The sequence below is a fragment of the Triturus cristatus genome, chromosome 4_2 (genome assembly GCF_964204655.1).
Source record: "Triturus cristatus chromosome 4_2, aTriCri1.1, whole genome shotgun sequence".
In the NCBI taxonomy this organism is placed as follows: domain Eukaryota; kingdom Metazoa; phylum Chordata; class Amphibia; order Caudata; family Salamandridae; genus Triturus; species Triturus cristatus.
In genome coordinates this window covers 225,645,635-225,717,723 of record NC_140586.1, presented here as the reverse complement: position 1 = coordinate 225,717,723, position 72,089 = coordinate 225,645,635, and the positions used below count along the sequence as shown (strand labels likewise).

General features: G+C 48.0%; 1 long non-coding RNA gene across 1 annotated transcript; it reads right to left on the bottom strand.

Moving 5' to 3' along the window:
- Window positions 1-27,236: 27,236 nt before the first annotated feature.
- Window positions 27,237-63,065, bottom strand: LOC146833476 (uncharacterized). Its single transcript, XR_014960244.1, has 4 exons — window positions 62,805-63,065; window positions 33,690-33,752; window positions 33,459-33,518; window positions 27,237-27,277 (listed from the first exon to the last, which is right to left on the bottom strand). It is a non-coding gene; the product is annotated as an uncharacterized LOC146833476 (long non-coding RNA).
- Between the last annotated feature and the right edge of the window lie 9,024 nt (window positions 63,066-72,089).

Genomic DNA, 72,089 nt, shown 5'->3' with positions numbered 1-72,089 from the left:
TTGACACTACCTGGCTGATGCCCCTGGTGTCACGCCCGTATGTGTCCAGGATGTGGCATATGTGGGACATACCGGTTCCCTCAGCTGGCTGGTCAGGTTCGCGTCTCCGCCTGCCTCCACTCCCACCACCCCTGCCCACTTGAGCCTGGCCTGCCGTTGTGGGCACATCGGGTCTACGGGACCCCTGAGGGATGGCATTTGCAGGGTTGCCTGCCTCCTCCTGGGTACCCGGAGAACCTTGTCCCTCCTGGTCAGACTGGCTCTGTTGTTCAGTGCGAGCAGGGCTCCTGGGTGTCTCCTTGGATGTGGCAGCAATGGGGGTGGTGGTTGGCACAGATGTACCTGACGCAGGTGCTGCAGGGGCTTGGGCACCAGAGGGGCCAGGTTGGTTGGGGTCATCCACGGAGTGGTGAGAGTCGTCGCTGCCGGTGGGGTCATCTTCACGCCGAGCCGGGGACTGTGATTGTTCCCCCCCAGTGTTGGGGGGAGATCCACCACGTTGCCCTGTGTGTGAGAGAGAGACAATATTAATGCTGTTTCATGCGACATCCATGTTTCATACATATTCAAGTTGTCACAGTTCCTCCAGGTAGTTGGATGTGCCTAGCATTCCTCTCAATGTCCACTTGGGGATGGGTATGTTGCGGGGGACAGATTGATATGTTCTCCTGAGTGTTTGACCTGTAGAATTTTGGCTAGGATGCTTATTTGGCTATGGATTGGTCTTGTGTCACATGTCCATTGTGAGAGTGTGTAAATCCGTTGCCTGCCCCGGGGGTGTGTGCTTGTGTAAGGGGGGTGTGTGTGACCGGGACTGCTGTTGGGTGTAGTGTGAGTTGGCATTGGGTATCCCAGGTGATGTGTCTGTCCCCTCATGGTGAATGCTGACATGACAGTGAGTGTGAGTTCCTGTGCTAGTTACCTGTGCTTGTGGAGTTGGTGTTTGAGTGTACAGTGGTCCCAGGAAGGCCTTGTGCTGCATACAGCAGGGCCAAATGTCAGCGACCTTGTCAGTACTTTGCCAGTCCCTGTGCATTGTGCATGGGTATGTACCTATGCCATATGGGCTGAGGGCATTGGTGTCTGCTTCTCATTTTCACAATGTGTTGTGTGAGTCCCACCCTCCCAGCCTCCCGGACATCCAGTCTTGGGTTTGTGGTTGGTGTAGCCTGGGACATGGCATTGGCTTGATTTGTCAATGGTGCATGGAGACGTTGGTGGCATGAGCGTGGTTTTTGAGTGTGGATGTGTGCGGTGAAAGCTTGGGGGAAGTTGCGTGCATTTGGTGTATTTGTGGTGTGGACCTCATTGCCCACATGTTACGTAAGTTGTTTGTGTACTCACCAGGCTCTGCGACTCCTTCAACTCTGTGTACTCCCACTGGCGGAAGCAGGGCCATCACCTTCTCCTCCCAGGGATGGTAGTGTACGGGTCTGCGGGGCAGCCCGCCTCCAGTGATGTTACTCTGGGCGTATTCCTCATTCATCTTCCTCTTGACTGCCCTGCGCAGATCGTACCACCTGGCTTGGCATTCATGCCTGGTCCTTCGGATGGGCGCAACAGCATTCACCTTATCGACGATCCTCTGCCACAGGCTGGTTTTTTGGGCTATGCTGGTCTGTCTGACCAATGTTCCAAACAGCTGTGGCTCGACTCTGATGACTTCGTTGACAAGGAGCTCCAGCTCCGCCCTTGTGAACTTTGGATTCTTGTCTGTGGGCATGTTGTGGGGTGTGGGTGTTAATGGTTGTGGGTGTGTGGGTGTGAATGTGACAGTGTGTGTGTGAATGTGAGTGGGGGTGTTTGTGAAGGAGGTTGTGTGAAGGTGTGTGAGTTAAGCTCTAGTTAAGGGGTCAGTAAGGTGCAGTTGTTTGTGTGTGGGGTCTGGCAGCAGTGGGTCTGTTGCAAAGGCTCATGGGTTGTGTGTGTGGGCCCTTTTTATTGGTCCATTTTTGGGTGTGGCTGTGTTTGAATTTTGGTGGGTGTGTTATAAGAGGTGGTTGTGAGTTTGGGCCTCTGTTTGCCTGTTTGGATGTGCCAGGTCAGTCTTTGAGATGTATTTTGTCATGTAGACGTGTTTGGTGGTGTTGTGCGAGTCGAATTGACCCTCCTTGTGCTGTTTTACAGTGTCCTGGTTCTGTACGAGTATTTTTCGCGTAGGTACGGTCCGTACATACGCGATGCTGGGTGAGGGTGCTGGGGTACGGGGGTTGGGGTGCTGCGCATACATGCGGTGGGGGTACGGCGCATACAGGTGCGGGCCTGGGGCGGTGGGGGTACGGCACGTACAGGTGCAGGACTGGGGTACCCGCGTACATGGGGGGGTACGGCACGTACATGCGGGGGTACGGCGCGTACAGGTGCTGGCCTGGGGCGGTGGGGGTACGGCGCGTACAGGTGCAGGCCTGGGGCAGTGGGGGTACGGCGCGTACAGGTGCGGGCCTGGGGTACCCGCGTACATGGGGGTACGGCACGTACATGCGGGGGTATGGCACATACAGGTGCGGTCCTGGGGCGGTGGGGGTACGGCGCTTACAGGTGCGGGCCTGGGGTACCCGCGTACATGAGGGTACGACGAGTACATGCGGGGGTACGGTGCGTACAGGTGCGGGCCTGGAGTACCCGCGTACATGGGGTGGTACGGCGCGTACATGCGGGGGTACGGCGCGTACATGCGGGGGTATGGCATGTACAGGTGCGGGCCAGGGGTACCCGCGTACATGAGGGGGGGTACGATGCGTACATGCAGGGGTACGGTGCGTACAGGTGCGGGCCTGGAGTACCCGCGTACATGGGGGGGTACGGCGCATACATGCGGAGGTACGGCGCGTACATGCGGGGGTACGGCGTGTACAGGTGCGGGCCAGGGGTACCCGCATACATGGGGGGTACGGTGCATACATGCGGAGGTACGGCACGTACATGCGTGGGTACGGCGCGTACAGGTGCGGGCCAGGGGAACCCGCGTACATGGGGGGGTACGGCGCGTACATGCGGGGGTACGGCGCGTACAGGTGCGGGCCTGGAGTACCCGGGTACATGGGGTGGGGCTACGGTGCGTACATGCGGGGGTACGGCACATACTGGGGGGTACGGCGCGTACGCGTGCGGGCCTTGGGTACAGTGCAGACAGGGGGGTGTACGGTGCTGACATATTGGGGGGTGGGGGGGCTATACGGCTCGTACACGGGCCCAAGTTTACCCGTGTACATGTGTGCTACTGCGTTGGCTCCGTACGGGGCCTTTTACATGCGGTTGTGTATTCGGACGGGCGGTACGAATCGTACTTGTGCGTTCGGACTTTTGTTTTACGATTTGCACGTAACAATGTCCGGCTCCCTCTCGTACACTTTTCACGAGGCCATTGGGCGTAAAAAATTCCGACTCCCTCTCGTAGCCATTTCCCGACGCTATTCGTAGGTATTTTTCACGTCCGAATCGTACTTGGCCGTTTGTACGGTACGTGTACGATTCGTATGTAAAAAAATACGGATACGAGTCGGACGGTAAATTTTTTTGACGGATCGGAATCGGCACCTAAGTAAGTATATATATTATATATTATATGTATATGTTTAATTTATGTTTTATTAAATTATATATATTAATTATTAATTTTAAACATTATAAAATATATTTAATTATGTTTATTTTATTTATAAGTATTATTTTGTTTATTTTAGATATTTTATTACACTAAAGAAAAAAACGATATTTGTTAATAACGATATTTTTGACATCGATATTTTATTTTCGATATTTTTGTACTTACCATGTTGTAGATAGGATGTCGATATTCTTGACATCGATATTTTCGCTCCGATATTTTTGTAGGTCGATTTTTTGACCTTCGATATTTTGTCAGTGAGCCATCCTTTCACCCTTCGTCCACTGAAACACACTATATTACCTTTACATTCTGTCACCTATTCATTTATCCATCAGTCGATTTTTCCACATCCCATCTATCAATCGATCCATCCACTCTGCCATTCATTCATCTATCCATTCTTCCATCCTTCCAACTATCTATTAATCTACTCTGCCATCCATCCACTCTGTCATCTATACGCCTCGCATCCATCCATCCGCTTTGTTATCCAACCCATCCATCCACTCAACCATGCATCCATTCACCTGCTCTGTCATCCATTTGCTCTGCCATTCATCCGCTCTGCCATCCATCCATCCACTCTGCCATCCATCTATCCACCCTTCCATCCGTTCACTATCCAATCCATGCATCCTTCCATTCTACCATCCATACATCCACTTTGCCATCCATTCACTCATTTTTTCACCCACTTGACCATCCATCTCTTACTCTGCCATCCTTTCACATGCCCAACCACTTATCCATTCCTTTACTCTGCCATACTTTCATCTGTCCATCCATTCACCCATCCATCCATCCCTTTATTCTTCCATCCTCTCACCTGTCCGTCTATGTACTCACCCTTTCATCCATCTACCCACTCATTCATCCACCCATCTATCTTTCCTTCCTTCCACCCTTCCTCTCATTCAGTATTCCTCCCCCTTTCCTTTGTGTATTTACCTATCTTTCGTTCTTCCTTGTTCCTGCTTGCTCTTCAATTGGTGCTGAATTACTTTACAGCACTAATCATGAGCTTTTGTCTGAAGTTGCAGACAGGCGAGGCCTTTACAAAATCCCAACCCCGCTGTAGCTGCTAAAGCGGGGGTTTCGCGAGGCCCCTGACTCAGAGCAAGAGAGAGAAAATCACAAAAGGAGGAAAAAAAGAAGAAGAGGATGATGGAAAAACAGTGACAAATGGTGAATCGGGGATGAAAAACAGCTTGCAAGATTGAGTTAAAGGGACAGGGAGTGTATAGAAATGGATGAAACAGGCAAGAGGTGCAATCAAGGAGATTCAGCCTCGATGTTGTTTGGCACTCCTGATATTCGTAGTACCGGCAGTGGGCTTCTGATTAAGGCTTTGGGCCCTGACACTTACTGTTTTAAAAATTAAGCACTGGATATAAATCATTTGGGACTCCATAAAGTAAAAACTCTTTTTTTCTTGTTGGCACGGACCACGGAGTGAGGAATAACGTGAAAATATTAGGAGTTTGTTTGGACAGATCCCTATATATGGGCAGCAGAGTTGTCGTGAAGCCATCCCCCACCCTCAACAGCTGCATGATAGGGTTCTTTATGGGCCTTTTCTCTCTGTAAGTCATCAGATAAGAGCTCATTACTAACGCTATAAAGAAGAACGAAAGCTGAGTTGATAGAAAAGGGCAAGAAGAATGGAAGTTTGGAAGGAAGGAAGGGTGAAAGAAGGCAGGAAGGGTGATTGGAAGGATGGATGAATGAGTGAATGGATAATGGGTAGATTGATAAGTTGGTGAATGGATGAGTGAATGACTAGGTGGATGGATAGCTGAATGGATGGCAGGGTAAAGGGAAATCTGAGAGCGTGGCTGGATGGAGGAAAGGCTTTAGTGATGGATGGATAAATCAAAGGGTGGCTGTAAAAGTGGATGGTTGTTTGGATGGATGCATGCAATGATGATGGATGTGTGAACAGATGCATGGGCAGAACGGTCAATGATGGATGGATTGGTGAAAGACTGAATAATGGATGAAAGAATGAATAGATGGTAGAATGTAAAGTTGAAATGGTGGATATCAGCGGGTGGATAGAAGGCTGAAAGGATGAATGGATAGAGGCTTGGATGGGAGAGACAAGGGAGCTGTTCTAGGGAGAGTCAGGCTCACCTGCTTTAGTTCAAAGTGGGGCGTATTTTAATTTTCAGGCTACTCCTCTGATGAACAGTCAGGCTAGCTATCTTGCACAAGCACCTTACTATCACTTGTTGCTGTTATGCAAAACTCATACTTTGCTAAACCCACAGTCTGTGCCAGAGCAGATGTAGAGGCCATACTAGACAATGACAATGCCTTGCTGGTGAGAATAGTTAAATAAAACCTGAATAAATGACAGGTCTTTGAGAACTCTGCAACCTGCACTATCCACAATTTGACAAAGCACATACATATTTATTACTCATTGAGCAACCAATGCTGGTGTCCTGTTTGTGCACGTATTCAGTTTTTTTACGCTTATTTATAAAGAGCGCCATCCTATTTGAAGCAGTGTTTTACTCCCTATGCCCTTCTCACTTCTGCAGATATTGTGGCATACACGTGCTAGTTCCTCCTAAAAGCAGGAAGTAGAGTTGTTTGTGGCAGCGGCAAGTAATTGGAAGGAACATCTAGTTCGAGTGTCTCAGATTTATTGACCAGAAGTCTTAAAGCTGTATGTATTTGAGCAACTTTATATAATTTTCTTTTGAGGGTCGTATATACTATATCAGTGGTTCTCAACCTTTTGACTTCTGTTGACTCCCACTTAATCATTACAGGCACCCAGGGACCGCAAATGAATCATTACTGGAATCCGTGGACCCAAACCAAGTCACTATTGGAAGTAGGTGAACATAGCCGAAGCATTTTCGATGATCTGAACCACAAAATAATAAACAACAAGCATTCATCAAGCAAATACACAAATAATGAAATATTTTATTTCCCAAACAAGCATAAAAAAATCTAAATTATAATTTTAATGGGAAATTTAGAGCCTTTCTAAATTCAATTGAGGCCACAAATCATACATACTACATTCTGTTTGATGCACTTGCACTACTCCCACGAATCAATCTGAGGATACTAACTTAATTTTTAGCCTTAAATTCCAAATTCACAACATTTACGGAACGTTTTTCAAATTTTCAATTTTGCTTTTTTTATTTACAAACCCTCTATTAATCTGTTAATATTATTTCATTTTCTATTTAGTCGCGGGGCCCCTAGGTAGGCTTTGGGGACCCCCAGGGGTAGCTGGACCACAGGGTAAGAAGCGCTGTACTATATGAATACAATGATTGACTGATTTCCAGAGGAAGAGAAGTGAAGATAAATACACCAGAGACCAGGGTGTACTGTTCTAGAATCCTTTGAACCCTCACTTAAGGCCATTCTCTGCCAACTGTGTTTAAGAACCACTTACATACATCCTGCTTTCTTTAATTCATTCCTTCCTCATGGATGGCCACATCGTATCATTCCTTTCAATGACCTACCGCAACCCCCACCCCGTGAGGACGAGCACTGGAGAACTGAAAGGACAGGTAGCGTTACATAGTGGTTTAAGCTACACGTTGGTGCTTTGCAAAACAAATAGCTAACTAGCTCACTGAAACCGTATAAACCTATTGCAGGTCAGTCCCAGACAAGTTCAGGCCTCAAACCTCTATCCCTCAGAATTTCACAAAAAAGTCTGTCTTCATCGTGTTTTCTCTCTTTGCTGCCTTCCCCTTGGCCTAGGATTTAGAGGAGACACCAGCTATGCATTTCCCACAAATTATTCAAAAAGCATCTCCTCAGGTTTGAAGAATCCTCGCCGCCACTGTCAACCTCTGATAACACCTTCACATCACTGCGGCTACTTGAAACTACATTGATTAATCTGTCCTCTGATATATAGCACAAAGACATCAGTGTCATTCAAATCTGTTGACCTCCTGTTAGAACCTCAGGAGAAAAGGTGAGAGCTTGCCATACAGCATCAACTTAGCTTGACTCACTTCTTATTTTTTTTCAGGCTATTAAACTCCCCTCAGTCACAGCTGAGGCTCGTCCTCTTGCAGGAAGGCTTTGCCTTATCTGCTTATCTTTCCAACTTTTTGGGGGCAACTGGCCAGCCTTTTCCACTCTTTTGGATTAAACTTTTATATAATACTGACAACACCCAGCTAGTTATCCGCGTTTATGGCTCAGGTCATTGGCTCTTGTCTGTAAAGCAGCTCCAGTCTCATTTTAAGGGAGGATGGCTGCCACTGGCTGAAGCCGAGCATCAAGAATAACACAGAGATACTTACAGCAGGTTTCCCTTATTTTTCTTTGGTAGAACTCTTGCCCTACTCCTCCTGCTTGAGGGCAAAATCTTGGCGTGCGATTTGATGCTGGACTCAGTTTATTGGCCTAGATTTCAGCTGTTGTCTTAAGCTGCACCTTTCATTTGTGGGGTATGAACAAACTCCTTCTTTTCTTGACTTCTGATGGCAAATATCAGTCCCAGGATGCCTATTTCGAGACCAGGAAGGACCTGGCCTGGCAGTTTGGGCTGGACTGTTCCCATGAGGATCAGGGTGAAGAGTGATTTGAATATAGCTGGGTCTAAACTGGGGTGGCGTTGTGTGCAAAAACACGATGGTTTAAACACAGATCTGTGACTGGGGGTGAATTTTTGACAATGTTCAGCATTCCATCCATCATCTTTTTGTGTTGCTATTGTTTGTGTTGAACCCCAACAGAACTATGGCAACTTACTATATTTCAGCTGTCATGTTCCTCCTCCGTAGGCTGTAGGTGGTACAAATTCTTGCATCCAGAATTATTTTTGGTGTTCCAAGACACAGCCGTTTGTGTATAGCACAGCTGTATGACAGTGGTAAAGTCCTGGAATTCACTGAATATTGTCATTTATGTTATGTACATGGACGCTAGCTGAGATGGCCACCCTCTTCAGCAAGACTTGTGAGAGTCCTATAGGCTCATAGGACAATTAGTCCCTCTTGTCTCAGTTATTTTACAAACACTTCCTTCACAGACATGAGACTTCTGTCCAGGCATCGCCCAGACATTGAGCACCCTTCCATCCTCCACTGCTCCTGAAAGCATGCATGCTCAAGAGGCATGGTGCAGCGTGTATCGCAGACCACCGCACAATGGCAAGCACAGCTTATGCTGCATCCTGGCAGTAATCAAAGAACTGTAAACTTGGACTTCTAAGAACAGGATTTTCATTATTTTATTTTTATTTTTTTGAAACCGTTTATTACAAAACTCAAAAAATATACAAAGATGGGCCTACAACCTTCCGGCCGGCCGCTAGTAAACAAAAGGAGCATATGATACACATTGTAGAGCGCGTGTTGCGGCTAAGGAAGATGCACAGGAGTTAGCAGCGTTGATAGCCACACCATCCGGACCCCACTGTACGGTTTCATTTTAAACTGAAATAACAACCAGAAAAAAAAAAACAAAAAAAAAAACCACAAGGCAATCTACAATCAGAAATAGCAGCATGTGCTCCCCTGAGAGGGGGACCCTACCAATCCATAGGAGTATCAAGAAGGGGAAGAGATCAGGATTAGGGCTGGGTAAAACTCAATGCCCGGAACGGGGAAGATGGGTCGGCTACGGGGATGGGGCAGGCGACGGATCGGGCAATAACGGTGGAGTACAGATTCCCCCGCGGTAGGCGTTCCAGGGGCCCCAGACTTTCACCCATGTCCCAGGCTTACCTCTCGCAACATACACCACCTTTTCCCGAAACATGCACCAATCCATATGTTCCTTCCAGGCCGAGACAGTCGGGGACCTCTGAGATCCGAACAGTTGAGCAATATCACGCTTAGCCACCATATATCCCAGAGTCACCCACCACGTCTGTGGCGCCGAGTAGTCGGTAGGTTCCCACACATTCAACAGGCATCGCCTCGCTTCGGGTAGCAGCACCACATGCGTAACCACACGCAGGACCTCATGCACACCACGCCAGAATCGCTCCACCTCCGGGCATTCCCACAATATATGCAGAAAGGTCCCCAAAGCGCCACACCCACGCTTACACAACCCATCCACAGCATAGCCCATACGCAGAAGCCTCGGCCCCGTCATGTAGACTCTGTGGAGTATCTTGAGCTGGACGAAGCGAAGGCGGGCCGGAATGGCCACCTCTTTCGGGGAGGCCACCGCAAGGGTCCAGTCCTCGTCGTCCAGCTCCAGTCCATCGGCAACCCAAGCCTCACGAAGGGCAATCAGCAATCCCGTGCGGTCATTGATCAGTTTTTTGTAGATCAGTGAGATCGTGCTGTCCGGAACGTGTCCATCCAGCACTCTATCCTCAAGGGGGGAACATTCCGGGATGGATGCAACGTCCGGGAAGACGGAGCCCAGTGCATGACGGATCTGCAAATACCGAAAGTACTCCCTGCCATGCAAGTGGAACTCCGTCTGCAGCATCTCGAACGTTTTAAATCCTCCCCTCGTCCAGAGATCCCCCACCTTGCTAATGCCTATCATGTCCCACTTCTCGAAGCCCTTCGAGGTCCACAGGGAGCCCAACTGCTCGGACGCGTATAGTGGTGACGCCCGGGTCAGACGATCCTTCCACCCCATCGCCACATTAGCCGCGTGCCACACTCGCACCATGACACGCGTGGGGCCGGTCAGCCGAGCGTCGGGCGTGCTGGAGTAGAGCGCTCGATTATAGTCCCCACCCGGGAGTAGCATCTTATCCATTTCGAATGCCGGGTTTAAAGCGGGCCCATACAGGCCGTGATTAATCGCAGCCAGCTGGGAGGCCTAATAGTATCGTTTGATATCCGGGAGGGCAATCCCGCCGTCATACCATGGGAGCGTCAGCTTTGCCAGGGCGATACGCGGCCTCCCGTCCCAGAACAGGCGGCGCTGCAAACTCTCCACCTCACGGAAGTAGCGCGCTGGGACGGGGTCCATAGTATTCTGCAAAGCGTAGAGGAAGCGCGGCAGAGACATCATCTTAAACAATGCCGCCCGGCCGAGCGGCGAGAGCGGCAAGCGCCGCCAGCGCGTGACATCTTCCTTCAGGCGCTGGAGGGGGGGAAGCAAGTTCTGATCATACCGGGCCTCCGGGTCCAGAGTAATGAAGACACCCAGGTACCGAAATCCCTGCGGGGCGATCTGGATCGGACAGCCCCGCGGGAGAATGGGCGCCTCCCCAGAGAGAACATACACGCACGATTTAGCCCAGTTGATGACAAGGCCGGCGTTACGACCAAATGAATGCAAAACATCAACCAGTACTATAAGTGAGTTACGTGGGGAAGCTAGGTACAAGAGGATGTCATCGGCGTATAGGGATACGCGGTCCTCATGCTCGGGGGTCCAACGGAGACCACGGATGGAAGGCTCCCACCGCAGCCACTCTGCCAGGGGCTCCAAGGCGAGCGCAAAAAGGAGCGGCGATAAGGGGCAGCCCTGCCGCGTGCCCCGGCCCAGCTCAAACGGAGCCGATACTCTACCGTTCACCACCACCTGCGCCAATGGGCCCGAATACAGCAATTTGACCCAACTGATGAACCCTGCGCCAAAGCCAAACTTCGCAAGCATCGCCCAGATGTATGGTCATTCAAGCGTATCAAACGCCATGGTGGCGTCCAGGGATGCCAAAATGGCCGGCTCCCGTATGTACTGAACACGTGCAAGCACCCCATGCAAACGCCGCAAGTTAAGAGCTGTGTTACGATGGGGAATAAAGCCGGACTGATCCTGGTGAACCAGTTCGCCCACCACGCCGACCAGCCGATTGGCCAGGACCTTGGCGAGAATTTTAGGCTCCGCGTTCAGTAGCGAAATGGGCCGATAGGATGTAACCCGGTCCCGAGGTCTCCCCTCCTTGTGGATAACCACGATTGTAGCCAGACGCTGGTCCAGCGGGAGGGAGCCCACCAAATGGGCCTCCAGGAACATCGATCGGAGATGTGGTGCCAGCGTATCCGGTCTCAATTTGTACAACTCGATGGGGAGACCATTAGGACCCATGGCCTTGCCGGAAGCGACCGAACGTATGGCGAGGGCGATTTCGTCGAAGGTTGGAGCGGCGTCTAACGACACTCTGTCCTCCTCCGAAAGGGAAGGCAGCGCGATATCCCTGAGCAGGGTACGGGAATCCTCTTCAGAGCAGGAAGACACCGGGGAATACACCCCACGGAAATAGTCCGCGAAGCAGGAGACAATTTCTTCCGGCTCAGTAACACACACACCGTCTGTTTTCTCAATCAGCGGGACTACACGACTCGCTCTCTCCTTTTTGTCCAGCCACGCAATCAATTTACCAGCCTTATCACCCACATCATACAATCTCCCCTGTTGCTCTCTACTGAGGCCCCTGGCTGCCTCCGTGACGAGGGCCTTATAGGCCGCTTGCTTGAGTTGGAGGACATGCAATACGGCATCCGTCACCCCACTTTCTAGATTACCCTCCAACTCGGCTATCTCAGCTTCCACCCGGGTCACCTCCTCCCGCTCGCGCCTCCGGGTGTGGGAAATGAGGGACAGGGCCTCTCCTCGTAGTACTGTCTTGAATGCCTCCCACAGTGAGACAGCCGAAGGCACGGACCCCACATTCTCGTCAAAGTAGCGCTGGAGGGATTTAATCAATTCAGCGCGAATAGTGGGGTCGCGCAAGTACCAGGGATTGATCGGGACCACCCTACCCTCACCCCTCGGAAAAAGGTCCAGGTGTAACAGGAGCGGGGAATGGTCCGAGATACCCCGTGCCAAATGGCGCACCTCTCCCACCCTCCCAACATAGGCCGCCGGGACCAGGACATAATCTAGTCGTGAGAGACTACCATGGGCCCCCGAATGGAAGGTATACTGTAACTGCGTGGGATGTTTTAAACGCCAGCAATCCACCAATCCCAAAGTGTCTAATAGACCAGAGAGCCACGCTTGGGCCCGGGGGAGGTCCCTAGGGGGGTGACGATCTACAGTCCCGGAAACCACCGCATTGAAATCCCCCCCCACCACCAGAATCCCCCCCGGAAGGCCAAGGAGGAGGCGCCCCAGGTCCGCAAAGGTAGTCGACTGCAGCCCCGGTGGGACGTATACTGACACAAAAACCACCACTTTGCCCTCCATCCTTCCCACCAAGACCGCGTAACGTCCCCTGTCGTCATGGAGCACCTCATCAATCTCCAGCGGAAGCGAGTTCTTAACCATGATGCCCACACCCCTTGAGCCAGACGTAAAGCCCGAATGGGCCACTAGGCGATAGCCACGCCGATTCATGGCGCAGAAGGAGTTGCCAATGAGGTGTGTCTCCTGCAGAAAAACTACATCGGGCGAGATTCGCTTCAAGAACTGCAGGACCACCCCACGTTTAATCCTGTCCCCCAGTCCATTCACGTTCCAGGACAAAAGAGTTAGTTCCCTACCCCCCATCATAGACAAGAGCCACCATTCGTCCCCCCGAGAGCACTATAGAGCTAGCACAATGATACTTTTGCCTTGTGGTGAAAACGAACAACACCCCCCCATCCCTACCCACCCACCCCAACAAAACTCCCCCCTCCCTGCACCCCTGCATGAGCCCGGACAGCCCCCCCAACGTGCAGTGTGCCTGTCGCCCCATATATATAATAAAAACTAGCTAAGCCCCCTAGAGGAGGAGGGAGAACCCCCCAAGAGACCCCACACAACCTCCATAGGAGGGGAAATTATACAGACAGATGCTTAATCGAGAGTGGCAACATTTTTGTCCAGAGTGAAGCCCAACATCACCCCCTCAGTCCCGATCCAGTGTGCCGTCTCCCCCCGCCGCCCCCCCCCCGCCCCCCAGATCACGATCCCCAGACAGAGTGTCCAGCCAGTCTCCGGCCACTTCGGGGCGATCAAAAAAGTGCGTGCGACCCTCTACCTCCACTCGCAGCTTGGCTGGAAAGAGCATTGCGTATTTAAGGTTCAAGTCCCGAAGACGGCGCTTGACGCCTTGGAAGCTCAGTCTCTGCTTCTGGACCGCTGGGGTGAAATCCGGATAAAAGTTCACCTCCATGTTGTCAAGCTTAACCGGCCCCAACAGTCTGGAGGCTTGCAGGATAGCGTCTCTGTCCCGAAAGTTGAAAATCCGGGCAATGAGGGGCCGCGGAGGGGCTCCGACCTTCGGCCTTCCCCCGGGAACCCTGTGGGCCCGCTCCACCGCGAAGAATTTACTCAGCCCCCGTGGCTGGAGATGGGTAGCGATCAGGTCCTCCACAAATAGGTCCGCCGCCGCTTCCTCCCGTCCCTCGGGTACTCCGATGATGCGGATGTTGTTTCTCCGGGCCCGACTCTCGGAGTCCTCCAGGCGCCGATCCATAAGCGCGCTCGCCTGACTAAGCCGGCGCACCTCTGTTTGTAGCGCCGCCACATCATTAGTAAGGCCCGATGCGGTGTGGGCCAAAGAATCAACTCGGTCGTTGGTCTTGGAAAGATCGGCCCTCACCAGGCCAACATCCACGAGGACCGAGTCGATCTTCTGTGCCAGTGTGTCGAACCGCTGGCCTACCGAGGCCTTCATCTCGGCAATGGCGCCCATGACATCCCGCAGAGTCAGATCCGTGGGCAGGTCCGGGGCATCAGGAGGGTCCTCAGGGGATTTGTGCGGTCCGCCGGGAGATCCCTTCTGGAGGGTATAGCGGTCCAAATTGTTGGCCTGATGGGTGGTGCCACGCCGGGTCGGCTTGGTCTTTGCCCGGTCTCCATCTTGTTTGGTGGCCATGGCCACTAGTCTCCCGGTCGCACCAGTCACGTCGTGAAAGGCAGGCAATCAGGGCCACAAGCTCCGGGGGGGGGCCACCCCCGATCGGCGGGGTGGGTCACAGCCGGCGGGCAGGCCAAGTCTCCCAGCGAGACCACACCAACACAAGGAGCCCCGCGACCCAACCCTGCAGTGATTGCAAGGGGGTGCGAAAGCGAAAGCGCGGGGTGCGCGTCTCGCCAGGCCCGGCCCGCCGCTGTTGTTCACTTTGTCACTGGGTCACCCCTCAGCGCAAATCCGGGGTCTGGCGAGGAGAAGGCCGCAGACTTCAATCGGTGCTCACTCCGGTGTCCGAGGTCCGAATTGACAACGGGAAACGGGTGCCACCTCAGCTCAGGCTCATCAACACATTCCCCTCATCCGAGACAGGATAAATTCAGGATAGTCGTGGGAGGTTGCGGAGGTCCTCGGGAGCCTCGCACCTACGCGGCCATCCTGGTTGCGCGCTAGGCTCCTCCTCCAGGATTTTCATTATTACATATATAAAATTCCACAGTCATAGTCACCACTGGAGTCATCAACAAGTCAAAAAAACACACGCCCAAATCTAAGACAACCCTATTGGCTTCGTGGTCACACAAGAGTGGAATTGACATTTCTCAACCTGATGGATAAATCTGTAAACAGGGGCACTCCTCAGTATCGGAACATAGGAATCTTCAAAAACCCTCTTGCTATAGTACTCTATTCATCTGAGAATTGGTTTCTCACTATGCCTAATTTCAGAAAACCACATATTGAAGGAAAAGCACTTCTCCTTTGTATGGTACAAAAAGTGGAAATGGTCACTCTCTTCACTTCCATAAAGGAACCAACCCGACCAAAATTAAGAAAAAGAACCAGAGGCCCTGCCTAGTTCTCTTGCTGCTCCCACGCTGCCTTGTCTGTCTCACCCTCCTCCTCTGATTGGCCTCTGTCCTTAGCACTTATATTGTGCTTTAGAAGTCAATAAACAAACATAACCATCTTTCCCCACAACCTAAGAATGAAATCTGTAGAGTCCCTCGGAGTTCTCCCTCGTCTCCTTCTTGTTTCATCTTTTACCTGTAACCTCATCATTACGAGCACCTTCAGCATCACTTTTTACATGAACGGTGATGAGACTCACCTTCTCGGTTGACTGGACAAAATCCAGGATCCATTTCCTTCTGACCTCATCTGCTGCCTTCATGTCTGGGTGGGGGTCAATAGGCTCAAGTTGAATACTCCCTAAACTGAGGCCAGTCTGTCTGGAAAATTAGACGATTTTTTGCTGCTTGCAACTCTGGCCTGCTGATATGCGTTCCAAGCATGTCTTCCTTGTCCAGGGGCGGCTCCTCCGCTATGGCGGAGGAGCGTCTCCCCACTGCTTTTAAGCAGTGCACTGCAAAGTTAAGGAAACATAAAATGATAATAACTTTGAATTATTATCATTTTATGTTTCCTGCTGCTTTGCAGCCGGGCGGGTGGACGTACCTAATCGGCTCTCGGAGCAGGGGAGGAGTGGTTTGCCCACTTCTAAGTGCGCAATCACTGTCTGGTTGGCCTTCTCGGGCCGCCCAAACCAGTCATGCACTCTTTCCCTACTCTCCATGCAGGCTGCATTACAGCCTGCATGGAGAACAAGCCCAGGCCCCCATTCCCTGGTTAAGCGTCAAACCAGGATACTCAAAACCAATCACAACGCTGCATTGCAGCCTTGTGATTAGTCAGGGGAGCCTTTTCTGTGCTACCTGTGCCTCAGTCCGACGAGGAGAGCAGGAGCAGAGACGCGGGACCCGGCGTGGCAAGGTAAGTGTTTATTTTATTACTATTTTTTTTACCGCCCCCGCGCACCTGCCACTCGAGAACAATGCCGGCCGCCACTGTCCTTGTCGAGTAGCTATTCTCTCAGTCATTCACTTCTTCTTGCTCTAAAATATTGTTGTAGCATCTTTTCTTCTCTGTCTTCTCTGTAGGGTTGTCCCATCTTGACTAAGGAAACAAGAGCCCTTCACACAGACCTTTGAAAGCTCAGAGAACAGCCCCAATCCACATACTAACAAAACTTACCAGGAAAAATCAAGTGGTCGCCTCCCTCATAGGCCTTCACTAGCTTCCAGTCACAAAATTACTTCCATTTGTAGCCCTCCTCACTGTTCTCACAGTACACCAGCCAGTAGTTCACCCGTCTCTTCCTCAAAAGTCTACCCTCAAATCCTCCTTGGACAACTGGTAGGTATATCAGGTTTCAAGCTTAAGAGTCATTCTGTCACAAGATATTGAACTTCTTTCCATCTTCTGTTTGCTTCCCGACAACTGACCTACATCACTGCAAACTGGCAAAGATCTGCTGATTCCTCCAATAATCTCTCCCCTTCACATTAAACAGACCTTGGCTGTGGTCATCCTCCCATACCCCTTTAATCAAACATTAGCCGCTGAGAGAAAGGATGGAGGATTGATACCGTCAACTGATGCTTTCCAGGAGAGGTAGAACAGCAAAGAGGCAAGTGAAAGTGCACTCACTCTTAAAGATCTACAGGTGTGGTGTATGAAGAAATCAGAATGTGGCTTCTCCAATCTGCAACTTGTTAAAAGCTCCAAAGGGCAAAAACAAACTTTCAATGGTGCTGCAGTATCCCTTTGGAATGATCTTCAAGTGAATCTAAGAACTCAGCCCGCTTTTCGTACATTCAGGAAGCATCTAAGCAGTTACCTTTACTGCCAACTCCTAAACTAAGCACATTTTATTTAATGAAAGTAATGAATCCTGTTTTGATCTTTTATGCAGTGCTTAATTTGTAAAAGAATGAGTGCTGGTGCCTAAAGCTCTGGTCAGAGTTAAATGTAGCTGCGTAGCATACCAAGGCTGCAGAGTCTTGAATACACATCATGCCAGTGGCTGCTTCGCTGCTAAGACAGAGGAGTACCACCCCACTGCTCTTTGAGGAGTGCACAAAGGAAAAATAAAATGATAATAACGCAATGTTATTATTTTTTTCTCTACTGAGGCAGTTTTACGGGGTGGGACGGGCTGGGCAGTCATCACAGCCGGCAGGGGGAGGAGTGGTTGGTGCACTCAAGTGCGCATGGACATGTTCTCCACCTGGCGGGATTGCATAGTCTGGGTGGAGAACATGCACAGGCTCCCACTCTCTGTCTGAGCGCCGAACCAGGCTGCTCAGACCAATCACAATGCTGTTGTCATGCTGGTGATGTGCTTTTTGCGACAAATGATGGATGGAATGCTGAATAAATCAAACATTCGCCGCCAGTCAAGAAATCTGGAATAAATCCATCGTTGTTTTGCTCACTACACCACCTCAGGTTGGACTCAGCCATATGCAAATCAGTCTTGACCGTGCTCCTCATGGAAACAGTCCAGCCCGAACTGCCAAGCCGGGTCCTCCCTGGACTGCAAACAGGCATCCTGGGACCGATTTTGGGATATATCACCCCTCTTCAGCCAGGCTAGCTTAAATCCAGTGGACCCAGGTCTGGGCATACTCATCCCACTTAGGGCAAAAAGTGCTGTGGCAACAAATGATGGAAGGAATGCTGAATAAAGCAAACATTCTCTCCCAGTCAAGAGATCTGAGTTAAATCCATTGTTATTTTGCTCAATACACCACCCCAGTTTGGACCCAGCCATGTGCAAATCAGTCTTGACCCTGCTCCTCATGGGAACTGTCCAGCCCAAACTGTCCCAGGATGCTTGTTTCTGGTGCAGGGCGGACCTGGCCTTGGCAGTTCGGGCCGAACTGTTCCCATGGGAATCAGGGTCAAGACTAATTTGCATATGGCTGGGTTTAAACTGGAATGGCATGGGGAGCCCAAAAAACGATGGATTTAGGCCCAGATCTCTGTACTGGGGTGGTAGTTGAAATTGTCAAACATTCTGTCCATCAATTGTTTGTTTTGCATTTGTCAATCCGAGTGGGATGGGTATGCCCAGACGTGGGTCCTGTGCTCTCCATGCCACTGAAGTCAAGCTGGGACAGGTATGCCCAGAGGTGGGTCCTGTGCTCTCCATGCCACTGAAGTCAAGCTAGCCTGGCTGATGAGGGGTGAAACCAGTCCCAGGATGCTTGTTTCAGGTCCAGGGAGGATCTGGCCTGACAATTTGGCTGTACTATCCCCATGGGGAGCAGGGTCAAGACTGATTTGCAAAAGGCTGGTTTTAAACTGGAGTGGCATGGGAAACAAAAAAAATGACGGATTCAGGTCCAGATCTCTGTACTGGGGTGAATGTTTGACACTGTTCAACATTCTGTCCATCAATTGTTCTTTTTGCATTTGTCATGCTGTGACAGCAGCATTGTGATTGGCTAGGGGAGTCTGGGTGCTGCCGGGAGCCATGAACAGAGGATGGAGGTGAGGTGGCGGGCGGAGTTCAGCAGGTAAGTCATTACCTAGCAGCCGCCACTTCATCATGCGTCTTTAATCTACTAACAGACACTTCCTACACATTCATCTCACTCTTGCAGGTCCCCACTTTCTCGATATGTGAAGGTTTTTTGTCATTGTCTTCCTCCATCTTTTTCCTTTGTGTGTTTTTCCCTCTCTTGCTCTCAGTAAATTTCTGCTGTGCAAAAATAAGAGCCAGTCACCATGGCTTTAAGTGGGCTGGGTCTTGCTGGTGCTCAGCGACTGGCAGTTCTAAAAAGCAGGTGTTGAGATGGGTCCCTGATGGCTCTCCATTTTTGCTCTCACCCTCAGGATGAAAAAAGTAAATCTTAACACTACAGCAGTACCACCCTTCACTGCCTTTGACGTAACTTCAAAGAGATTCGCTATTGTTCTTTTACAGTCTCACCATTTCAGAACTGAAGCATTTTCAATATGCTATAATACTAAGCCATGGTTATTGCTTATTTATCTTATGCAACTAACAACCATTGACAAAGCAAATTGTACTGGCTTGTTGTAAGTGTAATGTTACTTGTTGTATTATATATCTGGATGTATTGACAGAAATAGCAAAATACCAGTCGTGCCGCACACTAACCTAAGCACAGATTTTCAGCTTACGGGCTTCTAAGCCACGCCCTTAATTACATCGGTGACGTCCCTTTGAGAGACCCCCCAGTTTTTTTCATCCCACTTAAAGGCTTGCCGGTCACCAAACATGAGTGCCGGTGACCCCCACCAGCAACCACTTAATTAAATTAGGCAATGCTTTTATGTATCAAAGTTACCTCTTGTTTACTTGGTATATTTCCTGAACACTTTCTGTACAGCACATCTATAAATATCACTACGAAGTTAGACTTCAAAACAAAACAATTCTCTGAGGAATTTAAAACTCCGAAACAACAGGTCTTCAAAAAAATCGCTGTGCAGTGAAAGATTAAAAAAAAAACAGGTAAAGAGAGCGGTTGAAGAAATAAAGGGAAACAAAGCTACTGCAGACCAGCAGGTGGATATATAAATGGGGCAAACAGGGAAACAGACAATGAAGCATGGAAGCACAACAGAGTGCACAACAAAAACAGGTAAGTAAGTAAGTAAGAAACAGGAGGCGGGAGAGTTGGCCACATAGGGAGTAATGGGCGTGGGGGTTCTCTGCCGTTAAAGATAAAAATATATACAAGCATCAACAAAAAACGAACACTATGAAAGTTGGTTTCTGCATACTGCTAGATAACCTTCTTAGAGAGGCAAGAGACTGCACCCAGACTGTTATAGAATGAGCTATGATGCCATTAGGGCCGGCTTTAGCGCTGGTGGAGCTCGGTGCAACAGTCTTTTCACCTTCTTCTCCATGAATTCCCTCACTACCACTCTCCAACAGTGTCCCTCATCTCTTCCTGGCCCCTTTCGGACATGCATTTAATGTTTTAGGTCAAGCCTGGGCAGCGCATGCGCTGCTCTGCGAGGCATGCTGTATTCGAGTATGGACTTGAAGCCCCGCCCACACTCCGCCCATATTTGTCATTGGCTTGTGTCATTGTCCTTTGTAACTGCTGGCGTCCGATTCGTTCATAGGCTTGTTAGTACCTCCTTAGTACCGCCTTGCCTTCAGTTGTAACCTTCCATGAGGACAGGCCCTTTTACTTCAGTTGTTACATGGTACATCTTATTTAGTCTGTAAGCACTATTTTCTTTAATGAGTTTCACCTACTGCAGGCATGACTTGCTTTCTTGCAACATTCAGTGCGCCATGCACGCTTTCACTTTCCAAGCAGCCCGGGACAATGGCGGCTGCTTCTTTGAAATGGAATAGGTCTCAAATTTACAAGGGTTTGAGCTATTGGCATTGTAAATGACAATGCCGTTTACTTATGTGTTAATATCAAAACAGATAAATAAAAGCCATTGCCATTTACGATGCCAATAGCTTAAACTCTTGCAAATGCGAGACCTATTGCTTTGCAAATGCTTGTTCTGGTGCTACTCATGGTTCACTCGCTCTGTTCTGTGATCTGCATGGCATATGTTCTTTGCTGCAAGCACATTAACCAGTTGAGCTACTTTATGAGGAGCTAAAACTGCCAATAGGCAAAACTTCATTCTCTCTCCAGCAGGAACATTAATCACCAGAGCTATCTTGACATTTTTATTGTTGCCTGAAAACTGCTGGACACACAAGGAACTCTGCAGCATTTGCATTTAAACCCATACATTATTTTTTAACACAGTGCTCCAATGCAAGCTTTTTATGCTATTCTAGACAAGTTTCTATATGAATAGAACATTTTAATAGAAACATACCTAGTTCGAAGAAAAAGCACAAAGGATAATTTCTTTGCAACTCTCTCCATCTGGTGCATTTCGGAAGTATATTCAGGATTATTCTTGTTTAATCTGCGTTTCTAAAGTGTGTCTTCTGGAAGTGGCCATCCTTACATCTAGAAGCTTACTAATCGAGCCTTACGTCTGGTCCTTGACATTCTTTGACACAACTGTGGAGTAATTCTTGATGAAGGTTGAGCCAGTCACACAAAAGGCTAAAACAGTTTAGACAATGACCACCAACAGTGACTATAAAGACAGAAATTTGGATAGTGCTATACATTTACAAAGTAGCAGTGAGGTAATCCCTCTGCTTTTTGTCTCCGAGTGCCTTTTATTTTGATATGAAACGTGTTAGTCCAATAATCAAGAAATGCACAACGGTGATTTCACCGAATGCAACTTCTTAACATGTTGTTTAGTCCTTCAATTGTTGCATGCAAATATGATAATCAAGCTTATGTGAATACATCCATGTCAGTTAATTATTTCTGCTGAAACATGTTGTTATTCATTACAAACAAACAGCTTCCAGGAGGAGTGTGGGTGCGTGCTACTCTCAAAGAACATTGTTTAATAACTAGATATAGTGAAAGGGCATTGCACGACTTATTATTTATTGCTTATTCTTAAACTCTCTCTTCAACAGAGGCAATCTTTGCGGCACCAGCGCTATCAAGACAGGGTGGGCACAACTTTAGCTCCTACTTTATGTGAAGTTTACTCTGTGGCGGCAAGTCACCAACACCAGCTGACCAAGTGATGTGTTTGTTCTCCGATGTACCAAGAGGCGTTCTGACAGAAATAACAGGATTGCTATTCAGGCAGAATAAATGTCCTGTTGTTCTGAACCTCGTATGGATTGCGCACTCCCTTTGAAACTCAAGATAGTCTATTTATTTCCTAATATGCTAGATCTAGTATAGTGCCTAGAAGTAGAATACAAGAGTACAATACAAGAGTGTGAATGACAGAAATCTAATAACCACGCCAGAATATGTTTTGTTCACACTATTGGTTCATTTTGTAGCCGCTGTATCGTTTGTATTCTGTGTGGTTTCAATTCATATAATATTCAGGAGATTGGGCTTTTAAAATAAATATTTTAAAACATACATTGTGTTTCCAAGTACTCATTAAGTGTATAATTCATTTCTAAAAGAGGATTTGAGTTTCCACTAAGTGTCTCTGTCTCAATTCATGGAACTGATCGTCATCTGAAACACACTGTACGTAAATATTACTCAGTGGGTTGTGTATTGGCTGCAGTTCAACTGAACTTCTGTTTGGTTAGCAGATTGGCTCAGTCCTTAATGTCCTGGGGCCAGAAATTTGAATCATGTTGTCTAGATGTCTCTGTAAAACGTATCAGAGGTACTAACTAGGGAGCAGTTTTTACAGACATCAACAGTAATATCTTATGTGTTTCTTTATTGGGCTTTGCACACTATGTTGTGTTAGGTCATGTATTCCCATAGTAGACATGACTCTTGATATTTTTATGTGTAATCATAAATATTTTTATATTTCTATGTTGGGAGAGGCAGGTCCGCTGCATGGCTCTAGAGAGCGGGTACCCCTTAATTGTGTTCATCATAGTCAGCTGTAGTTTTTTTTACTAGCATCTTAGCACACATGACAATCATGTGTGTGCGCTGGAGGCATTTGTGACATGGGTTGAGACCCACAATGGTGCTCAGTTGTCTGGGGTGGCACACCAAGTGCACTCTCCTTACCAAGCATGGCTAGCGTCGACTCGCCAGAGTGTAGAGGACTCATAATGGTAGTAGACAAGCCATCCTTAGACCAGCTTCCTGTGCCCTCACTTCGAAGGGAGGGGGCACGTGTTAGTCAAGAACGCTCAGTTTCGCAACCATTCGCAGCCAGACTGCCAAGTGGGGCTGTGAGAGCAACACCTAATACAGCCCGCCTGGGTATGGAAGATTAAGGGAGGCATAAGCAGTGAATGTCACAGCTGTCAATGGTGCAGCAGGTACAGTGGCACTGGGTCCTGGGGGGATGGGGGTCCACAGTGGCTAAATCAGTGGTTGTTTTTTATTGCCAAACTACTGCCTCGTGGCCCAAGGTCCATGCTTGCTTTGGGGCCCATGGCACTCTTACTATGACACTGGACGAGAGGTGGTGCAGGGCATGAAAGTCAGCTCTTTTTGACTCATATAAATGCAATATAAAACAGCTACACAGATTTCAAAGCCTTTAACATCACACAGAAGCGCCCATAGGAAAATGCTGATACGTCCCCCTTACAGTGGTCTCTAGGGACCTTCTGTGCACATTATCAATCCACTGATTAATGAATAATTCATAGAATCAATACAGTACAATGCACTCACCAGAGAACTTCAGTTAGCCTTCCCTGAAACCTAGTGACCTATGCAAAAGTCAACCTCACCTCTACAGGTGGTGGGAAATTCGAAGTTGCTGTCCCCATGCTGTACAATGCAATATGCTCGGTATGAGAACTGGCACCAGTTGCAATTATCCATGTAACTGGCCAGATTACCTGTTTTTGCTTGCACCAGGCCAGGCGTATCCAGCACATATCCGCTACAACCAGATCTGTGTCAGACCTTCAGGCTAACCTAGTAGAGTAAATTACAGACTATGGGCCGATTCGCAAACATAAACTTAGACGTTTGGTCTAAACTTAGACCAAACATCTAAGTCTATGACTTTGGGAATTCACAAAGGGCTTTTACGAGTACTATCTTTATGTCCGCACTCTGCTGCGGACGTAAAGATATTACTTGTAAATGGCCATTGTGAATTCTCTTGCTGGGTCTCATCAACTATTTTCTTCTGTCATGAGAGGGGCAGCCCTCTCATGACAAAAGAGAATAGTCGATGAGACCCAGCGAAGAATATACGCCTGCATCAAAGCATGACCCTTCCTAGGGGCAGAGAAGGCAATGAGCAACTGAGTTGATTTTCAGAAATATTGAGTTCTTTGCAAGTAGAACTTTAAACATCGTTTAATGTCCAGTGAATGGAGTGCTCTCTCAGCTGGTGAAGATGGAGCTGAAAAGAAGGAAGGCAACATCACTGGGCTCATTTAGATGAAATGCGGAAGGGACCTTAGGAATAAAAGATGGATTGGTACGAAGAATTACTCTATCCTGAAGAAATTGCAGGTAAGGTTCCGTTGTTGTAAAGGCCTGAATTTCACTAATGCGTCTAGCTGACGTGATGGTCAACAGGAAAGCCACCTTCCAGGAGAAGTACTTTAAATCGCACTTGTGAATTGGTTCAAAGGGTGACTTTATAAGCTGTGACAGGACACTGTTCCATTGCCATAGCACTGGAGGATGTCTTATTGGAGGATAGGCCCTGAAAAGCCCCTCCATGAACCCCTTGATCAGTCTGTTAGACCACAAAGATAAGCAACGAGAACGTCGTCTATATCTGGATATTGCCGCTAAGTGCACCTTGATGGACGTATGCGCCAGAACAGCTATGAAAAGAGACAACGATAGGGCAAAATGTCCTCTGGTGGCAATGAGAGAGGATCACAAGAGTGCGGGGCACAACATATGCAAAATCTTTTCCACTTGGCCGAGCAGCACTTAATCATAGAAGGAGCTTGGGCTTTCTGCTATACTGCTTAACATTCATCAGAAATTGCTAGTTGTCCCAATTCTGTGTAATGAGGAGCCAACCCGACAAGTGTAGTGTGTGGATTTGAGGATGAACCTCTTGACCCTTGTTCATGGTGACAAGATTCTCTCTTGCCTGGAACAGGATTCGAGAAGACCGTGATAGGCGATACAGCTCTGTGAACCAGTAATGTCACGCCCACGCTGGGGTGATTAGGATGATGCAGCAAGGCTCCTGTTTGATCTTATGCAGAACCTTTGGAATGAGAGGAAACGGAGGTAATGTGTAAGCAAACGATCCCTCCCGAGAGAAGTGGAAGACATTTCCTGGAGAGCCTGGCTGAGGAAATGTGCTGGCGAAGAATCTGCATTTTTTCCTGAGAGACGTAGCGAACAGATCTAGGTTTGGAAACCCCTAACGGTGAAAAACTCTTTGTAGCTGATCTTTGTTTACCTCCCACTTGTGACTCTGCTTGGTGTCTCTGCTGAGGGAATCGGCCCAATCGATTTGGATTCCTGGCACATGCTGAACTTGTATTGATATCTCATGGGCTATCAGCTATTCCCAGATCTGCTGAGCCAGGATTGAGAGGGCTTGAGATCTTGTCCCACCTTTTTTCAGCAGAAGGAACATGGTGGTGTTGTCTGTGGGAATTAGGATAGACGATTTTCTGATCCTTGGCAGGAATGTTTGGAGGCCCAGAAAACCTGCTTTCAGTTCCAAGAGATTTATGTGACACTGAGCTTGCTGTGGATCTGTAATTCCTGCAGGTGGGCACCCTACCTGTCTATGGAAGCATCCAACATCATTACCAACTTTGGTTTTGTCCTGAGGAAGGCAAGACCTTGGGAAAGGTTGTCTCTGACTGCCCACCAGGACATTGCTGAAGTCATCACCGGTGTGATTGAAATGATGTCGTCGAATGAGCCTCAAGATTGAGTCCATTGAGCATCGAGCAGCTCCTGATGAGGTCTCATTCTTAGGGGACAGAGCAGAATCATCATTCCTAGCATTGACTTGTATGTCCTTACTGAAACACACTTTTTTGCGGACAGGCATTGTACTGTTTCCTGGAGACTAAGATCCTTTTTTGAGGGGAAGGCTTTTGAAAGTGTGGTATCCAGAGTTGCTCCTAGGAATACTATCGACCTGAAAAGAGATAAAGAGGACTTTTTAAGGTTGATTCTGAGACACAGGGAGTGAAATAGTCAAACAGAGGCGTCTGTCGATCTTTTGGCAGCCTTGACTAACCAGACGTCCAGGTAAGGAATACCTGGTTACCGGCTCGCAGCAGAAAAGCAGCCACTGGGGCCAAGCACTTGGTGAAGACTCACAGAGCTGACTTTAACCCGAAGGGTAGAACCTTGAATTGATAATGGCATCCTGCCACCTCGAACCTGAGAAAACGATTATGTTTTGGATGTATGGGAACATGAAAATACGAGTCCCTAAGATCCAGGGAGGACATACAGTCCCCTGCATCCATGAGAAGCAAGATTTCCTGGAGCGACAACATCCTGAAGGGTTGAGATTTGATGATCTTGTTCAACGACCTGATATCCATTACCTGACTCCGTTTACCCGTCTTTTTCTTTATTAAGGAGAAGAGAGAATAGAGCCCCAGATTGCGCTGATTTGGCGGCACCTCTTCGATAGCCTGCTTGGCGAGGAGAAATTTGACTTTCATCTTGAGGACTTGTAGATGAAGATGGGAAGTTCTTCGCGGAGGCAAATTTGGGGGATGTTGAACAAATTCCGGGGTGTGACCATGGCGGAATACATCTAACACCCATATGTCGAAAGATATAAGCTTCCAGTGATTGATGAATTTGGAGCAAGCAGGCTGAATTGAAGTGGGACTATGGTAACAAGGTCCTGTAGAACCTCATTTACTCTTGTTAGTTTTGTGAGCCCTTCCTCCTGACAGTGGGTGCTGATGTCGCACCACAACCTCAAATTAAGTCAAAATCAGTCCATGTACATCCAATTTTTCTTTTCCAAAATGATCTTCTTTATTTTTCATATATTAAAATGACATTTAAGAACAGCCAGAGCAGCCGACGCGTTTCGTCCACTTGGGACTTCTTCAGGGCTGCAAAGTATATATATAAAACAATGTATAAATACAATGAATACCCACATACAATATATACAGAACAAACAACATTATTATAAATCTTAGACAAATGCACATAAAGTACTAACGAGACGGAAGACAGAGGACAATAATAAACTAAACATGTCAGGACATAAACAAATTAAAAACAAGGTTATAAATCAGTTAATCCTTGCTATTGATTTATATTCAATAGTTTTCGATATCAGTAAGTAATCAACTCTATGGCATGTTTCCGGGTGAGTAGGAATTTTAAAACTGCACAATTGTGTGATGCGACTGGTTTTTAGAAGATTGCATAAACCATCGTTAGTTGGGTCAGAGGGGATAAAAGTAGCTATCAACAGGCTCAAAGTGGTGTCACCGGAAGTGGCAAGAGAAAAGGAAGGCGGTTCAAAGATGTACCCACCGTAAGAGATAATACATCTGTTTATGTGATTCTTTCTTGAGAATACAGGAGTATCATTCAGAGTCACTAGAAAAGGTCAAAAAATGGAGGAGCATTACTCAGCGTAGTGTTCTAATATTCGCAGAGTGTCAAAGGTACATTTTATGTAACGAAAACCTACGGATTTAAGCAAAAAGTGGAGTACAAAATCTATCAAAGGGTTCATTCAAAGTCACTGATAAAAGTCAAAAAAATAAAGGGTCATTACTCAACGTAATGTTTTAATATTCGCAAAAAACAGAGTGACAAGGGTACATCTTATGTTAATGATAACCTAAGGAGTTAAACAGGAAGTGGAGTACACAGCTTAGGAGGGATTCATCCGAAATGTCACGGAGACCAAAAACAGATTCATCAATAGAGGTTACCCTGTGCCCCTCATGAATAAGATCGAAAAGAGGGCTTACAAGGTAAAGAGAGAAAATACTCTGGAGAAAAAAACATCACGTACTGAACGCAAGAAACAATCTACCACTGCTCTTGTTACCACCTTCAATAAAGATAGTAATCGGATTTATAACATCTTGAGGAAACATTGGAGATTACTATGTGAAATACCGGGTTTAAAAGATGAAATCCCTAGCACACCCAGGGTAACCTACAGACGGGGTCAAAGCCTGAGGAACATTCTATGCCCCAGCTTTGTAACGTCCCCCAAACCCCCAAACTGGCTGACAGAGGGCAACGGGGGCTTCTTTACATGTATGAAATGTAATGTCTGTAAACTGGGAAGAAACAAAACACGTACGTTCAGATACAACACGGATAAAACACACAAGATCAAGCACACCATCACGTGCAAATCAACTTTTGTAACATACATCCTAGGCTGTCCATGTAACATCATTTATGTAGGCAGCACAAAAAGGGAACTTAAGACCAGAATACAGGAACACCTAAGAGCGGCAGTAAAAGGTGATTCCAAGTATCCCCTTACTACACACATCCAGGAAAAAGGGCACAAGCCAAATGAACTGTGGTTCTTTGGGATAGATCATATACAACCATCCCCCAGAGGAGGGAATAGGGAGTTGGAATTGAGACGCAACGAGGCAGGTTGGATATGTAGGCTCCGATGTGTGGAAATGGGGCATAACACAGAATCTGAAATGCATTATTTCCTGTAGAGATCATGAGATGTAAGAACACCTTAGTCCAACCACAGATGACTATGTATTTTGCATATGAATTTTTAGTATCATCTACTCATCTTTTCCGATTAAGTTAACCTTATCCCCTGCTGTTCTGGAAAGGCTAAATGTCGATACCGATATGCATTTCTGTGTGGTAATTATTGGGAATTATGTATGAATCCAGAACGCGGAATTTTGACAACTGCCACGTTATGTGCCTTCACTCACTGTGATTGTTATTATCATGTGCTCCTGGTATAGCCTAGCTCACGTTGTTGATTTACATATGTTCATTCACTGTGATTGCGATTATTATGTGCTCTTGGTATAGCCTAGCTCATGCTGCTGATTTACATATGCTTAACCTTGTTGCCTTACCAAACTGTATTTTCCTGTTTTGTTTTTGAATTGACAATATTTATGTGATTATGTGATTATGCACATCCATGTTGGATTTATGGTTCACTATAGTTGAACCTTATTGTGACATTTGTACTTCGGCCACAACAAGTGACTTCACTCACAGCTATTTGAAATGTGTTTGATAATTCGAAATGTATCCGATACACATATCGGCATTTTTATCTTATTTTTCTGATAAGGATCTCATGTGTTTTGTACACACCATAAAGTATTAGGACCTATAGCCTCCGGTGCACATCACCTGTAGTTGTTCCAAATACCACCGATATTGGCCATTTTTCCTGAAACACAACACTATATTCACTCTTTTTGGTAGCAAGCTCTGGCTGACTTTTATACACTTGGTTTGTACCACAGGGAAGACCAGTTTCTGTTTTTATTGACATATCTCCTCAGTCAATCGGTTTCTCTTCTCCGATCTCGCATGCATGTAAAAAGCGATATTTTTATCTAAGGATTAGCTTATACGGCAAGTTAAGACTCTCAGAACTCGCCCAGTCCATAATGGCGACTGATTTGCTCACGTCTACATGCTTTACGTGCACGTAATAGGCGAGCCTTTTTTGATTAATGATTAGCTTACATTAGGAGTTGAGACTCATAGAACTTGCCTGTTTCAAAATGGCGGCTGATTTGCCCGTTTTTAGGCTTATACGGAGTGTTGTTTACTCTGTATTAACATACTTTTTTTTGAGTTATCATGCAACTAGGTGTACGGCAATGGATATGTGTGCCGTCCGCCATTACATTATATCAGCGATTGCATTATCGTCTCGTTTTTTTAAATCCTCTTGACATTAGCAGGCCGTTTACTTTTCACCCTTCCAAGATGGCCACTATGTTTATAGAACTTGCCCGTTTCAAAATGGTGGCTGATTTGGCCGTTTTTAGGCTTATACGGAGTGTTGTTTACTCTGTAGTAACATACCTTTTTTGAGTTATCATGCAACTAGGTGTACGGCAATGGATATATGTGCCGTCCGCCATTACATTATATCAGCAATTGCAATATCGTCTTTTTTCAAATCCTCTCGACATTAGCAGGCCGATTACTTTTCACCCTTCAAAGATGGCCACTGTGTTTACATGCTACTTTTAGTTTTTGCACCGTGATACAAATCCCGGTTACAAGGCTGGGACCCAGGTGTTTGGAGTTTACATGGGGTCATTTACTATATAAACACACGAGCAGGAGTCTCGGGTGTTACGGAATACCTGAGGATTACTATCGAGGACCCGTAGGATGCGGAATCGGGTAGGTGCCTTGGAAGTTTGGACAATGTTGTTTTTCGAGCATTTAGAAATAGCCTAACTTATCACTATTGTTGGCAAACTCAAAAACTCTTATTGAGCTTGCTTCTAAGGACTGATGGCACTCTAGTAACAACCCCCCGTAGATCTATGTCAAGGGTTAGATTCCCTTTCTGTTTGATACCGGGATATACCTTTAATTATTATCCTTAAATTATATAACGGTTGGTGTTAAATATTGTTTGGATACTTATGGTAAGATTATACAATCTAGGATAGGTTGCTCGCAATATTTGATTGTCCTATTTTGGTCACCCTTATAACCCTTTTGCCCAGATTTAATTTATTTTATTTTTATTCCCATCCTAGATTTACCTATACATAATGCTGTGAATGGGTTAGTTGAATCCATTTGAAAACGCAACTATTGATTATAATCATTAGTTCATTGTGTTTTCATTTTAGGCATTCTAAAGATTCGGGATCCCACTTTATCATTGATTTTTAATTTAATTGGACACTTGATTCTTAAAAAGAAGGGATGCGCATTTGCTACCCATCGACATCAGACCACTATTCTATTCAACGTACTCATTATCCATGTAAGTACAGATACCCCTATGGGTTTTGCATTATTTTCTCTTATTTTTCTCTTAGCCCCTATGTACTTTGGTACAGTGAACACGCCTTTTTAGGGGCTTACTTGTGACTTTGGAATTAGATTCTATATGTTCATTTATTTGCGCTATCGATTCTTGTATATGACCCCTTGCTAAGCTGTGTACTCCACTTCCTGTTTAACTCCTTAGGTTATCATTAACATAAGATGTACCCTTGTCACTCTGTTTTTTGCGAATATTAAAACATTACGTTGAGTAATGACCCTTTATTTTTTTGACTTTTATCAGTGACTTTGAATGAACCCTTTGATAGATTTTGTACTCCACTTTTTGCTTAAATCCGTAGGTTTTCGTTACATAAAATGTACCTTTGACACTCTGCGAATATTAGAACACTACGCTGAGTAATGCTCCTCCATTTTTTGACCTTTTCTAGTGACTCTGAATGATACTCCTGTATTCTCAAGAAAGAATCACATAAACAGATGTATTATCTCTTACGGTGGGTACATCTTTGAACCGCCTTCCTTTTCTCTTGCCACTTCCGGTGACACCACTTTGAGCCTGTTGATAGCTACTTTTATCCCCTCTGACCCAACTAACGATGGTTTATGCAATCTTCTAAAAACCAGTCGCATCACACAATTGTGCAGTTTTAAAATTCCTACTCACCCGGAAACATGCCATAGAGTTGATTACTTACTGATATCGAAAACTATTGAATATAAATCAATAGCAAGGATTAACTGATTTATAACCTTGTTTTTAATTTGTTTATGTCCTGACATGTTTAGTTTATTATTGTCCTCTGTCTTCCGTCTCGTTAGTACTTTATGTGCATTTGTCTAAGATTTATAATAATGTTGTTTGTTCTGTATATATTGTATGTGGGTATTCATTGTATTTATACATTGTTTTATATATATACTTTGCAGCCCTGAAGAAGTCCCAAGTGGACGAAACGCGTCGGCTGCTCTGGCTGTTCTTAAATGTCATTTTAATATATGAAAAATAAAGAAGATCATTTTGGAAAAGAAAAATTGGATGTACATGGACTGATTCTGACTTAATTTGAGGTTGAGGTGCGCCTTTTGCTGTTTATGTTCCTATCTTGCCCCTGTGGTTGGGGAGGTATTGTGTTAGCGGGTACCAGTCGAGAGCGCACACATAGGGTGAATCTGAACTTATCATCTATTAATACAAAGGGTAACTGATAATCCGGTGCTGTCCCAGAGGGTTACCGCTAGCTCCGTTCCTTCTGAAGTGGGTGCTGATGTACCGCAGCTCTAGGGTAGGCTGGTGCTGAGGCTTGCAAAAGGGCTGCAAAGTGAACTGAGAATGTAACCCCTGCTGATAATAAGGCTGGAAATGTTGCTGAAGCTGAGGCCAAGAGAGATATTGACCTCTCCCACTTCCCCGGAAGTAAGCAAACGTTTTCTACTGAAGATTCATCAATGATGGATAAGTTACTTACCTGTAATCCTAGTTCTCTTCCAGGGGTATCCTCATCAAAGTAATAAGCACATGAATATTCCCGCCCATGCGCGAGGACCCCGCCCAAGCTATATATATATATATATATATATATATATATATATATATATATATATATATATATATATATATATATCAAACAATGCAGCCCTCCATACAGTATGAGCTGGGTAATGCTATCAAACAAAAAACCTCTTTGTACATATACACATTCAGAAAAGCAGAGAAGAAAAACAAAGTGCATTAGAAACTGCTTTAATGTACAGCAGAAAGCATAATCATGCAAAGAGGAATGAAAGCATTGCCAGCTCACAGGCTGCATTGCAGACAAACTTAGTGTAGAAAGCTGAAAAGCTAACTCATAGAAACACATAGGAAAAATCTGGCACCGTGTCTTTAAGGCAGCCATGACCCCTAGCTTCCCATCATGCCTCAGGGGTGACAGTTAGGTCAGTTGTTCTTTACGGAGCATCGAATGCCAGGGCACAAAAAAATTACATTTACCTTGATCATTTGCCTGGGGAGGCAGGTGGGTTGCTTATGACTTTGATGAGGATACTCCTGGAAGAGAACTAGGATTACAGGTAAGTAACTTATCCTTCTCTTCCAGGGGTTCCTCATCAATTAAATAACTAAATGTATCTAGATTTTGCCAGATATATCAAGAGGGTCTAAGGGAAAAATATATATTGACCACGAGGTTTCTAGTCCCTTAATTCTCAATATATTATAACAACAAAAAGGAAACCCAGGGTCAGAACAGAAGAAAAGAAAGAGATAAAGCAAGTGGAGATCTCTCTAAGTGAAAATAAATCCCATCAGCCACCTCAGTAGCAACCAACATCATTTGGGATTCGATAGCCCTTGCTGAGCCCTCCAAGAAATCAGGGCTACAGACTGAGTGGGCAACAGAAACCTCTCTATTGGTTTAAGATGTGGTATCCGCCATAGTTCTTAATAATATGGTTCTCTTGTTTATTAATGGTGGTGAGGGAAGCAGTGCAAAGAAAAATGTAATGTGACAAAGTGAAAATAGTAAAATCATCTACCGGGAAAGATTAAATGCTTTATTGGTTCTGTCCGAGTGACGAAATTAAAACCAGTGCAGGAGCAGTTTTAAAAGAATGACTGCTCAAGTCCAGCTATGAAAGGGTCTACATGTTTCAGCCTCACGATTAAATGATAATCAGGCTTTCGTCAGGACCTAAGGGAACTTATGCTACTGCTATATATTGTGTATGATCAAAAAAGTAAAAACACACCAGTGAAGGAAATTGTACAACCTACTTTGATTGTGGATTATTTCAAAAACTCTCTGTGAATTTCTCAGGAGTGTTCAACCAAATCCTAAAAAGAGAGAGAGAGACGCTCAATACCAATTGCTGTGCATCAAGACCTGCTTTATCATTGCTAGCTTTATATAGTGAGTCCTCTTACAACTTCAGGCATAGTGTTTCGTTTTATAAATATGCCTATTTCTAACATAGAAAAGGAAGAATAAGAAGAAAAAACGCTTACCTGTCAATGTACGGGACCTCTCCTCACCTCACCTGGCATCCGCTCAGAGAAATGGGGCCCGCTCTATATGGAGACAAATGGGTATGAGACAAATCTAAAAAAACAGACCCTATGTCTTTATGTTAAAACCAAACAAAAACGCACATTTTCTTGCCAGACGTTATACATATGTGTCTGGTAGTATAGTAATCCTTCCAAACAACAATGCCTGTTTTTGATTAAAAGCTCTTCATTGCGAGCGTGTCTATGAAGTAAAAAACCTCAGTCCGATCGCTCAGCTTAACATTTCTGTCTCTGTAGTCAACCACTCAAGAATAATAAAACTCAAATGTTTATCTTGTTTCAACCATCAGCAGAAATAATAACACATGTGGGGCAAACAATGCAGATCGTAATTATTCAAATTGTCTTGTTAGTATATATTCTCTAGTCATCCGATGATGAATCTGTCTGAAGCAAGTCGTCACATATAATGTGTGCAAAATCTGAAGATATACCCGTTTGTCTAATAGAGTGATACGGTGACATTAAGATGGACGTTGCAGAGTTTCGTCCAGGGTAATCTAAAGTCCTAGGGACTGGATTCCTATACTTATAGTACGTTTAGGGGATGGACTAACTCTGAGGCCCCACCTAAGGGTGGGCCTGGAAAGAGGGGTGGTTACACCTATTTCCTTTGTCCAGTTTTGCGCCAGAGCATGGGCAGGTAGCCCCTGTGCAACCGGTTTGAACTGGGCTATGCACCGGGACAGCAAACGTAACCCCAGTGCAGGACTTCAAAGCACCATAGAGTGCTCCCGCCCAGCCCCAATACACATCTGCCTGTCTGGGAAGGTGGTTACACCTCCCTTCGACAGGAAACCTGTTATCCAGGCCTCCCCTGCCGGAGTTTCGGTCAACAGCAGGAGGCCAGACCCGTGTCTGTGGCAGAGACATCCATTTTGTGATGCCAGGGCTCAGGAAAGTCCTACCGGGTTTAGCCAGTGTGAACATGTCTTTCCCTCTAGAAGGGTGGAGTGCTACCACCGCCGCCAGAACTGGCGGGGAAGGGGGGGGGCGGGGGTAGTATTCCAAAGCGTTTGACACCAAACACAACATGTTTTGATGCTGCCATCCCAAAGTTAGCATTTACCGCGAGGTTATAATGCACTTAAGAGTATATGTTGTGTCTGTATCATAGAACAAATGAATATGAAGAGAAGTCAGCGCACACCTATTGTTTAACAAAAATTAATCAACCTCATTGACAAATACAAATGATTGCGTGCAACCCAGAAAAAAGGTAGCCAGCCTGTGCTAAAATATGAGGATCTGGTGGACTACCACCAGTGTACTGGATGCACAGCACTTTACAATCTATTGACGTTTCAACACATTTTACAAAAAGACCTGAAGTAATCAAAACAGTTTTGAATTTCAATATTTATCAAGAATTCATTATTGCAGCATCAAGAAAAGGAAATATTCCAAGAAGGGATGTATTTCAATCCTGAAATGCATTGGGCATGATTTATGCAATCTTGGAATATTTGCTGACAGCTGTATTATCTGTTTATGTTTCTTATGTTAACAAACAGCAATATGTAATAGATTTAATATTGCACATGTATGTTTTTTTCAATTCTAATTAATGACAAAAACAACATTTCCTTTTCTTGATGCTGCAATAATGATTGCATCACAGAACAGCCATAAGGAAGTATTTCCGAAAGCTGCAGAGGGGCTCAGCTCATGCTTGGGCACCCTCTCACATAAAACCAAGCACTCTGCCTTCAGGCCTGCCATAGGAGTGGCTTATAGGTTTATATGTGTCTGTATAAGGGTAGTGATATAGGTAGCCTATACCACAGTAAGGGGTGCAAGAACACCCTTACCCAGGCTGCAGTAGCAGACCTGTGGTGCCATTTTGGAGTGCTTCTCAGGGGTGGCATAATACATGCTTCAGCCCCTGGTAGACCTCTGAGGTATCTATGCCCTAGGTACATAGTATACCATATACTAGGGGTTTATAAGTCACTCCAGAATCCAATTAGATATGTACCTAATGTACATGGAAACCATTTTAGAGAGGAAGCAGCTAGGCTGTGGTCCAGATTAGCAGGGCCACAGCCAGACCAAGGTCGAAAAACAGTGAAACACCAGCAAAAAGTGGGGGTACCCATGTGAAGCAGATCCTACTCTCCTACACTTTTCCCCTAGTAGAGTGAGCCTTAGGGGAAAGCAGTAGAGGCTTGTTCGCCAACTGATAGGCCAGTTTAATACAGGACACTATCCACCTCGAGATGGATCGCTTGAAGGCTGGAAAACCTGTCCTGACAACACCATAGTTTAAAAACAACTGGTCAGACTTTCCAATGGATTTTGTTCCCTGCAAATAGAATTTGAGAACCCTCTTGAGGTCCAGCGAGTGAAGAGACCTTTCTGCTACTGTAGCAAAATTGGGGGAAAAAGAGGGAAGAGAAATGTTCTGGTTAATATGGAAGTCAGACACCACTTTAGGAAGGAAAGAAGGGCGAGCCCTCAGATCCACCATATTGCGATGGAAAACCGTATACGGATCCTTTGAGCAGAGTGCCTGGATTTCACTCACTTTCCACGTCAGGTGTCGCAAAGTGGCCTTATGAATGGGCTCGTAGGGAGGGCCCATTAATTTGGACAGAACAAGATTCAACTCCCAAGGGGGAGAAGGATGTCGGACAGAAGGAAAAACCTTCTTTAACCCCTGAAGGAAATCCTTGACCACCTGTAGTTGAAAAAAGGAAGGTTGGTCAGGTGATCTTCTGTATGCCGTAATGGCCGACAAGTGAACCTTTATAGAAGTGTACTTCAAACCTGACTTGGCTAGATACATGCATCAAAAGAGCATTCCCTCTTCATTCCTGGTCGATAAAATCTGGATGCGAAGGCGTGGCATTTTTTGTTTAGATCATCTGCAAAGAAGTCGATGGATGGATGACCCCATTGATGGAAGTTGTCTGCCACTACCTCATCGTTGAGCTCCCAGTCTTCTTGCTCTTCGAAGTATCAACTGAGAGCGTTTGCCTGCACGTTCTGTTCTCCTGGCAGATGCACCGCTGTGATCAAGAGATTCCTGGCCAGAAGCCAGTGCCAAATCGAACCTTTATAGAAGTGTACTTCAAACCTGACTTGGCTAGATACAGAAGATAAGGCAAGATTACATCTTCCTGCCCAGTAGTCGGACTAAAACGTGTACACCACAATAAAAACTTCTTCCATTTAAAAGAATAAGAGTTCCTTGTGGATGGTCTCCTTGACTCCCTCAAAATGTTCATGCAGTCCTGAGGGAGATTCAGGTGTCCGTATTGCAGGACCTCAGGAGCCAGGCTGCTAAGCTCAGCGAGGGAAGGCTGGGGTGCAGAATCTTCCTGCTCATTTTGGTCAGAAGGTCCGGTCTGCACTGAAGGATCCTGTGTGGACATATTGATAGCTGTAACAGGTCCGGATACCACCATTGGCGAGGCCAGTCCGGTGCTATTAGGATCATCTTCATCCTGGATCGGATGAGCTTGGTCACCACCTTCGGGATGAGAGGAAGGGGTGCACAGGCGTACGCAAATGTTTCGGACCAGTCTATCAAAAGAGCATTCCCTCTTCATTCCTGGTCGATAAAATCTGGATGCGAAGGCGTGGCATTTTTTGTTTAGATCATCTGCAAAGAAGTCGATGGATGGATGACCCCATTGATGGAAGTTGTCTGCCACTACCTCATCGTTGAGCTCCCAGTCTTCTTGCTCTTCGAAGTATCAACTGAGAGCGTTTGCCTGCACGTTCTGTTCTCCTGGCAGATGCACCGCTGTGATCAAGAGATTCCTGGCCAGAAGCCAGTGCCAAATCGCTTGTGCTTCCAATGACAGCGGGCGAGAGTGCATTCCACCTTGTTTGTTCAAGTAATACATGGTGGTTGTATTGTCCGTTTGAATCAGTATTGACTCTGACTGAATCCATGGATGGAATGCCTTGAGGGCTTAATGAACTGCCTGCAGCTCTAACATGTTTATGTGGTAAGTCTGCTCCTTGCTCGACCATCTGCCCTGAGTTTGTAGACAACCCAAGTGCGCACCCCGTCCCTGCAGAGATGCGTCCGTGATCAGGGATTGTTTTGGAAGAGGTTGATGGAAAGGAATTCCCACTAGTAGATTTTTCGGTTGAGTCCACCAGATCATGGACGACTTTGCAGCGTGGGAAAGAAGGATCCGATCCTCCCAATGTCCTGAGGATCGGTCCCATTTGTCCTCCAGATCCTGCTGCAGCGGTCTCATTCTCAATCTAGAGTTGGGGATGAGAAATATACAAGAGGCTGTGAGAAGTTGGCCTGATGTATGATGTCACTAGTTCTAGTGCACACCTTATATCAGTCCAAACAACCCTTATGGTGATTGGTTGTAAAGTCAACCTTATAGACCAGCTATCCTAGTGGTAGCATGGACAAGAGCAGTCTTAGGCTAAACTATGAATGGAATGTGAAGCCAGCTGTGATACCATATATAATCCCTTGAATACCAAATGAAAGGACACCACAACAGATATATATATAAAATAAAGTGTATTTATTCTAGTCAAACCCTCGGCACTCTTTATGAGATTAGAGGTAAGTACAACACAGTCTTATTCAAGCATACATTAAGTCACACAGGTAAGTAATACAGTTAGGCCCTAGGGGCCACGCAAACCATATACTAAAGAAGTGGTGTAAGGACCACTGTCACGGAAATAGAATAGGCCTAGGCCTAGGGAATCGCTGGGGCTACACTACACTAGCAACAGTTAGGAAGTGGGAGGCCCACGGGATTCAGGTGCAGAGTGGAAACACTCACGCGTAATGCGTAAAAGTCGATAGAATTACTAGCAGTTAGAAATTAACAGTTTAAGGACACTTCTGAAGCAGCTAGAGAGTCGAGACTCGGAAACTAGACCCTAGGATAGTCACTACCCTTGTGAGCACCGAAGTACCCAAGTTACCTAGCCCACGGGCTGCGGGTGCATAGGTGTGAACTTGCGTCGGGTTTCGTCGTGGACTTCTATGGATGCCTGAAGGAAAGTTGCTGACAGGCAGTCAGTGAAGAGTGTCCGGTGGATCCCAAGGCTGGGATCAAGAAGAGAGGATACCTGCAAGCAGAGGGGACAGAGTCAAGGTCACTAGCCAGTGACCACGTGGAACCAGGAAGGAACCAGGCGATGTCGTGAAGATTGCAGGTGAAAGGTGAAGCTTGTCGCTGCAGCCACGGGTACCAGGAGATGTCGAGGACGACCAGGACCAGGAGGCGAGCTGTCCCACGAAGGCTCTTGCTGTCGGCGGCGTCGAAGTCGAACTAGGACTCACCAAGCCTTGGCAAGCGGAACCCACGAAGAACGGAGGACTGGCTTCTGGTGCAGACCAGGAAGGTCTGGGGTGCTTCTCTTTTGCAAGGAAGCGGGAGCCAGTCTGGAGGAGCCAAACCAGCAGTGAAGATTTCAAGGTGTGTCGTCACAAAGGCCGCTAGCCAATGGGCAAGCAACCGGACAGACGCGGCAAGCAGGAAAATACAGAAGGGCCCCACGCAGGACTCGTGGAGTGTGGGGGGCTGATCTTTGGTGCAGATGGTGCTTGGGGTTGGGGCTTCTCAATCCCCGGTGCACAACTTCGAGGGTGCCTCAGAAGCTGCACTGGAAGATACTCGCCACTTTTCCCAGGTAGCCGGTCCCACGTCTCTCGTCGCCTCCACGGATCTCAGCTCGGCTGTGGATGTGGATCAGGGTCGGAGAAGTCTGGAAGTCAAGGCTCTGGTTGGGCTCTGCAGTCGGTCCCTCGTAGAACTTCAGCAAAGCAAAGGGTAGTCTCTTGATGGTGCCTGTTTGCACAGGGTAGCCACTCCTTGGCCACAAGGGAGATTCTTCAGTCTTCTTCTTTCGTCGAATGTCGAAGGTCCAGAGTTTCTGTTCAAGTTGCAGGTTCAGGATAATCTAATCTCCTGGGGCCCAGCTACCACTCTTATACTAATCTGGGGGGCTGGGTTGCCTGCTAGGTCACGCCTTATGGGTGGGACCTGGGAGGGGGGTGGTTACACCCCCTTCCCTTTGTCCAGTTTCGCGCCAGGACTGGGGCTGGAGTGCCCCAGCACCGGTTTGAACTGGACTATGCACGGGACACCTTGTGTGCCCCAGGCATGTCTCATTCTTTTCATCCCTCCCTGCCCCAATACACTAAGGCCTGTCTGGGGTGGTGCTCGCACCTCCCAAGGCAGGGAACCTATTGTCCAAGCCTCCCTTGCCGGGATCACTCCCAGCAGCAGGAGTTCAGACTCGTGTCTGTGGCAGCAGCATCCCTTTTGTGATGCTGGGGCTCTGGTTAACTTTAACCGGGTAAGTAGGTTACAACATGTCTTCTCCCTCTAGAAGGGAGGGATAATATCCTCATCCCCAGAAATGGGATGGGGGTATTATTCCAAAGTGTTAGACACCTTACACGACATGTTTTGATAAAGCCAAACCATAGTTACCATAACAGTCTAAGATTATAAGGCACTTTAAGAGTATATGGTAGGCTATATCATAGAACAGCTATAAGGACATGGTTCCGAAAGCTGCAGACAGGCTCAGCTCATGCTAGAGCACCATCTCACATGTTACCAAGCACTCTGCCTCCAGGATTGTTAAGGCCTGCCATAGGAGTGGCTGATAGGTACACATGTGTCTATATGTAAGTTAGGTATAGGAATACTACACCTAAGCAAGGAGTGATTACACGACCTTGCCCCAGCTGAGTGATCAGCCAGTTGTGTCATAATGGAAGGCCAGGCCAGGGGTGGCATAATACATGCTGCAGCCCCTGGTAGGCCTAGGGTACACCTATGCCCTGGGTACCTAAGGTACACTGTACAGGGGCCAACAAGGTGATCCTATCCAAATGGGCTATGCACCTAAAGTACATAGTATCAATTTAGAGAGAGAACAGCAGGGCTGTGGGTCTGATTTAGCAGGCCCACAGCCACATCTAAGTCGAAAACCAGTAAAGCAAAAGCAAAAAGTGGGGGTGAACATAGAAAGCAGACCCTACTCTCCTACAGAGGCCATCGACCCTAGAAGAGATGCCACTTGTCGTACTGATGGTTGGTGTGCCTGGAGCAGAGAATTGCATTTCTGTTTCATTGATAACAGTCGCTCCTCCGAAGGAAACACTTTTCCTACTCCGGAGTCTATGGTAGCGCCCAGATAATGGAGAGTTTGGGTCGGCTGTTGGACAGATTTTTCCATGTTGACATGAAGGCCTAAGCGGTGAAGTAGATGTAGGCAAATCCGATAATGTTCCTTCACCATCTGTGGGGAAAAACCCTTCAACAGCCAATCGTGCAGATACGGATACACAAACAGGCCTTGCCGATGTAAAGCCGCGGCCACCACCGCCATGCACTTTGTGAATACCCTCGGCACGGATTTTAGGCTGAACGGTAAGACTATGAACTGGTAATGTTTTGCTCCCACCATGAATCTCAGGAACTTGCGATGATGTGGAGCAATGGGGATGTGGAAGTACGCATCTTGGAGGTCTATCGAACACATCTAATCCCCTTTCTGCAGGTGCGGATATATTTGATGTAGCGCCAACATGCGAAACTTCTCCTTTCAAATGTTCTTGTTCAGAGAACGGAGATCCAGGATAGGTCTGAATTTGTGTGCCTGGTCCTTCTTTGGCACCAGAAAGTACCTGGAATAGACTTTCTTTCCTCTTTGAGCGGGAGGGACTTCTTCTATGGCCAACTTTTTGAGGGGGGTAGACACCTCCTGATGTAGTAATTTTAGTTGGTGGGGGTGAGAGTTTACTGGAGGAATGTTCTTTGGGGGTGCGCTGAAACGAAGAGCATATCCATTGCTCAGTATATTTAGCACCCACTGATCCTTGGTGATTGTGCGCCACTCTGCCACATGATTTGAGATACTTCCTCCCACTGGAGTGGGCAACGGCGCTAGAGGAAGCAGAAAATCATTGCTTCCATGAAGTCTTGGCCACACTGGAGGATTGCTGATGCTGACCTCCTCTGCCTCTGGAGCCTCTACGGCCTTGGAACTGAGACCTGGAATGTTGGTTTTGTCTTTGCTGCCATTGAGGGGTTTGAACCCTCTGATGGTAGTTCTTGCGATTGTAAGGCCTGTATCTACGCCTGAATTCTTTGTTCTTTTCCAGGCCTACCGCTTTCAGCGTGTCCAACTCAGCCTTCATCCTGGCCATTTCCTCATCGGTGTGGGAACCAAAGAGAGAGGTGCCGGAAAACGGGAGATTGAGAATTCGATGCTGAGACTCCGGCTTTAAAGCCGTTAGGCGTAGCCATGAAGACCTCCTTGCACAAATTCCGTGGGCATAGGAATGAGCAGCCAGAGAAGCCTCATCCGCTAAAGTACTAATCACCTGATTAGAAACCAGCGCCAGTCTTGAAGAATCTCCGCTAAATCCTGCCGGTCCTCTTTCGGCAGTTTTTCCTTAAAATGCTCCAAAGAGTCCCATAAAGACCTGCCATAACGTCCCAAAAGAGCTGCGCCACTTGATACTTTGAAGGAGGATGCTGCAGAGCCCCATACCTTTTCCCCCCAAGAATCCTGAGCCCTACTCTCCTTGTCTGGAGGGACAGAGGATGAAGAAGCGACTGCATGAGTTTTCTTTTCTTCCGAGATGCTTACTGAATCCGGTGGAGGGTCAGATTTTAAAAATAAAGGATCCGTTTCCGCCAGTTTGTACTTCTTCTGAATCCTCGCTGGGGCTGCTTTAATCGAGGATGGGGTAAGAAAAATGTCCATTACTGGTTGTAGGATGCCAGGAACCAGTGGGAGTAAAGGTCTAGACACTGACCTTTGATGGAGAGTCTCAAAGATAATAGAGGTAGAAGCTTGAGGCGCTGGCAAATCTATGTGCAGCTTCTGTGCTCCTCTAGTGAGGACATCGTGAAATGTATTGATGTCGTCGATAGGAGACACTCTAGAAAGAGGGCTATCCGTAAGGGTAGGTGAATAGTCCCTTTTTGAGGAGTGAGTTGAAGAGGAAGACCAAGACGGTGTTCTTGTTTTTTTTCGATGAGCATGTGATCTGTGCTCCGGAGATTTGTCTTGGTGATCCCTGCTGCCAGCAACAGGTGATCTTTCCACTTCCTGCACTAGTTGTTCCAACGGGGATCTGTGCAGCGGACTGGAATAGTCCATAGGCCTTCGAGCCTGGCCAGAAGAATCTTTCTGCCAGTGGCTAAAGGGAAGAAGCCATCTTGGGGACAGATGAACTGAAGGCGACCTCTGCCTTCGTGGAGAGGTTGGCTTAGGAGACCTTGGCGCCTCAGGAGATGGAAAAGAAGAGTTTCTCGTAGAAATTACTTGAGGAGAGCTCGTAACTGAAGCTGATAGGTCCATGTGGTCTTTGGAGGCTCAACGGCGCCTGGAGGAACGATACGACGTCGGTGGTGAGTGTCTCGCTATCAAACGACTATATGTTACAAGCACCGGTGAGTCTCTGGAGAGGGATCCTCCCCCCTCGATGTCGACCTCTTTTGGGTTTCGATGTCGAGTGCACCGACGTTGAAGCCACAGATCTCACCGACCAAACCTTTGACATGGAGTATCTAGGAGAACCCTAGGGAGTGTGAATCGACGGAGAACTCCTTCTCGACGTCGTGCTCTTCCTTGACGTCGATGGAGACCGCCACCTCGACGTGGAACGCTGTCTTGAATATCTCACCCTGGGTCCCGACGATGAATCCTTCTTAGCCGACGTTGGAGATTCAGGTCTCGACATTGAACGCCGTGAGGTCGATGACAACGGAGGTGTTCTTCTGGATGTCGAATGTCGTGCACCTGGTGATGACGAGGCCTGTCTCGACGTTGACCGCCGCCTGGTTGACGGCAACGGAGACGCCTATTTTGACGCCGATCGTTGCTCCCCTGGCGGCGACGAGGAATGTCTTAACGTCGACCGCTGCCTGGCTGGCGGCAACGGAGACACCCGCTTCGACGTCGATCACCGCGCCACTGGCGGCAGGGAAGCACGTCTCGACGTCGACCGCCTTACTGATGGCGTGGCGGAGATCCAACTCTCGACGTTGTGCGAGCCCGCACCAACGGAGAACGACTACCCGATGCCGATCGTCACCTGGTTGACGACGGCGGAGGATGCGATTTACCTGAAGTCTTCTTCGATTAATGGTATTCTCTCGACGGCGAGCCCGCCGTCGATGGTCTTACTTTCGAAGTATTTGACGACCGGTGTCCTCTCGACGGCGATCCCGCCGTCAATGGTCTTCTTGTCGACGATTTTGCTGCCAGTGAAGGTATTTTCAGTGCTGATCCCGACGCTGAAGGAGAGCAGACTGGTACCTTACTCTTAGATGAAGATCTGGCTCTCTCTTTTCTCTTTTTCACCGGAGACCTGCCTCTAGAAGGAGCTCTTCTCAGCCAGTCCATTAAGGCGAATCCTCTCTCTGTCTTTCAGAGTTCGCCTAAAGAGGGACTGACAATGCTGGCAAGTCTTAGGATCATGATCCTCAGGAAGGCAGAAGATATAGACGGAATGTGAGTCTGATCTGGCCTTCTTCTTGCCACAGGAAGGGCAAGAGTCTAAGAGAGACTGCATTTCTGAGAGAAAAAATATGCTGAACTCTTTAAAAAAAAAACAGGAACTTACTTTAAAAGTCAAAAGAGGTCGAAGCAAGTAGGTTTTGACAAAAAAACAGGAGATATTTTCTGACAGAAATCAGAAAACAGAGAGCTGAAGTAACCAGGGTCCTGACAGAAGGAGCCGGAAGAACAACTAACCTAACTGTCACCCCTAAAGCATTATGTGAAGCTAGGGGTGATGGCTGCCTTAAAGGCACGGTGCCAGTTTTTTCCTATGTGTTTCTATGAGTTAGCTTTTCAGCTTTCTACACCAAGTTTGTCTGCAATGCAGCTGGTGAGCCGGCAATGCTTTTATTCTTCTTTGCAGGGTTATGTTTTCTGCTGTACATTAAAGCAGTTTCTAATGCACTTTGTTTTTCTTCTCTGCTTTTCTGAATGTGTATATGTAGAAAGAGGTTTTTTGTTTGATAGCATTACCCAGCTCTCACTGTATGGAGGGCTGCATTGTTTGATATATATATATATATATATCATGCTCCGGCTTGCGTGCAGTTGCTTGAGATGCACTCGGACGCCGACACGGGCCTCAAGCTGCAGCCCGATTCTCAGGCATGGAAGTATCAGCCCCTCAATGTCCTTCACAGCCAAAACACCAGACTGGCCTGACGCGTTTCGATTACTCTTTCTCAAAGGCACTGGGTGAAAAGGAACATGCACACTCCCGAAAACATCTCCGTTGCCTTTTATTGCGCGCCCTCTATGGGCGGCTCGGAATGAGACTGCAAATCAGGTTATGGGAGATGTAGTTCAAGAGGGATAGATAATCCCGTGTAGAGCGCGTTTAATGTTCTGCTGAAAACAGCCCATAGATGGGCCTTGAAGGACATTGAGGGACTGACACTTCCATGCCTGAGAATCGGGCTGCAGCTTGAGGCCCGTGTCAGCGTTTGTGTGCATCTCAAGCAGCAGCACTCAAGCCGGTGCATGATACAGGGCGGTGGCCTTACCGCCGAGTGTGCACCACCCCGAAACCTGGGGGCCACGGGGTCTTGCATCCAGCAGCCTCTGTATGTGGGGCGACCGATAGAGGTTTGAGGAAGTGCCAGTTCTTCAAGGCCCATCTATGGGCTGTTTTCAGCAGAACATTAAACTGTCAAAAACCCGCTATGACGCTTTCCTAAAAAATGCTTAAGTTGGGGTCGAAACGTCAACGTTCGATTTTGGTTCAGTTCCATCAGGTCTTCTGGTCCTAAATTAGCAAGCAACCATGTAATCTACCAGAGACATTTTTTTATTCGTAATACTGATCATTCTAGCTCATTTCTCTCGTACAATTTGTACATAAGTTTGTCTCACCTATGCATAAACGACACTTACTTCACCCATGTCACCGAGCACCTTCTTTCACTATATTGAATGTCACTCCGACCTTGAATTGAATTTTTGACAGGCTCATTGTAAAATGCATAATACCTCTTTATAGAACAAAAAGTAAATACTTTGTACATAGCGTACAATTGTTTGCCAGGAACGCAGAGCCATGCAAGATACCGACACTGGTGCCAAAAAATTCTAGGGCCCTGAAAGGGATAGCCTTAACCCTAGATGTCAGTTCGCAGAACGGGGAGGATGGGTGGGTCGGTGAGGAATCTAACTAACTAATGTTTCTTACAGATACATCGTTACCGAAGGTAAGTAACTTGTTCATCTGAAAGAAACACGTTAGTTAGATTCCTCACCTTAGAATAGATACCCAAGCAATACCAACCCCGGTGGTGGGTCTGCGAACCAAGATCACACCAGAAAGTCCTGGAGGACAGAACGGCCAAAGAAGCAATCCCTCCGGACTTGGCTGTCTAGGCAATAATGCCTGGCAAACATGTGCAGCGAAGCCCACGTTGCCGCCTGACAGATGTCCTGCAAAGGGACTCCCCGTCCCAAAGCAGTAGTAGCCGCTGTGGCCCGAGTAGAATGGGCGCGCAGCCCAACAGGCGGTTCCTTTTTTGCCAAGGAATAACAGATTTTTATTCACAAAACGACCCACCGGGAGATGGTCTGTTTGTGTACAGCTTTTCCCTTCTTTGCACCCACGTAGCCAACGAAAAGCTGGTCGTCCACCCGGAACTGTTTAGTGCGGTCCAAATAAAAGGAGAGCGCACGTTTTGGGTCCAGACGGTGGAGCCGCTCTTCCTCTTTGGAAGGATGCGGAGGCGGAAAGAAGGTGGGCAAGGTGACAGATTGCCCAAGATGAAAGGGGGTCACCACTTTCGGTAGAAAGGAAGGACGAGGCCGAAGGACAACCTTGTCCGGATGAACAGATAGAAAAGGAGGCTTGGACGATAGAGCCTGGAGCTCACTCACCCGTCTAGCCGAGGTGATGGCTACCAGGAAAGCAGTCTTAAGAGTTAGAAGACGAAGAGGACAATTGTGAAGAGGCTCAAAGGGAGCGCACATCAGGAATGTCAAGACAAGATTCAAGTCCCACTGAGGCATTACGAAAGGGACAGGAGGGAACGTGTGAGTAATGCCTTTAAGAAAGCGTGACACTACAGGGGACTTGAAAAGAGAGGGCTGATCTGGAAGCCGTAAGAAGGCAGAGAGAGCAGCAAGATAACCTTTCAAGGTGCCCAGGGCAGAGCCCTGCCGGGCCAAAGAAAGAAGAAAGAGGAGAACCTCAGAAAGAGGGGCGGAAAGGGGATCCACAGCCTTTGCTGTGCACCATGCCACAAATTTGTTCCACCGGCAGGCGTATACCGTCTTTGTGGAGGGACGCCTGGCTGCCAGAATGATATCACAGACTTCAGGAGGCAAGTCAAATGGCATCAACTGCCGCCGCTCAATCTCCACGCATGGAGGTGGAGACTGGACAGGTTCGGGTGTAGGACCGTCCCCTGCTGCTGCGACAGAAGATCCTCCCGAAGGGGCAGACGTATCGGAGGATCGGTCAACATACTGAGTAGCTCGGGATACCAGTACCTTCGTGCCCAATCCGGAGCCACCAAGATGACTTGGGCCCGGTCGCGCTTGATCTTCTTCAGCACTCTGGGCAGAAGTGGTATAGGCGGAAAGGCGTACAACAGACCGCAACTCCACTCGCGACGAAAAGCATCGCCGAGCGAGTGCCGCCTTGGAAATTCCAACGCGCAGAACTGCTGACATTGCGCATTCTCTTCGGTGGCGAATAGATCTAACCAAGGCTCTCCCCACTGCTGAAAGAGACCTTGCGCCACCTCGGAGTCCAGACGCCATTCGTGATCCATCATGCACCGGCGGCTGAGTTTGTCTGCTCTGGCGTTCAGAGAGCCCGCCAGATGTTGAACCACCAGGGTGATGCCCTGGTGTTCCAGCCATGTCCAGAGGCGCAGAGGCTCCTGACAAAGGGCCCACGACCCCACCCCGCCCTGTTTGTTGCAATACCACATGGCGGTGGTGTTGTCCGTGAACACCTGCACAACGGGGGCGTGGCTTGGCTGCCGAGCGGAATGGCTGCCTGAAACCGCAGCTCCGCCGATCGAGCACAGAAATCCTTCAATTATTTGCTGAACTGGGGTGCGAGCTCGGACTTCCCCGCCCGAGACGGTAGTCCAGGGTGTCCGCCCTGTTCTGACCCCGTCGGAGACGCGTGGGCGGAGAGCGGCCCGTGGGAAGCACGGAGACGCGGCGGCCTACAACAATCGCGAGAGCCGGGGCCTTGCGTGTGGAGGGCCCGAAACCTGTTCGAGGGGTGAGGCGGAGGCTGTTCGATCGCCCCAGGAGACGCGCGCCCCGCCGGATGTTCACCCCCCATGGCTGAAACAGTGCAGCCGAGACAGCGGCGGCTGGTGTGGAGAGACACCGAACGTGGACTGGAGGTGCGTCTGGGGGAGAGGCCCGGACGCTCTGCGGCGCTCTGGGAGCTAGCTGGCTACCGGGGACGGCGCGAAAGGTCTTGATGCTTGCGATCGGCAGGCGCTGCTGGGCCCTGCTCTGGGAGCACGTGTTGCCGAACCTCATGGTCTGAGACTCTGATCTGTTCCTTTCTCTCGCCTGCCCCTGGATTGCATGCCGGTGAACAGTGGCAGGCCCGATCGGATAATTGCAGTGGCGGCCATCTTCCCTGAAGCCGTAGTTCTATGGTCGAAGGTTCCAGGGCGACGATCGGAGAATCGCGGTCGGCTGCCGTACATGCCCCGACCATACTGCAGTGAGGTTGGGGCGTTGACCTGGGATGCGGACAGTGTACGGCTGTACTAGTGTTGGCCTGCTCCGACGGCCTGCGCTGTGACTCTCCCCGCTTGGTCCGTTTCTCTGTGCCCGGTGCGTGCCCCGCCACTGGGGACCCAGCCCTCTTACCTACCGACGAGGCCTAACAGCCCTGCTGCCCTCGACGAGAAGCTGGTGGTTGGCGACTGGCGGCGACTGGAGCAGTGTGAGGAGTTCGCGACTCGGCCGCCCACGCATACTACCGGCGCCGGGTGGCGTCCGGTGAGCGGCCATGGGCAAACCGGACACGCGGCAGCCGAAAATCACCTTCGACAAGTCCAAGCAGAAGCCGCCGGACCCAGACTCAGACCTCCGTGAGGCTGAGTCTTCTCGGGCAGACCGGAGTGGTGCTCAGGATGTGGACATTAAAGCCATGTTTCAGGAACTGAAAACAAGTTTACATGGCATTGATGGCAAAATGGATGCGCTGGCGGCCCGCATGGACGGTATCACGTCTCGCATGGACAAACAAGAGGGGAGAGTGGAATCGCTCGAAACACGTGTGGCCGACACGGAGGAAAATCAGACCGGCCTTGCCGGCCAACTGCGGGGCATGGATAAGATCCTGACACTCATACAACAGAAAAATGAGGATTTGGAAGCGCGCTCGAGGCGCAACAACGTCCGCATCACGGGTGTGGCGGAAACGACGGACATATCCAACATGGAGCTCTTTGTTGAACAAATGTGTAAGGATCTGTTTGGTTCGGGTTTGTCTTCGATGTTCCTGGTCGAGAGGGCTCACAGAACATTGGGGCCCAGGCCTAAACCAGGTGCACCGTCCCGGCCTATTATTGCACGAATCTTAAATTATAGGGACCGGAACGTGATCTTACGAATGGCAAGAGACATGTCAGACGTGCAATACAAGGGCAACCACATTGCACTATATCCGGACTATACGATGCAGGTTCAGGCCGCTCGAAGGGAATTTTTGCCGGCGAAGAAACCTTTTCAACAGACGGGCACCAAATACTCCCTCATCTACCCTGCTAAACTCCGGGTCCAAGGTCCCGGTAAACCGTCCTTCTTTGTTGACGCGAAGGCGGCTCTGAAATATGCTAAACAACTGTTAAAGGACCAAAAGTCTCAGGCACCTGCAGATGACTGCTCCTGTATGCTTCTTGTTAAGTCGCTGGGTATTGCCTGTCCGCGCTGTGCTGGGCCATAGAGAATGTTTAATTCCCTGGAGTACCAATTTCAGATGCTGGAAGGGAGCTGAGCAGGACTGCGGGATTGGGGGGGGGAGGGTCCTTGAGCTGGTACACTAGGCCCGCGCTCGATCGCCCTGTCATGAGTACAGGGCTTGTGGGTGGCCAACCTGCGTACCTCAAGGGATGATTCCCATTCATTGTTCACATCTAGGGACTGTAGTTACAGTTGTCGTAGTTGGGAGGGGGACCTGGGAGGTCATTGCACAACCTGATTGGGGGGTTGGAGCGGGTGGGGTAGGGGTTTGGTCGTGGTTGGGGGTTTTTGTTGAGTTCTATTTAAGTTTCAGAGCTGGGTCGGAGGAGGCGAAAACTGCTATTGAATCGCACATTGTGCACTGCACGCTGCCATGTCGACAGTCACCTAGCAAGAGGTGTTCTGGCATTTGCCGGGCAGGCTGCCCGGATTGCCGGGTGGGATGTGTGCTGTCTGTCAGAGAAGGGTTGCGGGAAGTGACGCGGCGAGGAACAGGTCCGTGGCCTGATCGAGTTTTATTCCAATGCTTGTTGCCGTGTGGAGGTTCCCTACCTTGTCGGCGGACTTACAGATTGCTGAGGCATGGCCGCCCCCATATGTGGAGACCCGCTGGATTGGAAATGCTTGCTTCGAGATTTGGCAGGAATTGGCCGGGTGACTGGGGGGTTGGGGTATGTCTGATGCTTGCCCGAACTTTGTTAACACGCCTGGTGCTGTGAATAGCATAAAGTGTATTACCTGGAATGTACGGGGCATGAATGATATACGGAAAGTGAGACTGATACAGGCCTTCCTAATTAGAAAAGGTGCGGACATTTGCCTTCTGCAAGAGACGCACCTGACGGCCAATGCTGCGCAGCTGCTCAGGCACAATCGATGGGGGAGGTAGTCCACGCTCACTATTCTAACTACTCTAGAGGGGTGGCGATACTTATCAGAAAGGGGCTTCACTGGAGGACGTATGAGGAAATCAGGGACGCAGGGGGCAGGTATGTTCTGTTGGTCGGTTCGCTGTGCGGCGCAAGAGTGATTCTGGTGAATGTGTATGGCCCGAACGACGATAATCCAGAGTTCTACGAGGAATTGTGGCATAGGGTGCGGACCTGTGGACCTGCGGCGATATTGTGGGGAGGTGACTATAATGTGGTACTGTCAGATGCTAAAGATAGGCAGGGCACAACTCGGGAACATCACCCCAGGGCGTCGGAGGCGCTTGGCCATATTATGCAAGAGGCAGGGCTGGTGGACTCCTGGAGGACACTGCACCCTGAGGCCCGCGCCGGTACGTGTATCACAGCTCATCGGCGGCCTGGTCCAGATTGGACTTCTGGCTGCTGTCCAGAGATTTGCACTCATCGGTGTTAGAGGTGACTCACTTGCCGCGGTCTCTTTCTGATCATGCCCCGGTTTGCTTGACGCTATCCACGCCGCCGCAGTACATTCAGCCGTTTAGTTGGAGGTTCCCCTCCCGTGCGCTGCGCGACCAGGTCTTCCAGCATTCTTTGCGGGAAAGATTGGAGGAATACTTTGCACTCAACGAGGGCTCAGTAGATTCACCTGGCGTGCTCTGGGAGGCCTGTAAGGCAGTAACCAGGGGTCATTGCATGGCGCTAAAAACTGGGGTTCTGCGCTCCATTAGAGATACCCTGAGCAAGTTGGAATCTGAACTAGCCCAGCTTGAAGCTGCGATGATGGCGGCCCCTTCTGGTGGTGCGAGTGCAGCCTTCAGGACGAAACTGACCAAGTATCAAGAGGAGGCGGAGAGGGAGGTCGCGTTCTTGTCCAAAGATTCTCAGGCCAGACGTTACGGAGAGGGTGATCGAGCTGGACGAACACTAGCAAACATGCTGCGCCCGCCACGTGGGTCGGAGCATATTCTTGAGCTACAAGGGTCAGGGGGTGAAGTGATTCGAGATCCTCCGGCTATACTGACAGTGATGACAGATTACTATAAGGTCTTGTATACCTCTAAGGTGACACCTGATGACACTATTATTAGTGACTACCTGGACACCATAGCACTTGCGTGGTTCAGTAATAATGCCCGACAATATATGGACCTACCCTTCACGCAGGAGGACATTCGAGCGGTGATAGCCGCTATGCCACTCAGCAAGGCACCAGGCCCCGACGGGCTGACGGCGGCCTTCTACAAGGAATATGCAGACCTACTGGTCCCGCGATTGCACAGTGTTTTTGAGGAAGTGATGGAGTTGGGCATCCTCCCTACCTCGATGAGAGAGGCCCTTATCATTACGCTGCTTAAACCTGGCAAAAATCCTGTTACCCCGGACTCATATCGCCCACTCTCGCTAATTAATCTTGACGCCAAAATTTACGCGAAATTACTCGCTGACCGTCTGAAATTTATGCTGCCACAGATAGCGTTGTCCGATCAGTCGGGCTTTGTAATGGGGAGGTCCACTTCCCACAATCTAAGAGTGCTGTTTGGGCTCCTGCATTATTTGGATCCCAAGGTACAAGCCGCGGCCGCATTGCTTGACGCCACTAAGGCGTTCGACTCATTAGAGTGGAAATTCCTACGGGCGTTATTCACTCGCATGGGTTTCAGCCCCTCCTTTGCCAGGCGTATTGGAATACTCTATAATCACCCGACGGCTAGGGTGGGGGTTAATGGTCATACGTCTGCCCCGATCCCCATAACCAGAGGGACTCGGCAGGGCTGCCCCTTGTCGCCATTGCTGTTCGCCCTTGCGACGGAGCCGCTGGCGGCTCGTTTGCGCCAACATCACACTCATCGCAGTATCGGCTTCACATCGCGTGGCCTGTTGGTGTCTATGTACGCCGACGACATAACCATATATATGATGAATCCATCGGACAACTTTGACCCACTGATGCGCGAGGTGACAAGATACAGTGGCCTCACAGGTATCGATATCAACTGGTCGAAGTCGGCGATGTTCCCGCTGACGGACGGTACGAGTCAATGCCATACGGAATTCCCGATTGACTGGGTCACTGATGAGATTAAATGCCTGGGCGTACGCTTTAGCCGATCGGTGCAGGACATATGGCTGGCCAATTTTGGTGTGGCCGTGGAGTGGCTGGAGTGTAAGGTGAGGCGCTGGAAGGCGCTGCCGCTGTCACTGATGGGCCGCATAGCAATTGCTAAAATGGTGGTCGTTCCTAAGTTTCTTTACTTATTCGTTAACATCCCCCTGCCACTCACTAAGTCGTTCTTCCGTCGGCTTCGCTCCGCCTTGCTTGAACTGGTCTGGGCGGGTAAGCAGCCCAGAGTGGCCTGGAACCTCCTCACACTTCCCTTCCGTCAGGGAGGCCTCGCGGCCCCGGACATGGAGCTCTATGCGTACAGTGCTCAGGCCCAATACCTGCACTTCTGGCAGCACCCAATCCCTTACCAGCCGCACGTGGCTATCGAGATGGACGTTGCGGCCCCCTGCCCCCTTCGTGCAGCGGTGTATCAGAGATACAGACGCTCCCGGGATGACATTGATACTGTTGAAATGGTCCGCTGGGCCTGGTCAAGCATTGCCAAACGTGCGGGCATTGATGATTTATATGCGCCGAGCATGCCCCTTGCGGATAATCCACTATTGGGGCCATTGACGGACGCGGCGGTGGTGCGGCGGGCGCAGGCCTGCGGCCTGAAGGTGGCGGGGGACCTGTACCCGGACGATACCTTCCTTGCATTGCGGGATATGGCGGCGGCGCCGGAACCGACGGCCTCGGAGCTTCTTCTCTACTATCAACTGCGGTCTGAATGCAAGGGCAGGTACCCTATGTTTCCAGATGCTCCGCCGACGCTTGCGGCCCTGGAGGACGTACTCTCGAATTCCTCCGCGCGCAAACTGATCACACGTATTTATAGAGCTACTCAAAACACAGCTCCGGTTGTGCACACTGACTCTAGATCCTCGTGGGAACATGAAGCGGGTATATCTATTACCGAGAAACAGTGGGAGTACTGTTGCTCCCAACTTGAAAACCTATCCCCTAATTATAGGCTGCGGTTGGTACACTTCAACTATCTGCACCGGACTTACCGTACGCCCATGCAACTGTGTAGGATGGGACTGCGGTCTGATGCGAACTGTTGGAGATGCGGTGAGAAGGAGGCCGTGTTCTATCACCTTGTATGGGTGTGTGGTCCCATATGCGACTTCTGGACTGCAGTCTTCAATACCGTGGGGCAGATTGTGGGGGTGGAACTGGAGCCGGACCCACTTGTGGCCCTCTTGGGATTCGTTAGAAATGTGCCTAAGGCCTCACGTAGGCTTGTGGCCCTTTTACTATTACTTGCTAAGCGTCAAGTAGCGCTACACTGGAAGAAGGCGATGCCGCCGAAAGTGGCGGCCTGGATAAGATCGGCGGTGTACTGTAGGGAGCAGCTGACCTCATACTGGGACCAGCTGCCACAGCGCTCGCGGCCTGTAGATATATGGCAGCCACTGGTGGATTGGTTGGCTAGAACGACAGCGCTGGAAGATGACTAGGCGGTCTAATTGTGGCTTTGGTGACGTGGCGAGGTTGGATTTTGACTGTGGTACGCTGTACGTGGTGATCCGCCTGACATAAGTGATCTGGGGTTTGGGGCTCGCTTTCTGTGGGGGGTTGTCAGTCGATTGCATTGTCTGGGTGGGCTGTGGGCGCAGCGTGAAGGTGATTATGACATTTTGATTATTCATTGTTTGCTTCCTTTCGACTCGGGCTCTCTGTTAGTTTTGTTTTGTTTGGTCCATTGCAAAATGTTGTATCGCTGTTCGAATGTACGACCTCAAATGCTTGGGCGGAGCTCCGCCTCGCAAACTAGCTGCCTGCCTCCGGGTTGTTGGCTGAATAGAAGTGTACTCTTCGATGGAACAATAAAGGTTTTGGAAAACAAAAAAAACAAAAAAAGAACACCTGCACAACACTTCCCCGGACAGAGGGAAGGAAGGCTTTCAGTGCAAGTCGGATCGGTCTCAGCTCCAACAAGTTGATGTGGAGGCGAGACTCCGCCGGAGACCAGAGGCCTCTGATCTCCGCCTCTCCCATATGGCCACCCCATCCCAGGAGGTACGCATCCGTCACTACGACATGCTCCGGTAGGGGTAGGGAGAGGCTCTTGCCCGTGACCCAATCGCGGTCCGTGAGCCACCACTGCAACTGCTGTGCAGTGCCCTCCGAGATCAAGACATGGTCGGACAGGTTGCCGTGATGCTGGGCCCACTGAAACTTCAGGTCCCACTGTAGAGCCCGCATGCGCCGCCTGGCGTGATGCACTAGTAGGATGCAGGAGGCCATCAGCCCCAGAAGCCGCAACACTAGCCTGACCGAAACCCAGGATAGAGTCCGAAAGATGGGAATCAGGGCCTGTATATCCCGGACCCGCTGTTCCGGTGGATGAACCCGGAACTGCGCTGAATCGAGAACCGCTCCGATGAAAAGGAGCTTCTGAGAGGGACTCAGGTGTGACTTCGGCACGTTGATGGAAAACCCCAGCAAATGCAGGAGATCCGCCGTAGTCTGGAGGTGGGAGACGACTGCCTGGGGCGAGCCCGCCTTCAACAACCATTCGTCGAGATAGGGGAAGACTGGAACCCCTGATCTGCGCAGATGAGCTGCGACCACCGCCATCACTTTCGTGAACACCCGAGGGGCACTGGTAAGGCCGAAGGGGACCACGGTAAACTGAAAGTGCTCCTGACCCACCGTGAACCGCAGGTAACGCCGGTGGGCCGGCAGGACAGGGATGTGGAAATATGCGTCCTACAAGTCCAACGCTACCATCCCGTCTCCAGGGTCGAGGGCAGCTAGAACCTGAGCCAAAGTTAACATTTTGAACCGTTCCTTCTGGAGGAAGGCATTGACGTTCCGGAGGTCCAAGATAGGGCGTAGGCCCCCTTTGCCCTTCTTGGGAACCAGAAAGTAGTGGGAATAACAACCACGACCTACTTCTGGGCTCGGAACGCACTCGACGGCCCCCTTGGCCAAGAGGGCCGAAACTTCCTCGTGGAGAAGATTCAAATGATCCCCCGAGATACGGTGGTGCTGCGGTGGCATGGCTGGAGGGGTCGTCTCGAAGGGGAGGGAGTAGCCCCTTCGGACGATTTGCAGCACCCACCTGTCCGATGTGATGGACCGCCAGTGGAGCAGGTGATGGCGAACTCTGCCGCCCACTGGCGTGGAATGGGCCTGAAAGCTCGGACTAGGAAGGCTTTGAGGCGGATGCTGCCGGGGTGGATGTGGACTGACCGCGTCGTCCTCCAGTACCGCCGCGGCGGAAACCACGTCCGCGACCGCGTGCAGGTTGGTTCTGCGGCCGGTGGCTAGGCGGACGTGAGGAGGAGGAGCCCCTTCCTTGGCCACGAAAGGAGCGAAAGGCGGAAGTTTGTGGCCGCGGGGCCGAGAGGCCCAAGGACGTGGCCGTAGCCCGGGAGTCCTTGAAGCGAGCCAGCGCACTGTCCGCTTTGTCACCAAAAAGGCGAGCGCCATCAAAAGGCATGTCCATGAGGGTGCTCTGGACATCCCCTGAAAAGGACGTGGACCGCAGCCAGGCGTGACGTCAAAGCGCCACCGTGGTAGAAATCGCCCTACCCAGCGAGTCCGTAGTGTCAAGCCCACATCGGATTGCATGGCGCACTGCATCTCTCCCATCGGCCAGGGCCGAGGAAAGCCGCGCCCGGGCCTCCTCCGGGCACAGCGGCAGCACGTCCTCCACCGCATCCCACAGAGAGTGGGAATAACGGTCCAAGAGACAGGCGGTGTTCAAAGACCGCAGGCCCAAACTGAACGAAGAGAACAGCTTCTTACCAAACTCTTCCAGTCGCTTGGAATCCCGGTCCGGAGGAGCGGACGGGAAGGAGGATTGGGAGGTAGAGGTCTGGATAACCAGACTCTCGGGGGTGGGGTGTTGGGACAGAAAACTGGGGTCTCTCGGAGCAGGGCGGTGGCGCCTGGCAACGTTCCTGTCCACAGGAGGGACTGTGGAGGGCTTGGACCAGGTGCCCTGCAGAACGTCAGTGAGGGCCTCATTGAATGGCAGCAGAGGCTCAGTGGAGCATGCGGCAGACTGAAGCACCTCAGTGAGGATGTTAGTCCTCACAGCCACGGCAGGCAGCTCTAGCCCAAGGGCTTCGGCCGCCTTGCGCAGCACCACAGAAAAGGCTGCACCCTCCTCCGAAGCCACAGTCGGAGGAGAGATGAATCCAGTGTCTGGTGAGGTATCCAACCCACTGGCCTCCCCCAGTTCATCTGCCCAGTCCTGAGCAAGTTGGCTCTGAAGGGCCATAGGGTCCTCAGACCCCTCCCAGTCGCCCCCGTCATCCGATTCCTGGTAAACAGGAGGAATGATCGGAGCCGGTCGATAGACAATATGTGTCTCTAGCGGCGTCGGATGCGGCGTCGGGCGGCGCCGCATCGGCGTCGGGACCGGACAGGGGCTGAACCGGGGACCGACGTCGACCGGAGCTGGCGTCGGGGGTGGTATCGGTGTCGGCGCCGGCGGAGGAGGCGTAACGAGGTCGACCAGCGTCGACGGGGGCCCAGGCTCGGGCCCCTCGGGGACCTGCGGCGTCGGGGCCGGAGCCTCCAACGGCGCCGGGGCCGGAGCCGCCGGCATGCGAGGTCGCCCAGTCGAGTCCGCGGGGCCCGAAGGCGCGCCAGCGGGCGTCGACGGCGGGGCCAGGTTCCTCATGGCCGAGAGGAAGGCACTGACCTCCGCCGGCCTCGCGTCAGTCCCAGGGACCGTCGGGTATGGGGATTTGCGCGGCGCCTGCGGCTCCTGTGGAGCCGCGGGGGTGGAACCACCGGGACCCTCGGCCGAGTCGCGCGACCGGCGAGGGGAGTCCGAAGAGCGGTGTCGCTTCTTGGACTTCTTGGAGTGCCTCGACTTACCCGAAGACTTCGAGCCAGACGAGTGATGATGTCGAGTGCGGCTCCGCGACCGATCCTTGGACCTCCTCCTGGAGCGGGATCGAGAGCGACGCGGAGCCGAGTGGCGAAGCTCGAGAAGCTTGCGGGACCGCTCCCGCCTAGCTTTCGAGGTCAGGGCCAGACAGTCGGAGCACGACGCCGCATCGTGATCGAGGCCCAAGCAGTACAGGCACCGGCGGTGATGATCGGTCACCGACATCAGTCGGTGACAGTCGTCGCAGGCCTTGAAACCAGGCATCCTACCGGCACCAGAGTCGAGAATTGACCAAAAAGAGTCAAAAAAGTTAGTCAAAAATTGACTAAAGGGGTAGCTCTCCCGGATCTGCGCTTACTGGCGCGGAAAAAAGAAGAGCTGACGTCAGCGCGCGAGGGCGGCGTATAAGTACTCCGACGACATCATTCCGGCGCACGACGCCGACGACGGACGCGGAGCCGCAGACGACGCCTAGCGACGCGCAAGGGGTATTGCTGACTAAAAATCTTCCGGATCCAGTCTGACGCCTGGGGATATTCTAAGGTGAGGAATCTAACTAACGTGTTTCTTTCAGATACACTGTTGTACATTCACTTTAGCGAGTCTCAAATTGCGAGTCACGATTCGGTGCAATTTGCGGCTCGCTAAAGTGAATGGTCATACATCTGGCCCCTTTGTATTGGCAATACGGCAATGGTTGGCAGATTGTGCAGTTACTCTTTTGCTTGAGGCATCAATTAGCTTGGACTCTTTGTCTCGAGGTGGTGCATAACCTGAAGTTTGTGAATTTGCTCTAAAGAATCTAAAGGAAGCTGGAATTAATAAAAATTGGGTCAGATGGTGGGGTTTATATTTTTTTATTCACCCTGAGTGTTATAATAGGTGGCCTCACTGGATCTTTGAAAATGTCTTTAGCATGCCTCATCATACCCTTTAACATGGGTAATGACTGTGTTGTCTTCTGTGTGGTCCCTAATATTTCAAATAAGAAATCTTCTTCCAAAGATTCCTTGTGTAAAGTGACTCTATGGTATGTGGCTGCCCTGGCAATTAGCTACTGATATGAGGTGTTGTCATCAGGTGGGGAAGGTTTAGCAAGGTATAGACCTGGATCTGTGTCTATAGGAGGATCTATATTATATTCATTCCATGGATCTGGTGGTGGTTGTCCATAAGTGTCATCCCCATCCCTTGCATCAGGATCTGTACAAGGAGAGCCCTGTGGTGTGATGTGTACAGGGTCTGAAGGTTGTATAATAGGTTCTGGTGAAGCTGGTGGAGGGGTATGAGGAATGGGGTGAAGAGGGCTAGTAGCCATGTCCTCCTTCTTTTTGAGAGGGATTTTATATCCTGTGTCTATTTTTCTCTTGGAGGATGGTATAACTGGCTTTGCTGTTATATGTCCAGAGTCTGGATTCATATAAATTTCCTTTTGTTTTGGATCCAGCTTTTCTTGCATGATTTCCATAATTGGCCCTTGAGGCTTTTGAGGAGCATCTTTCTGTTTCCGTTCCCGAATTTTTGGTGCCGAGCTGGATTTGTCCTTTTGTCTTTCCAAACTGATGTTTTAGGTGCCAAAGGTGTGGTATCTCGACTCGAGCCCTAGTCGGAAGGCCTGACGTGCCCTTTCGGTGCTGAGCTGGAGGGCGGGCATTTGAAGCAGAGTCTTGGTGCCTACCATGGCCGGATGCCAGTGGTGGCCAGGAACCCTTATAATAATAATAATAATAATACTGATATTTGTAGAGCGCGAACAGCTACCTCACAAGGAGGTGTCCCTTATAATAAGCGGAAGTAGGTTTTGTGGGCAAAGGGGCATTGGTACTCTTGGCACCTTGACCGGCTGAAAAATTATGGGACTCCAGTTCTATTTCCAGCTTGGAGTCAGAGTCTTGGACGGAAAAGGCCTTTTCTTCTTCTGCCGCTTCTTCTTCCTGTTCGATATCTTCTCTGAAAATACTGGGGGTGTCTTCTATACTTTGTTGCAGCATTTCTTTCCATCGAGCTCGGGAGTCTCAGAGAGCCTTTTTCGATTGAAATGAGTGACAGGCGTCACAGTCTTCTTCCTTGTGCTCCGGAGACAAGCACAGGTTGCAGACTTTGTGAAGGTCAGTGCGCAGATATTTGGAGTGGCACCGACAGCAGAATTGGAACGGAGTCCGTTCCATCAGCAGATTACTCGATGATGTTTGTTCGAGTAGAAGTTCAAAAAATGGGCAAGGCCCGAAGGCCGGGTTTGGAGTTTTCTCAATCCAACTAGGAGATTTTCTCAATTTTCGACACACGGACTATGGGAAATGCATTCAAAACAATACCAACGCGGGTGCAGTGGATTCTGAACTGAAGGGATCCCGATGAACGGTCTCGAACCAGAGCACAGCAAACCACGTGCGAACCTGATGGAGGAAAGAAAACAATCTAAAGGTTGAATCGATGTCCATGCACATTATCACCAAAAGGAGGAGTCACTTTACCTCGAGAACGGAAAAGATTTCTTCGAAGAAAAACAACTTGCTAACATCCGGACCAACACTCGATGGCAGGAGTTGCAGAGCATGTGTATCTACAGCACACATGCCTCAAACCATTAATTTCTGAAACACAGAAAAGATTTATGCCAAACCAAATGGCATCATGTTAAAGCGAAATATCCCATCAGAAATATCATTTGTAGTCAGATGTCCACATAGAGGTGTTGGTTCCAGTTAATGGGATGTGGTCCTAAATATATGGTGGAAAGTAGCTTGCTCCTTCTAGTACTATCAATATCTCCTGTATCCTCAGAAAGAGATGGCAATTTACCACAATTTTCTTATTTGCTGAGCAAAGGTCATCGCACAATCTCAAAGAGACTGATTTTTTTTAACACACCTTTTTATCACACCCATAATTTTTAAGAGACCTGAATGTTTCCACTGACACCTTAGTCAACTGAGAGCATTCTCCATAGAATAATATTGGCTATAGAGCTCCATTTTGACTGTTTTTCTGATTTTTCTAGTGTTTAGAGCACAAGGAGCTTAAGAATGCTTGAAGTCATAACATGGACCCATAAGGTGGTAGGACAATCTGATTTTATTTGCATACCAAAGTTGTGTTATCTTTCATTGCTATGGTACCAGAATGACGAGTTTTAGATTTTAAATCAAACATGCAAAAAGATTGTGGAAAAACTGCTTTTTCTGGTTCGGGCAGTGAAAGTTTGTTCTATGAAGGCGTTGGTCTAGTTGAGAAGGACAGAACGTCTGTGCAATGCCTACCTGGCTCCCCGATAAAGACGTGGTGAGAGGTATAGGACCATGTGGCAGAAAGGGAGGGTTCTAACCAATTTCCCAACACTTAACAGCCCCGTTTTTCGCAATATAGCATTCCCTCTAGCCATGGCTGGCAAGGCTTTCTGTCACTGGGTACATTGAGAATCTAGTAAACTAATAAACCACTTCACCCAAAACCAAATTAAGGCCTTCGAACAATGAAAACAGACTATAAGTTTCCGGAAACAAATCAGTTTCACAGCTCCCGAATATGACACAAGGGCTTTATATTCTCCTAATGCAAACAGAACCACTCAGCCCCTAACCCACTTTGAAAAAATGCTTTGTAACTATGCTGGCTCAAGGGTACTGATTTCCAGCTCTTATAGGACATTCCAGATGGCTAAGAGATGGCCCTACCAACGGAGTTGAGAAACAGACCTCAGCAAGCAGATCACAGATGACTAGTCTGAGTGGATCTGTGGACTGAAACTCCCAAGATCTATCAAAGTATCCCCCACTGGAGTCAGCATACAAGATAACATATATTAGTGGTATATAAAACCTGTGCATCAACACCACATCTTTCACACTGTTGATGGAGGTGCAGCAGAGATAGGGGAACTTTTCTTCACATCTGGTGTTCCTGCATAGTCAGCCAAGAATCTTAGAAGGAAATCTTGACACATATCACAGGGACCATAGGCTTCTCTATCCTGGAAAGTCCTGGACTCACTAGCTTAGGAGAGAGATCGGGTTAGCTAGAGAGTATTACGTTACTTGACTGGACACTGCTACTGCACACACTGGGGATGGTGAGACAGCTGATAGCATTATTTTGGAGAAAGAAGAAACCCCTGCCTATTGCTCTCTAGTTTAACACATTTTGGCACCTCCTGTAATGGAATAGGTCTGCCAATGAAGTCTTGAAAGGACAGAGCACAAGTTCACAGCGAAGTGGAAGCCCTCAGAAGAGTTTTTCTCGAGACTGGAGCACCTCTGCTTTCACCCATGCTTGAAGCCCTCCAGCTTTTTGATTGCAGGATAGGTCCCTGCCATCTAGCTTCTCCAGCCCTCAGTATACACCATACTTATCCAGATACACTTGTGAAGCAACTACACATGACAGGGTTGGACTGGGACAGAAATTAGGCCTGGGCACCAGGGCCGGACAAACCAATTATTTCACCAAGAATTTCCCTTATACGCAGGAGCAACTGGAAGCCATTGTTTAGGGCAGTGAGCCATTCCTGGTGCCTCTGTCACGTACCCTGCTCCTGGAGGTTAATTGCAGAAGGCACAGGGAGGCGTCAAGAGAAAAAAAGAATGTGAGAGGGGGAAGGCAGAGTAAAAGTGATCAGAGAGTGTGAAAAAAGAGAAGAAAGAGAGAACGGATGGATGAAAAGAGCGAGGTTTCGCAAGGAGAAGGAGGGAGCTGGCTGGTTTGAGCATTTTTGTAATGGCTGCTTTGCATTTTCCAGTCCAGCCTTGCACACTAGAGGTCTCCAAAAGCCCACACTACGCTCACTACCATTTATCTAACAAGTGATATAATTTCCCTTACTTTCCATGGCAGTAACTATGCCTTGTCCAAAGTCTGATCCCGCTAATTCCACTCCCCTTCTTTTGTTAACTGGGCGCGAGGAGAGAGCACCAGCTGGTTCTCTCACAGGCTGATAGTTTATGGGTCACTGAAATGTTATATATGGTTATTAAAGACCTAAGACCAATTATGTTTTCTTGTGCCTTAAAAACTAATAAGAATAATTGAAAGCAAAAAATATTGTGATCAGAATATCGACTACCACAATATTGTAGGGCTAATTATGTAGGTAAGGATAGGTTAACTCTACATAACTCAACATTTATGTACCTTCATATATATATATATACACACACACACAGACCCCTCCCCCCGGTGGAAGTGTGAGGGAGGACAGGGAGACCCCGATAAGAAACACCCCTTCTTACCTCCGTATCGGTTGAAGCTCTCCTCGAGCCTCGTCCAACAGGATCCATGGAGCCCTGAACAGAAAAAAGAAACGGAAGCCAGACTTACAAAACTAAAGAAGGACTACTGTTGTGCTATGCAGGCAAAAGGTAGAGCAGCAGGTAGCGGGACCCAATGAGGCAGAAAGAAGATCACCAGGTACGGCAGAGGAGAAAAGGGAGACGAAGAGTGTAGGTAGCGAGAGAGACCAGGAAGCCGCGGGACGTGAGCGGCGGACAATGGAAAGGTCAGAGAGCGCTGTAAAACCCAAAGCAGATGAACCCAGGGAGGAAGACGTGGGGCCCGAGGACGCTGGACCGGACGGAGCCGCGGAAGAGTGGAATGAGCAGTCGCGGTCCGTGCAGGTAACAGCGGCAGGGCCGCGTGTGGGGTATTTTGAGGGACGAAGCAAAGGGAAAATCAAATAAATAATACATTTCCCTCTGCATCGTCCCTCGAAATACTCCCCACGCGGCCCCACCGCCACACCGCTGTTACCTGCACGGACCGTGGCTGGGGGCACACGCGATACGTGGGTCAGTGGCAGAACTAAAAGGGGGAGGATTGAACGGGTTGCGCTGAAAGGACTGAAGGGGAGGACAGAACGGGGAGGATGTGTAATTGGGGCACGCTTCTTTCCTCACTCGTTCTCACAATAATTTCAGCCTACTAAAACCTGGATAGTTTCTCCTCCCCCCTGTTGTTTACGTTCTGTCACGTTAGGGAAAATAACTAAACCCAAAAGAGGGTAACATAGTCTAAACGAATTGGAACAATTTCAGGATGAAACCGTTCAATAGCCAATGACAATGCCTTTTTTTCACTTTTTTTTATCCCTTAGAAAGGGAATAACAAGTAAAAATAGTTAGAAAGTTTTTTTTTCTTTCTTGCTCTTTTCCTTCTTTACACTTGTTGATATATATATTTTGCCACCGCAACAGAGTAGTAGGGCTCGTGCTATCACTAGAGTGTGGTATACGGGTTCTATTCTACACAAACCGAAGGAAAACTGACAACTTACCGCTACTTTGCTCATTTTGTTTTCTCTGAGCTTCGCGGTTGCACCCTCCTCGATGAAGAAGACGGTCTAGAGGAAGAAAAGAAGAAAGAAGAAGTTGGCAGAAACACTGGCATCAACTCTAATACCTATAAAACAAAGCAAATTGATAAAACTCAATAAAATACGCCTTAATTAAGAAACATTAAGCTTCTTTTTCCGCCCTTCCCTCCAACAGGCAGTTGCCACTGGGTAGTTATAGTCAGGGCAATGTTTCTATAGTTAATTGACTTTTAGCATGCTAATAACAATTAAGCTGTTTTACGAATCTCAAGAAAATTTCCCAAAAATATCCAATCCACCTCAGTTTCTTTATGGGAAATATTTGGGTGATCCGTCAAGTGGAGGAGGAGAAAAATGGGGGGCTCTCAAAATATATTTACCCCATGCAATTTTCTGCCACTGAGCAGAGGGTTTACGTTAACGCCAGCAAAGACTTGGTTGCTGTCAAGAGGGACTCAGCCCCCAAAGAGTGGTTTTACTATATACCACGTCGTCCTTCTTCATGATGGATTTATGACTTATACACACAAAATCCACACTTAAGAAAATAATTCTGGAATACACTAAATCTTGGACACAGTAATCACGTTTGCACTTCACTGTGCAAATACAGCTGGAGTACTAGAACCCATTCCGGGTCGGAAATACAACCAGAACTGAGGATCCATACAAAGAGATTGGAGCCTTGAAGAAGTCGCTGCGCACAACAATTAAGCGCGACCAAACACATGTTGGCTAAGGATCTCAAAATTAAACTGAAGTGACTGTTTCAAAGGAGGAACAAGAGTGTTTTTTATTATTGTCAATGATACATAATATATACTGTCGACATGTGCAAGGGACAGTAGTTTTGGTTTATCAGTGGTTATCCAGACATTGGGGAAGAGGATAGCTCTCCCCACCCTTATGCACCGCAATCATAATTGTACACTAGTATATACTCACTGCGTATTTCCCAGTAGCGTCATTACCCTACACAATCCACCGACCAAGAAGTCCTACTATATGTATATATACATACATACATATACATAACCACCAAATGCTGACCTTTGAATAAAATCAGCGGGACACATGCTCTGGGCACAGAAAAGGATTTATTCAGCAGTAAACGCTCCCTGCAGTCCGTGAAACAAAATTGTGGCAGACGTGTTTCTGGCCGGATTGGCCGTCATCAGTGCCAGTCCCACAGGCTATAGATTGCTCTTGGACTTCAGAGACCACTCCCGAGGAAGTAGACTCTCAACTCCTCCTCCTGCAGGCAGGTGTGTAAGATTGCGCTGGGAAGCCCAGGTCCACTGCATGATGGTATTTGCAGTCCACACGAGGTTCCAAATACAGTGAATTGGAAACCAGAACAGCGATATTGTCCCCAATTGCTTGGCGCTGGGCTGCACTCCACTTTAATAGTCCTGGATATGTTAGTCCCTCTGAAACCTTTATCTGTGCCCTTATCAGGCAGCACCGTGCCGCCTCCTCTCTCCCCTCGCATTAATAATGCCAAATGGAAATACCTCTGCTTGGGGGGGCGCCACGTTTGTACTCCTCGTACTTCACCAACAGTTACTGATTACGCGGAGCACCAGAACGAGAGGGCGTGCCCCTGCCGGTATCAGCGAAAACCGGCTATACTCAACCACCAAATGCTGACCTTTGAATAAAATCAGCGGGACACATGCTCTGGGCACAGAAAAGGATTTATTCAGCAGTAAACGCTCCCTGCAGTCCGTGAAACAAAATTGTGGCAGACGCGTTTCTGGCCGGATTGGCCGTCATCAGTGCCAGTCCCACAGGCTATAGATGGCTCTTGGACTTCAGAGACCACTCCCGAGGAAGTAGACTCTCAACTCCTCCTCCTGCAGGCAGGTGTGTAAGATTGCGCTGGGAAGCCCAGGTCCACTGCATGATGGTATTTGCAGTCCACACGAGGTTCCAAATACAGTGAATTGGAAACCAGAAAAGCGATATTGTCCCCAATTGCTTGGCGCTGGGCTGCACTCCACTTTAGTAGTCCTGGATATGTTAGTCCCTCTGAAACCTTTATATGTGCCCTTATCAGGCAGCACCGTGCCGCCTCCTCTCTCCCCTCGCATTAATAATGCCAAATGGAAATACCTCTGCTTGGGGGGGCGCCGCGTTTGTACTCCTCGTACTTCACCAACAGTTGCTGATTACGCGGAGCACCAGAACGAGAGGGCGTGCCCCTGCCGGTATCAGCGAAAACCGGCTATACTCAACCACCAAATGCTGACCTTTGAATAAAATCAGTGGGACACATGCTCTGGGCACAGAAAAGGATTTATTCAGCAGTAAACGCTCCCTGCAGTCCGTGAAACAAAATTGTGGCAGACGCGTTTCTGGCCGGATTGGCCGTCATCAGTGCCAGTCCCACAGGCTATAGATTGCTCTTGGACTTCAGAGACCACTCCCGAGGAAGTAGACTCTCAACTCCCCCTCCTGCAGGCAGGTGTGTAAGATTGCGCTGGGAAGCCCAGGTCCACTGCATGTATATATATATATTTTTTTGCCACTGCACCATAGTAGGGCTTGTGCTATCACTAGAGTGTGGTATACAGGTTGTATTCTACACAAACCAAAGGAAAACTGACTACTTACCAATACTTTGCTCATTTTGTTTTCTCTGAGCTTCGCGGTTGCACCCTCCTCGACGACGTAGACAGTCTAGAGGAAGAAAAGAAGAAAGAAGAAGTTGGCAGAAACACTGCCATCAACTCTAATACCTATAAAACAAAGAAAATTGATAACATTCAATAAAATACGCCATCATTAAGAAACGTTCAGCCTCCTTGCTTCTTTTTCCGCCAGCCCCTCCAACAGGCAGTTGCCACTGGGTAGTTATAGTCAGGGCAATGTTTCCATAGTTAATTGATTTTTAGCATGCTAATAACGTTTGAGCTGTTTTACGAATCTCAAGAAAATTTCCCCCAAAATATCCAATCCACCTCAGCTTCTTTCTGGGAAATATTTGGGTGATCCGTCAAGTGGAGGATGAGAAAAATGGGGGGGCTCTCAAAATATATTTACCCCATAAAATATTCTGCCACTGAACAGAGGGTTTGCGTTACCACCAGCAAAGACTTGGTTGCTGTCAAGAGGGACTCAGTTAGCCCCAAAAGAGTGGTTTAACTATACCACGTCGTCATTCTTCATGGATTTATGACTTATACACACAAGATCCACACTTAACAAAAGAATTCTGGAATACACTACATCTTGGACACAGTAATCACTGTTGTCCTTTACTGTGCAAATACAGCTGGTGTACTAGAACCCATTCCGGGTCGGAAGTACAACCGGAACTGAGGATCCATACGAGATTGTAGCCCTGAAGAAGTCGCTGCGAACAACAATTAAGCGCGACGAAACTCGTGTTGGCTAAGGATCTCAAAATTAAACTGAAGTGACTGTTTCAAAGGAGGAACAGGAGTGTTTCTTTATTATTGTCAATGATACATAATATATACTGTCAGCGTGTGCAAGGGACAGTTGTTTTGGTTTATCAGTGGTTATCCACACATTGGGGAAGAAGGTGGCTCTCCCCACCCTTATGCACCGCAATCATAATTATACACTAGTATATACTCACTGTGTATTTCCCAGGAGAGCCATTACCCTACACAATCCACCGACCAAGAAGTCCTACCATATATATATATATATATATATATATATATAATATATATACACACATATATGAACAAAACTCCATATACGCCGCTTCATCTTCCAGCGTTGAACACCAATGGAGGACGGACCACAGATAAGTGCAATGTTTTTATTGTTCCGCTCCCTTACACTCTCTCACTCGCCTTATATATATATATATATATATATATATATATATATATATATATATATATATATATTTTTTTTTTTTGCCACTGCACCAGAGTAGTAGGGCTCGTGCTATCACTAGAGCGTGTTATACAGGTCCTATTCCACACAAACCAAAGGAAAACTGACAACTTACTGCTACTTTGCTCATTTTGTTTTCTCTGAGCTTCGCGGTTGTACTCTCCTCGATGACGTAGACAGTCTAGAGGAAGAAAAGAAGAAGTTGGCAGAAACACTGACATCAACTCTAATACCTATAAAACAAAGAAAATTGATAAAACTCAATAAAATACAACATTCAGCCTCCTTGCTTCTTTTTCCGCCCATCCCGCCAACAGGCAGTTGTCACTGGATAGTTATAGTCAGGGCAATGTGTCCATAGTGAATTGATTTTTAGCATGCTAATAACTTTTGAGCTGTTTTAGGAATCTCAAGACAATTTCTGGGTAATATTTGGGAGATTCTGTCAAGTAGAGGATTAAAAAATGGGGTGGGGGGAGGGTCTCAAAATATATTTACCCCATGCGATTTTCTATAGGAAAATTGGACAGCAATACAGCAAAAATAGCTAAATGGAATGACACTACATTTTGCAAAAAGCTTGATATTGACCTAGAAAGCATGCTTGTTTGTGATTTGGTGTAAATTCGTTCAGTTATTTTGGAGAAATTAAGGCTCGAGATGTATGTATATTTGACTCTGTGGTTCCACTGTGAATTCACCGTGGTGGATCCACAGATCCGCAAGCTCAAGTGCACATTGTAATCTGCTGACTGCAACCTCGAGGAAAGATTTGCGGCCATCTTACGACTCAGGATATTAGGGGGCAGGGCAGGGGTCCTCTCACCCGCTCCCTGGGCCTTGTGGTGGCTCCCATAGGAAGCCCCGGGCCAAATAAAAAATAATATTAATTTTGTTGGAATTCTGTGGATCTGCAGATCTAACACGCAGCACAGCGTAGCCTCCTGGAAAATTGTCTTTAATGTGCGACAGCCTGCATTCTCATAGGTACATTAGACATTCTGCACTTGTACAGAAGCCTATTACCTCTAGTGTACAAGGAATAGAAGAGAAAACCAAGAAAGGTCTACTGGCCCACTCTTGTAAAGTTCTGCTTTTATGCACATATCTAGTCCCTAGTACTAACATCTAAAGTGGTTGTATGACAGAACCACGCATGCCTAAACCATGTGTGGCTTAAGAATGCAGACTAAGCAATGACTGCATCATTACTACGCTTTCCTTTAGCACGCAAGTCGTTGTCTTGAGTTGCTTTAGGGAAGTGCTGGACTTTGGAATAGTATAAATTACTATTCCAACTCCCAGTCTGTGTATAGGGAAGAAGTTGTACTTCAATCAATCAATGAAGCTTTATTCGATTAAAAACATTAATCATAAAAGCAATAACACATTATGTAAATACAATAGACATAAATAGCTACATTAACAATTGATTTCTTGATTTAAAAATGAATTTAAAAAAAGTGCTGACGGAGGCTACAACATATGGGGAATCTAACATTTGTAGGGCTAAAAGTGCTGGGCGACATTGCCTAATACCAAAGGATTTCAAAACCGTTACAATCCATCTTTTCCTGGGAATGGTATAAAACTTGCATAGAAAGACAACATGTAATGTGGATTGAGTAGATAGGTCATCACATGGGCAATTACAAAGATGTTTGGACCAATCATTGCAAGTCGGAAAACTTAATAACCTATGGACAATTCCCAGACGGAAACGGACCAATAAAAATCTATCAAAGTCACCAGTAACAATTGATAAGTACGGTTGAATAGAAGAACACGTAGAGATCAACTGGTGTACCTGTACCGAGATCTTTTCTCTTTCAGTCATCAATCTACGGTCATTTAAAAAGTCCAAACACAATTTTTTCAAGTCCTTTTTCGCAATTGAGGACAAAGAAGTGGGGTCTTCATAAAATTCACAGCAGTCCATGTTGCAGAAAAAAGATTTAATGTAAGCTAGCCATTTTATCCTTGGGACCCCATCCAACTTAGAGACATCTGTGATTATTGAACGATTCAGGGCCAGATTTTCTGATGTCCAAATCCTATGCCACTGGAGTAGTGGTTGTATTTTAATGATGTCTTCAAGAAAACCAATTCCCAGTTCGTCGTGGCATATATATGTTGAAGTAGAGGCAGGAACTCCCAGTAAGAACCGTAGGAATTTATTTTCTACAATCTGCAGGGTTGTAGTGTCAGCAATCCCCCAAAGGCCTGCACCATAAGTGGCAACAGAAACACACTTTGCCTTATAAATTTTCAACAACTCAGACGGGGGCCTCCTGCCAAGCTTCTTACTAAAATTATGCAGGGCAGTTACCGTACTAGTAAACAGGGCCCTTCTGGTTTTTATTGCACGTTGCCAGCTAAGTTTATTATCGAATAAAATACCCAAATAAGCAAATGATTTGGTGTATTCTATCGGCTTATCATACACAAACATGGTCTTTGGGCCTTTCCTGACGTTACTACCAGCAATCATGGCAAAAGTTTTCGAGACGTTAATAGTAAGCCCCAAATTAGACATAAATTTTTCAAAAGAGAAAATTACTCTTTGCAAAGCGAGTGGGGTACGGGCCATTAAGACGGCGTCATCGGCATATAACAAAGCCGGAATAGTTCTTGAGTCAATTTGGGGGAGGTCATGGCAATTTTGTACTAGGTATGGCCCTAGGCCGTTGATATATAGATTAAAAAGGAAGGGAGCAAGGACGCATCCCTGTCTCACTCCTTTTCCTATGTTAAAATCGGTTGTATATTGACCCGCCATCCCATATCGAACCCTCGCCTTGGCCCCTGCATATAGCTGTCTGAGGAAGTTAACTAAAACAGTATCCACCCCAAGCCCATCTAAAATTTCCCAAAGCTTGGCATGTACAACACAATCGAAAGCTGATGATAAATCAACAAACGTTAGGTAAAAATTAGCCCTTTTCGCCTCCGAATACTTAGCCATTAAAAGGTTTAAATTAATACAGTTCCCATGCCCTTACGAAAGCCATATTGAATATCACATAAAATTCCCCTGTCCTCAGCCCAATCCTGTAATTTGTTTAAAATGACTCTGCCAGCTATTTTCATTGAGGAGTCTAGCAGAGAAATCGGTCTATAACAGGCCGGGTTATCTCTATCTCCTTTTTTAAAAATTGGGACTAAAATTGAAACCAGCCACGTTGAAGGTAGAGAATTTTCTACGGAAGCATTGAAGAGTAAAGTTAAGAGTGGTCCCCATAGTTCCATGTTTGTTTTAAAAAGATCAGCAGGTACGCCGTCTGGGCCTGGTGCCTTGCCCCATTGAGTCGACCTTATGGCCTCAATTACTTCCTGTACATCGAAAACCCGGTGTTTCTCGATTTGAGGTCCCTGGGGCAAGGACACTTGTGGTTGATGCCCTGAGGAACCCAAAGCAACAACAGGACAGTCGTAAAGTTTGGTAAAGTGACTAATCCAATCACTTTCAGGGATTGCGATCTCGATATTGGCTCTATCTGAATTAAGTAAAAAGGGAGCGTTGACAGCCTTCCAGAAGGCCGCCGAGTCCTTCAACAAAGCTGCCTCATGTAGTGCCGACCACATTAACTTTTTTAGCTCTAGTTTCCTGTTATTCAGAGCTATTTTATACTCCCTTCTGGCATTCCTGATATTAATATTGTTTTTAGGTTTAGTATGTAGGGCAAACTTCAACTTTGCATGGGCTTGAGTGCATAACTGGTCAAACCAACCGTGCTTCACAGGTTTACTTTTGTTGGTTTCAACAAAGAGAGCGGTCTTAATGGTTGCAGTGATTATAGAGAAATTATCCACTATAGCACTTTTATCAGCCTCCTCGTTTAGGCAAAGCAGGAAATTTGAACGACACACAGTGAGTACTTTATTCAAAAGATCTTCGTGGTTCACACGATCCCAACTTAAGGCATAGCCATTCTGCCTACTAAGATTAATATTATCAATATTATTAATGTTCGGACCCCTTGGTCTTACAATTTGGCATTGTGTCAGAATATTAATGCTTATAGGAAAGTGGTCACTTAAGGCCATGTCGTGAGTACTAAAATTCTTTAGTCTAGAGGAATGCCTATTGGACATCAGAATAAAATCTATTGTGGATAGGACACCACGGCCATTGAAGGTTGGGGAAAATTCAATCATGGGGTTAGTTAACATGTTACAAAAACCCAGATCGGTAGTTAGCAGTATATCATTAAATAAATCCGCTTGAACCGTATGTGCGAAATGCGAAAGGCAATCTTCGTCATCATAATCAAACATTAGGCCACAAGTCCCTTTACCTGTGTGTTTACATAGGGAGCAATTAAAATCA